The following is a 72,089-nucleotide window of genomic DNA, read 5'->3' as shown; positions in this document are numbered from 1 at the left end:
GAGTCTGCCTTCTCCCCAGACTGACAGCCTTCCTATTAAAGCAACTTTGTGTGTGTGTGTGTGTGGTACGCGGGCCTCTCACTGTTGTGGCCCCTCCCACCGCAGAGCACAGGCTCCGGATGCGCAGGCCCAGCGGCCATGGCTCACGGGCCCAGCCGCTCCGCAGCATGTGGGACCCTCCCGGACCGGGGCACGAACCCGTGTCCCCTGCATCGTCAGGCGGACCCCCAACCACTGCGCCACCAGGGAAGCCCTAAAGCAACTTTTCTTTCTACCAGCACTTGCCTCTCAAATATTGGCTTTCTAGTGGTGAGCTGCCAAACCTGAGTCTGGTAACAACCTCATTTACTGCTAGGGAACCACTTTATTGAAAACTGGCAAAGTGTGTGTGGGGGTGGGAGGGGTTGTGAAATCAAGCATTTATTCTGTACATACATGAGTATAACCAAATAGTTGATGACAAATCTCCTTTATAAAAGCTTTCCTGATAATCAGTGGGTAACCATGGGGTTAGGATGTCATTGCCACTCCCAATGGAAGAATGGATGTAAGCAAAACAAAAAATAAACAAACAAAAAACCCAAATAATCCAACAAAAAACAACTTACCAACCAACCAAACAAACAAACAAAATAAAGAACCCTGAATCTGATCAATTCTCTGGATCCAGTTACCAATTTACAGGAAATATAGGAACAGAGAAGCATGTTAAAAGAGAGTCAGCCAGCAACATACAAACTGTGGGAAACTACTAGAAAAATGACTCAGTCTCTTCAACAAAAATTTGCAAGGAAAAATAAGAGAGAGAACTGTCATATTAAAAGATACTTAAGAGATGTATCAACTAATGATGATATTTCTAATTTATTTGGATATTGATAAAACACAGAAAGTAAATATATCTATATGTTGTGTGAAACAATTGGGAAAATGAGAACAATGACTGGATACTTGATGATATGAAATGTTATTAATTTTTTTAAAACACGATAACAGTATTGCGGTATTATTTACACTGAAGTCTTTATGGATGAAATAATAAAATGTCTGAGATTTGTTTCAAAATTATGTGGAGGATTGAGGGGAAGTAGGTGGGAATTTAGATGGCAGAAGATGACCAGGAGCTGGTAACTTTTGAAGCTAGTGATGGGTTTATTATATTTTACATATAATAAAATATTATATGTAATATATTTTATTATATGTTATTTTTTAAAATCGCATAAATAAAAAATATTTTAAAATAAAAGATATTTTAAAGTATTATATTTTACATCAGGGTTTATTATATTTTACTTCCTATGTGTTTGAACATTTCCAAATTGAAAGTTTGAAAAAGGGAAGGCAGAGAGAAGGCAGAGTTTGAAGAGGCGCATACACTTGCACTTTGTCACAGCAATTGCAGCTCAGTCAGCTAATGGAGGGTGCAGAGTCCAGGTCACTCTCAATCAGATAACGATAAAGGTCAGAGGGTAGGTACAGAACTTTCTTAAGTTTAGGCGCCTCAGAGAGTGTGTTAAGTGAGAAAGGCTTTGATCATGTTTTGGAGAGAGGAAGAAGGTAAGGGCGTTTAGTGGGTGCATAGACAGGCTCCATAGCTTTACTCTCCAGGGTGGGCCTCTGTGCCTCTGCTTTCACAGCCCCTGCAAATCCAAACCACAGGGGTGCTCTCTGGGCTCCAGCTGGGCGAGGGCACCACATCTAGGCAAGAAGGAAAACACCACAAGATGATAAATGGCTTGAGGGGCCACAGGGGTTCCCAGAGCAGAGCCCCATGCTCCTGGTGCAGGGACCTTGGTGTATCAACAGTATTCTTCTTCAATCTGCACCAGCATTCCTTGGAACCCTGTTCCCAGAGGGCACGCATGATCACAGGAGTATAGCCTTTATGTGCTACATTCTGCCCTCCCCCTGCCCTCCTTTGGATTCACGATGTCATTAGGCTATCGATGTTTCTGAGGAATTCTGCAGTAATTTCAATTTGTTTTAACCTACTGTTTTGCAAAATGTTTTTTTCCCATGGAACCCCCTTTTACATGGAACACCTATTAATATTTCTTTGCCCCAATGGGCGTCCTATCTAAAATTGCCCCTGCCCACCTCCCCAGCCCAGCTCTACCGTGATCCAGACTCTGACCCTACTCTAGTTCCTCCTTAGCATGTATCATTATCTAGCATTACATTAGCTTTCCCCCAGTCTTCAGTAAACAGAGCTACGGTTGAACCAGTTGCTCGGGGCCCAAACCTGGACTCCCTTTCTCTCATACCCAAAGTCCAATCCACAGAAACAAGGTATCAGCTCTACCTGCAAAACCATTCTGGCCCAATCACTTCTCACCTTTGCACTGTTATTACACTATTCAGAGCCGTCTTCATAGCTCACTTGGACAACGGTGACAGCCTTCATAGTGGTCTCCCTGTTTCCCCTCTTTTTTTTTTATAGTTAATAATACTGTATATACTTGAAATTTGTTGAGTAGATCTTTATTATTTCATTCTTTTTATTCCTCTGTTCATGGACATCTAGGTTGCTTCCACGTCTTCGCTATTGTAAATAATGTTTCAATGAACATTGGGATGCATGTATCTTTTCGAATTATGGTTTTCTTCAGATATATGCCCAGGAGTGGGATTGCTGGATCCATGTGGTAGTTCTACTTTCAGTTTTTTAAGGATCCCTGCTTCCCTTCTAGAGCCCCAAAACACTCATCCTCCACACAAAGGCCAGAGGGATACTTTAAAAATATAAATTAGATTATGCGGGCTTCCCTGGTGGTGCAGTGGTTGAGAGTCCACCTGCCGATGCAGGGGACACGGGTTCGTGCCCCGGTCCAGGAAGATCCCACATGCCGCGCAGCGGCTGGGCCCGTGAGCCATGGCCACTGAGCCTGCGCGTCCAGAGCCTGTGCTCCACAACGGGAGAGGCCGCAACAGTGAGAGGCCCGCGTACCGCAAAAAAAAAAAAAAAAAAAAAATTATGATTCTGTCCTGCTCTCCACCCTTCACTGGCTTCCTGTGACACTTGAAATGAAACAAAAGATTCTTATCATTTTCTCCAAGGCCCTGTATGATGTGACCTTGCCCACCTCTCAGTCTCACTTCCCACCCCTACTGTTCCCCCGACAGCCTCCTGCCCTGTTTACTGAGCTCAAGTCACATTGCCCCTCCCCTCACATTCCCCCAGAAGTGCTAGGCATGCTTGGCGGGGCAGGGAGTGTTTTTACTCATTGTTCCCTCTCCCTGGAAGCTATCTTTCCAAAATTTTTGCAAGCCAGTTTATTCTCTCACTTTTTGGAGATCTTTGCTCAAAAATCTCTAGAACTACCCTACTTAATAGAGCCCCCGTCCCTTCAGCCTCCCTTATTTTTCCTTTATAGCATGTATTTGTCTCTGATATTCTGTCTTTGTTCATGTGCTTATTTTCTGTCTCTCACTAGAATGTCAACCTGCCTGTGTTGTTCACCACTGTTTCTCCAGTGTCCATACAGAAAACAGGCACACAGTAGGTGTTCTCTGCATCCTGGGAGCAAATGTTCTGAAGGTAATATTTGTATATGCACACAGAGCCCAGCCCCACACTCATGGACAAAGGTCACTGCAAAGTTAGAGTAGGAAGCCTGATCCTTCACTCCAGCCTGATCCTTGGAAAACCTTGAAGACAAAGAACAAACTGCTAAGCTGAGGCGCTGCAACCACCATCCCAGGGGCCCCTGATTCAACTTTGGAAACATAGAGAGACTATGTTCTATAATTCTTCAGGCTCATGTATACCTAGAGACTCCTCTGAGCCAAGGTCAAGGTTCCCCTTCCATTTCTGTGAAGTGCGAAGCTGCATCATAAAATGATACCAGTTCCCGAAACAGCACATTCCTGGTATTCTCAGGCATCCTTGAGGCTTCAAGACAATGGTCTAGCGAAAAGATGGGGACATTTGTGTCTATATGTGTGCATGTTTAAAATGTTTATTAAATAATCTTTTATTTTGAGATAATTGTAGATTCACATGTAGTTCTAAAAATATAATACAGCGGTAGCTCATGTACACTTTACCCAGTTAACCCAGTGGTAACATCTTGCAAAACTATGGTAATATCACAACCTATATGTATCTGCTATAAATAGCACACTTTAGTAACATTCATACAGGCAAGGCACAGGACAGTTTTATCATCACAAGGATTCCTCCTGTGCCCTTTCATAGCTACATTCACCTCCCTCCCTTCCCCTATCCCATCCCCGACAACTGGAAACCACTAGTCTATTCTCCATCTCCATAATTTTAATATTTCAAGAATGCTACATAGATGCCAAAATAATTCAATGAGAAAAGAGGAGTCTTTTCAACAGATGGTTCTGGAACAACTGGATATCCACAAGCAAAAGAATGACTCTGGATCCTTACCTCCAACCATATAAAAAAATGAACTCAAAATGGATCAAATACCTAAATGTAAGAATTAAAACTATAGAACTTTTAGAGAAAAAAGTGGGTGAATTTCATAATCTTGGATGTGGCAGTGGTTTCTCATCCATGACACCAGAAGCGCAAACAATTAAAGAAAACAACAGATAGATGTGATGTCACTAAAATTGAAAAATTCTGTTTCTTAAAGGATACTATCAAGAAAGTGAAAAGACAACCCACTGAATGAGAAAAAAAAATGGCAAATAATAACTGATAAGAGATTTGTATTTAGAATATATATAGGACTCTAACAAATCACTCTTACAAATAACCCAAATAAGAAATGGGCAGAACATCCAAATAGACATTTCCCCAAATAAGATATACACATGTTCAATAAGCCCATGAAAAACTCCTCCACAGCATTAGCCATCAGACAAATGCAAATCAAAACCACAATGAAATATCACTTCACACACACTAGGAGGCTATAAAAAAAAAGACAGATAATAATACGTCTTAGTGAGGATATGTAGAAATTGGAGCGCTTTTAGGTCGCTGGTGGGAAAGTAAAATCATGTAGCCACTTTGGAAAACAGGCTGGAAGTTCCTGAAAAGGTTAAATATAGGATTGCTATATGACCCAGGAATTCTACTCCTAGGTATATATCCAAGAGAAATAAATACATATGTCCACATGAAAAATTGTACATGAATGTTCATAGTAGCACTATTCATAATAGTCAAAAGTTAGAAACAACCCAGATGTTCATCACTTGATAATTGGACACAGGAAATGTGGTATATCCACACAATGGAATATTATTCAGCTATAAAGAAGGAATGGTACATGCTACAACATGGATGAAACTTGAAAAATTGTGCTAAGTGATAGAACTCGGTCACAAAGACCACATGTCCAGAACAGGCAAATTTATAGAGACAGAAAGTAGATTGTGTTTGCCTATGGCAGGAGCAGATGAAGAGATCGAGAGGTGGCAACTAAAGAGTATGAGGTTTCTTTTGGGAGTGATGAAAATGTTCTAAAATTGACTGCAGTTATGGTTGTGCATATCAGTAACTTTGGTAAAAAACATTGAATTTTATACTTTAAATGAGTGAATTGTATGTGAATTATACCTCAATAAAGCTGTTACAAAAAAAGAAAGAAATAGCTAAGCATGGGAATTATTTTTACAAAAAGGCTGCTATATAAGAGGAATATACAATATGCGACCTTTTGGGATTGGCTTTTTATCTTACTCAGCATAATTCCCTTTAGATCCATCCAAGTTGTTGCATTTATTAGCAGTTCATTCCTTTTTATTGCTGAGTAGTTTTCCATGGTAGTGATGTATCAAAATTCATTTAAATATCATATCAAGGTTGTTTCCAGTTTTTTTAAATTAATTAATTAATTTTTATTTGTTTATTTTTGGCTGCATTGGTTCTTTGCTGCTGCGCGTGGGTTTTCTCTAGTTGTGGCGTGCGGGCTTCTCACTGCGGTGGCTTCTCTTCTTGTGGAGAGCACGGGTTCTAGGTACGCGGGCTTCAGTAGTCGTGGCTCTCGGGCTCTAGAGCACAGGCTCAGCAGCTGTGGCACACGGGCCCAGCTGCTCCGTGGCATGTGGGGTCCTCCCGGACCAGGGATCGAACCCATGTCCCCTGCATTGGCAGGCGGACTCTCAACCACTGCACCACCAAGGAAGCCCTGTTTCCAGTTTTTGATATTACAAAGAAAAAAGCTGCTATGAACATTCATGTACAAGTTTTTGTGTGAATATGTTTCATTTCCCTGGAATGAGTGCCCAGGAGTGCAATTGCTGGGTTGTATGGTAATTGCATGTTTAGTTTTTAAGATACTGCCAAACCATTTTCCAGAGTAGCATTTTATATTCCCACCAGCAGTGTGTGAGTGAACTAGTTTCTCTGCATCCTTACCAGCATTTAGTGTTGTCACTATTAAAAAAATTTTTTTAACTTTTTATTTTATATTGGAGTATATTAGATTAACAATGCTGTGGTAGTTTCAGGTGTACAACAAAGTGATTCAGTTATACATGTATCTATTCTTTTTCAAATTCTTTTCCCAATTAGGTTGTTACAGAGTATTGAGCAGAGTTCCCTGTGTGTCACTATTTTTTATTTTAGCTATTCTGATAGGTGTGTAGTGATATAAGGTGATAGTGGTTTTGATTTGCATTTCTCTGATGACTACTATGTTGAACATCTTTTCATGTGCTTACTTGTTATGTATATGTCTTCTTTCCGAAATGTCTCTTCATGTCTTTTGCCCATTTTCTACTTGGATTGTTTGGTTTTTTTACTGTTGAATCTTGAGAGTTCTTTACAGACTGTAAATAATAGTCCTTTTTGGATATGTGGTTTACAGAATTTTTCCCCTAGTCTGTAGCCTGTATTTTCATCCTCTTAAGAGGGCCTTTCACAAAGAAAATGTTGTTCAATTTTGATGAAGTCCAGTTTATTGATTTTTCCTTTTATGGGTTATGATTTTGGTATCCAGTATAAGAACTCTGCCTAGTCCGAGGTTCTGAAGATTTTCTTCTTTTTTTTTCTAAAATTTTATAGTTTCATATTTTGTCCTTAAGTCTGTGATCCATTTTGAGGTCATTTTTATATAAGATGTGAGGTTTAAATTGTGGTTCTTGTTTTGACTATTCAATTATTCTAGCACAGTTTGTGAAAAGGCTATCCTTCCTCCATGGAACTGCTTTTGCACATTAGTCAAAAATCAGTTGGGAATATTTGTATGCATCTGTTTCTGGGATCCTTATTGTGTTCCATTGTCCTATGTGTTTATGCTTCAGCCAATACCCCACAGTCTTGATTACTGTTGCTACGCACGAAGTGTTGAAATTGGGTAGACTGATTCCTTGTACTTCATTCTTCTTTTCTGAAATGATTTTAGCTATTCTTTGATTTTCCATATAAATTTTAGAATAATCTTGTCTATGTATACAAGATATTTGGGGGGATTTTGATACAAATGCACAGGTTTACTCATATATTACATTGGAGAGAATTGGTATCTTCACTATGTTGATGCTTTCAATCCATGAAAGCAGTATGTCTTTCCATTTATTTGAATCTTCATTGATTTCTTTTATCAGTATTTTGTATTTTTCAGCATGCAAGTCCTGTACATGTTTCAAGAGATTTAAGTCAAAGTGTTTCTCCTTTTTTGAGCAATTATAAGTGGTATGGTATTTTAAATTTCAGTGCTCCCATGTTCATTGCACAATTAATTTTTGTATGTTTATCTTGTACCCAATGATCTAGATTAACTCACTTATTATTTCTAAGAGTTTTTTTTTTTTTTTTTTTTTGCGGTACACGGGCCTCTCACTGTTGTGCCCTCTCCTGTCGCGGAGCACAGGCTCCAGACATGCAGGCTCAGTGGCCATGGCTCATGGGCCTAGCCACTCCGTGGCATGTGGGATCTTCCCGGACCGGGGCACGAAACCATGTCCCCTGCATCGGCAGGCGGACTCTCAACCACTGCGCCACCAGGGAAGCCCTCTAGGAGATTTTTTTTAGTGGATTTCTTGGGATTTTCTACATAGACAATCATGTCATCTGCAAATAGGGACAGTTTTAGTTTTTCTTTACCAATCTCTAGGTCTTTTATTTCCTTTTCTTGCCTTATTACACTGGTTAGAACTTTCCTTATTACGTTTTTTTAAAATTATTTATTTATTTTTGGTCGCATTGGGTCTTCATTGCTGTGCGAAGACTTTCTCTAGTTGCATTGAGTGGGGACTACTCTTCGTTGTGGTGCATGGTCTTCTCATTGTGGTGGCTTCTTTTGTTGCAGAGCACAGGCTCTAGATGCGCAGGCTTCAGTAGTTGTGGCATGTGGGCTCAGTAGTTGTGGCGCATGGGTTTAGTTGCTCTGCGGCATGTGGGATCTTCCCAGACCAGGAAATCGAACCTATGTCCCCTGCATTGGCAGGCGGATTCTTAACCACTGTGCCACCACGGAAGTCCCTCATTAGCATGTTGAATGAGAGGGGTGAGAGTGAAGATGCTTGCCTTGTTCCCAGTCTTGGGGGAAAGAAATCAGCCTTCCATCATTAAGAACCCTATTAGCTATAGATTTTTTTTGTTTTGCTAGATACTCTTCATCAAGTTGAGAAAGTTTCCTGTTTCTACTTTTTCTGAGAGTTAAAAAAATTATGAGTGGGTGTTTAATTTTGTCAAATACTTTTTCTTCAGTAATTGGTATGATCATGTGAATTTTCTTCATTAGCATGTTGACTTGGTAGATTACACTGATTGATTTTCAGATATTGAACTAGCCTTTTATCCCTGGATCAAATCCCCTTTGATCATGGTGTATAATTCTTTTTATATATTGCTTATATTTTTAAATGTTTTGTTAAGATCCCACCTGTCAGGTGAAAGACTTGAAAGGTGGGGCACCTTTTAAGGTCTGTGGTGTCCAAACCCTTTGCTCCTCAGGGAGAATCTGTGAGTTGTGAGTTCCCTCCTGGTTGCATGTCACCATGCCTGGGGTGGGTTTTATGGTGATACTGTGTTTTGGTCTCTCCTACACATTTTGATCTGGTTATTTTCTTGTGTGCCTGAACGTGTAGGATTTGCTCATTTAGTTTCTAGATGTCTTTCAGGGAATTGTTCCTTATGGAGTTGTAGAGCCAGTGTGTCCATAGGAGGAGGTGAGTTCAGGAGCCTCCTATGTCACCATCTTGAACCAGAACTCTTCTTTTTTTTTTTTTTTTTGTGGTACGCGGGCCTCTCACTGTTGTGGCCTCTCCTGTTGCGGATCACAGGCTCCGGATACGCAGGCTCAGCGGCCATGGCTCATGAGCCGAGCCGCTCCGCGGCATGTGGGATCTTCCCAGACCGGGGCACGAACCTGTGTCCCCTGCATTGGCAGGCGGAATCTCAACCACTGTGCCACCAGGGAAGCCCAGAACTCTTCTTATTTAATGTTGGCTTTTATTGCTAAGATTTTTCCTTTTGGTCCTACTTTTGCTGTGTCTTATAAGTTTTGCTGTGTTATGAGTTCATCTTCATTTGTCTTGAGATATTTTCTAACTTCCCTCTGATTTTTTCTTTGACCCAGTTGTTGTTCAAGAGTGTGTCATTTAATTTCCACAAGAATTTTTTCATTTCCCTTTTGTTATTGATTTCTAGCTTCATTCCATTGTATTTGGAAGATACTTGGAATGACTTCAATATTCTTAAATTTGTTAAGACTTGTTTGTGGCCTCACATATGATCTATCATGGAGAATGTTCTGCGTGCCTTTGAGAAGAATTTGGATTCTGTCCCTTTGGGCTAGAATGTTCTGTATATCTGTGAGGTCTATTTTGTCTACAATGTTAAAGTTGGCTGTTTCCTTATTGATCTTCTGTCTGGATGATCTATCCATTATTGAAAGTGGGGTATTGAATCTTCTACTCTTAACTGTATTTCTGTCTATTTCTCCCTTCACACCTGTCAATATTTGCTTTACATATAGATGCTTTCTTCTTGGGTGTACATGTATTTATAATTGTTATATCTCTCTGTTGAATTGACCTTATTATCACTATGTGATGACCTTATTTGTTTCTTGTGACAGTTTTTGACTAAAAGCCTTTTTTTTTTCTGATATGAGTATAGCCACCCTGCTTTCTTTTGGTTACCATTTGCATGGAATATGTTTTTCCATCCCTTCACTTTCAGCCTGTTGTGTTCTTAAATCTAAGGCAAGTCTCTTGAAGAAAGGATTTAGTTAGATCTTGGTTTTTTTCTCACTTAACTACTGTCTTTTGTTTACTGAGTTTAATTCATTTACATTTAAAGTAATTATTGATATGTAAGGAGTTACTATTGCCATTTTTTTTAATTAAAAAAAATTTTTTTACTATTGCCATTTTATTTGTTTTCTGATTTTTAGTTCTTTTGTTCCTATCTTACTTTCTTGCTTTTTGTAGTTTGATGATTTTTTGTAGTGATGTGCCTTATTCTTTTCTCTTTGATTATTACTTTGAGGTTACCATGAGGCTTTCAAAGAACTTCTTAATGTTATAACCGTCTATTTTAGGCTGATAACAGCTTAAGTTCAATCACATATGAAAACTCTACATTTTTACTCCTCTTTCTCCTACACTCTGTTACTGCTGTTAGAATTTACTTCTTTTTATATTGTGTATCCATTAACATTTTTTGTGGTTATAGTTATTCTTAATACTTTTTTTTAAAATTTTTATACTAGGGTTAAAAGTAGTTTACATGCCACGATTACAGTGTTATAATATTCTGTGTTTGTCTATATATTTACCTTTTCCAGGAAAATTTGTACTCTCATATAATTTCATGTTGCTGTTTAGTGTATATTCATTTCAACTTGAAGAATTCTCTTTAGCACTTCTAGTGGTGACAAACTCCCTAAGTTATTGTTTATCTATAAAAGTCTGTATCTCCTTTATTTTTGAAGGACAGTTTTCCGGGTGTAGTATTCATGATTGGCAGTTTTCTCCTTTCATTAGTTTGAATATATCATTTCACTCTCCCTAGTCTGCAAGGTTTCTCCTGAGAAATCCACTGATAGTCTCATGGGGGTTCCCTTGCATATGGTGAATCACTTTCTCTTGTTGCTTTCAAAATCTCTCTTTGTCTTTGAGCTTTGACAACTTAATTATAATGTCTCTCAGTGTAGATTTCTGTATTAACCTATGTGGGGATTTTTGGACTTCATGAATTTGGATGTCCATTTCCATTCCCAAATTTGGGTAGTTTTCAGCCATTGTTTTTAAAAATAGGCTTTCTGCCCCCTTTCACTCTCTTCTTCTGGGATTCCAATAAGGCATATATTATTTCATTTAATTGTGTCCCATAAGTCTCAGATTTTCTTCATGATTTTTTATTCTTTTTTCTTTTTGCTCCTCTGTCTGGATAACTTTAAATGACTTTACTTAGAGGACATTAATTTTTTCTTCTGTTTGATCAAGTGTGTTGTTGAAGCTCTCTACTGAATTTTTCAGTTCAGTAATTGTATTCTTCTGCCATAGAATTTCTGTGCTTTTTTAATAGCATCTATTTCTTTGTAATAACTTCTCATTTTGTTCATGTATGGCTTTCCTGATTTCATTTAGTTGTCTACCTGTGTTCTCTTGTTGTGCACTGAGCTACTTTAAAATAATTACTCTGAATTCTTTGTCAGGTAGTTTGTAGGTTTCCATTTTATTACTTTTTGCTACTGAAGCTTTATTAGTTTCCTTTGTAATGTTATGTTTGCCTGATTCTTCATGATCTGTGTATCCTTGCATTGGTGTCTGTCATTTGAGGAAGTAATCACCCCTTTCAGTCTTTCCAGGCTGGTTCAGCTGAGAAAGACCTTCACCAGTCAGCCTCACCTGGGACTCTAGGTGGGCCAGCTGGTAGCATCCTTAGGTAATTGGGGCCTAATGGTGGGGTCTGTGGGGTCCATGGTCAAGTGGGGCCCATTACTGGTGCTCTATGGTTGGGAAGGACCAGCCATAGGTTCTTCAGTTGGGCAGGGCTGCTGGCATGTCTTTCTAGTCAGACAGGGCTGCTGACAGAGTCAGTGGGATTGGCTCCATGGTTGGGTAAGGCTAACTGGAAGGACTCTGTGGTTAGGCAGGGGCCACATTTCGGCATGGCCACTCACAGAAGACATGAAACTATCACCAAGATGTGAGTGAGCAGACCACTAACTACCTAGTTCATTTGTTTGTTTGTTTCTAGATGTTCCCAGGTAGTCTAGCCATGGCAATTCCCCTAGTGTTCTGTATTTTGATTACTGTTGCTTTGTAGTGTATTTTGAAATCAGGAAGTCTGATGTCTCCAGCTTTGTTCTTGTTCAAGATTGTTTTGGCTATTCAGGGTCTTTTGTGGTTTTATATGAATTTTAGGATTGTTTATTGTATTTCTGTGAAAAATACCATTAAAATTTTTATAGGGGTTGCATTGAACCTGTAGATCACTTCAGTAGTATGGGCATTTTAACAATATTAATTCTTCCACTCCAAGAACACAGGATATCTTTCCATTTGCTTGTGTCTTCTTCAGTTTCTTTCATCAATATCATATGGTTTTCACATCTTTCACGTCCTTGCTTAAATTTATAAAAATATTTTAATTTTTTGATGCTATTTTAAATGCAATTGTTTTCTTAATTTCTTTTGTAGATAGTTTATTAGTGTATAGAAATGTAAGTTACTTTTGTATATTGATTTTCTATCTTGCAACTTTACTAAATTTGCTTATTAATCTTAACAGGGTTTTTTTTGGTGGAGTCTTTAAGATTTTCTGTATATAAGATCATGTTATCTGCAAACAGAGACAATTGAAGACTGGCTTTCTGCAGGGGAAGACCTTCACCAGTCACCTCTGCTATGGAGTCTGGGGCTTCTCAAATCTTTTCTGGTGATTTCTCCTCTGGGCTTGTGTGTGTATTTCCCCAGCTAGGAAGGTTTCTCTGTTTGTTTTTTCGGGAGCTTATAATCTCTTGCTCCCTCTGGTGTCTGTCTGCAGCACTTCAGAATTTATGACACTGCTGCCAAACGCCCCGTTCTTTGTTCTCAGCAGCCCCCGGGCATCCAGACTCTGCTGGTTCCCTTTGGTTCTCTCCACAGTCAGGAGAGACAGAAGCCAGTCCCTCAGTCTATCCCGCAAAGAACCAGAATATTGGACACGCGTTTCCCTCTTCCCCTCCCTCCCAAAGGAGAAATCACAGTTTGGGTGCTTTCTTCCATTTGAACTGTGCTTTGCTGGCAGGGGGATGGGGGGTAGTAGCTAAAATGCAACCGTTTGTCTTCTCCAGTTCAAAACAGCTGTGCTCAGTTTCGCACTCACCTGTGGTACTGCAACTTCCTAGCTGGTTTCTGGAGTTCCTATAAATGTACTGCGGTCCAAGTATTGTTGTTAAATTAGTGTCTCTTTGAAGGAATGAGAAGTGGAACTTCCTGTTCCACCATATTTTTTTACTATACTACGCTGACTTCATTTTTATTTTTTTAAAAAAATATTTATTTATTTGGCTGCATTGAGTCTTAGCTACGGCTGTGGGATCTTCACTGCTGTGTGTGAGATTTTCATTTCATCATGCTGCATCTTTCAGTTGTGGCATGCGGGATCTACTTCCCTGACCAGTGATCGAACCTGGGCCCCCTGCATTGGGAGCACAGAGTCTTAACCACCGGGCCACCAGAGAAGTCCCATGCCTTCACTTTTAAAGTTTAACTGCTGACAGCTTCCAGTCTATACTACCACCACCCCTTTTCCTTTTACCTCACATCTAGGCAAGCTGAGAACAGAGCCTGAACACTCCCTCTTTTGGCATCAGAGAGAAGTTCAAACCATGGAAACGCTGCCTCATGCGTGAAGGAATTTTCACCCCATCCGCTTCCCCTAACTGCAGTGAAAGCCAAGTCAGTTTCCTTTCTTTGCTTTCTTTTGCCATTTTTCACACCTGCTTAGGAGTCTGCCTTGCTTTTCCCAGAAAGCCTCATTATGTGACTAACAAACTTCCTCATATCTTTTTGATGCATGTATGACATCATCAGTCTCAACAACTGAACCAAATTTTGAGAGGCAGGAGGAGGATCCATTCTCCCTCTGAAGGGCGACCACTGCCGTATATCTTTTTCTATCCTTTCCACTCACTCTACCAATGACGTTGTATTTGATATGAGTTTCCTATAGACAGCACATAACTGGGTTGTGGTTTTTTTTAATCTATTCTGCCTATTTATTTATTTAGCCGTGCCATGCAGCTTGTGGGATCTATGTTCCCCGACCAGGGATTGAACCCCAGCTCTCAGCAGTGAAAGCACGGAGTCCTAACCACTGGAATTCCCAGTGCCAATGGAATAATCAGGGAATTCCCACGGCCAATTTCTTCATTAGCATATTTATAGCATTTAAATTTAAGGTAGTTATTGGTATTTAGAGCTTAACTCTGGCATTTTATTATTTGTTTTATATTTGTTTCCTGTTATCCTTCCTCTGTTTCTCTTTTCTTGACTTCCTAGGGATTACTAGAACATTTTTAGAATTCCATCTAGATTTATTTCCACTATTTTTGAGTACATCACTTTGTATAGTCGTCTTAGCATTTCATCTGGGTATTAGATATAAATATATGTACCACAACCTACTAGTACTGACATTTTATTACTTTGAGTAAAATGTGGAATACTTACTTCCATTTAGTTCTCTTTACCTTCTCCACATCTGAAGTAAAATTTCCTTAAGTATTTCTTCTACCTATATTGAGCATCAAATGAGATAGAATTATAACTTCTGTTTAAATCATGAAAGATAATTTCAAAAACTCATGAGAAGGGCAATCTATTGTCTTTACTTGTGATCAATCTATTTTTTTCCTTCATTCTTGATGTTGTAAGATTCCTTTTATCATTTTCTTCCTGTTTTAACAATTTTCTTTAGCCATTCTTTAAGACTAAGTCAACTAGCAACATATTCTTAGTTTTTTTTCATCTGAGAATGTCTTCATTTCCTTCTCATTTCAAACATCTGATTCAATCTGGTGTTGGCATCAGTCAACTGCCTATTCTTAAATTGAAAGTTGGATATTTTTAATATTACATTAGTAAATCCCAGATCCTAGTCAAGGATGCTTCTGTTTTATCAGGCAGTCACACTGTTTGGGTTTAGCACTCAGGTCCTCATCCACTTTTTACAGTAGCGGTTTCAAGAACTATTTAATTTTCAGAGACTTCACTGTGCTGTTTTGGTCTGCTTGGTTTACTTGGTGATGTTGGAGATTCTTACTGATCCCTTCTAGTGCTTCCTGTGCAAATAGAGATGCTTCCCTAAGTCAGACTTCCTGGTATCTCTAGGTGATGGAGGGGAGTCCCTGGCCCATAGAGAAAAAGAATGATTCCCCTGGCCTCTTGTCAGTGGAGGTTCCTGCTCAATCCTTTGGCTAGTACCACTTTGCCCACCTGATGTTGTCAGTGATGTGGGTGTGGAGTGAGCCACATTCCTTTGCTGCGTAAGGGGTTGAATCATAAGATGCTTGGCTGCTATGTTGTTCCTCCAGACCTATGCCCCTAGTCAGTACATCTTCTTTCAAGTTTTCAGTGTTTCCTTATGGTTGCCTCATGCTATTTCCAGGGTTTGTAATTTTATTTAGATGGATGCTCAAGGGGAGATAAGTCTATGCTACCCTATCCAGACCCCTTTCTCTGGTGCTTACACCATCATTTCTTTTTTCATCTATTCAACCAACAAACATCATATATTAGGGTCTGTGCACTGATAAAAACCCCAGGGAATGTCAGAAAACAGCACATGGAGGCTAATTTCTGTCTGGTGAGGAGAGATGAGCAAAAACAAATGATCAAATAGAGGTCACCTGTGTAGAGAGTGCTCACCTTAGTGTCCCAAGTCATAAGAGTGGAGGTCAGACTAAATTCTACTCAGGATTCCAGTTATTTCTGTTGAATCAACTTCCCTACTATCTATCCCCTTATTGTAGCCTTCTTCTTTTCTAGTTCTCTTCTTCTACTTGTATGACTTTAGTGCTGCCTAGTTTGCCATTCTACACCTGGGAGATTCCAATCATCCTTTTTCTATGCTGCTGCCTTGGAGTCTGTCTAAGATGCAGGTCTGGTTGTAACCTCCTCCTGCCAAAAGTCAGTAAACAACTCTACAGAGCTACAATTCCTTCAGTGGCTATGGGGAAACTGTCTACACCTTTATTTCAGTATATTCACTGTCTCCGCAATGGGAGAGGCCACAACAGTGAGGCCCGCATACCGCAAAAAAAAAAAAAAAAAAAAAAAAAAATCCCAGTGTTAGAGTGAAGTAAGTCAGAGAGAAAAACAAATACCATATGCTAACACATATATATGGAATCTAAGGAAAAAAACAAAAAAGGTCATGAAGAACCTATGGGTAAGATGGGAATAAAGACACAGACCTACTAGAGCATGGACTTGAGGGTATGGGGAGGGGAAGGGTAAGCTGTGACAAAGTGAGAGTGTGGCATGGACATATATACACTACCAAATGTAAAATAGATAGCTAGTAGGAAGCAGCCGCATAGCACAGGGAGATCAGCTAGGTGGTTTGTGACCACCTAGAGGGGTGGGATAGGGAGGGTGGGAGGGAGGGAGTTGCAAGAGGGAAGAGATATGGAAACATATGTATATGTATAACTGATTCACTTTGTTATAAAGCAGAAACTAACACACTATTGTAAAGCAATTATACTCCAATAAAGATGTTAAAGAAAAAAAGAATAAATGGAGTCTACACAGACATAGAGAACAGACGTGTGGTTGACAAGAGGGAGGGGTGGAGGGGAGGGATGGATTGCGAGTTTGGGACTAGCAGATGCAAACTATTATATATAGAATGGATAAACAACAACGTCCTATTGTATATTCAACATCCTGTAATAAACGATAATGGAAAAGGAAAAAAAAATCCCAGTGTTGCAATTATAAGAGAAAAACATAAAATATATGAACTATTCACTGAAGACAAAAAGTGGTAAAAGATATGCCAGACAAATATTAACCAAAGGAGAACCATAATGTTAGTGTCAAATAATAAAATAAAAAGAGGTTTTAAGAAAAAAGCACTATTAGAGATAATTATTCCATCAATATAAAAAGTTAATTCACTAGGAAAATATTTAAAATTTTAATGTATATGTACCTTATATCTTTAATATTCACAAAGCAAATATTGATACATATACAAGGAAAAATTGACATACTGTGCATTTCGAACCTGACTAAATAAGTAGACAAAATTAATGAGAATATAATATTTGAACTACAAATTAATAAGTTTGATCAAGTAGACATTCTTAGAATACTGATTCCTCAGAAAACATTATTTTGGAGCACACATGGACCATTCACAAACTTTCACCATGTACAAGCACATAAAATGGTTTTCAGAAAATCTCAAATAATTGGTGTCATTCAGGCAATGTTCTCTAATCTAAATACAATATAATTAAGTTAAATAACAATAATAAAAGTAGTGTAAAATTCTTATATATTTGAAAATTTTTAAACACACTTCTAAAATAACTGAGGACTCAAAGGAAAAATTATAATAGTACTTATAAGATTTTTAGAACTGAATGATATTGAAATCACAATATATCATAATGTATGAAATGGAGCTAATTTGGTTTGAGTCAAAGTTATATCCTTAAATATTATTATTAGAAATGAAAAAGTTGAACATTTATCTGTTTGTCATTTATATTTAAATCATAATATACTGGAAGAGAATAGAAGGATAAAAATTATAAAGAGAAGGATTTGTAGAAATAAAAAGACATATAGTTCAGATTAATAAAGCTAAAGTTAGATGATTCAAAGTACTATTAAAATAGATAAGCATCTGGCAACATCAATCAAGAATAAAAGAGAGGGCTTCCCTGATGGCGCAGTGGTTGAGAGTCCGCCTGCCGATGCAGGGGACACGGGTTCGAGCCCCGGTCCGGTGAGATCCCACATGCCGCGGAGCGGCTAGGCCCATAAGCCATGGCCGCTGAGCCTGCGCGTCCGGAGCCTGTGCTCCGCAACGGGAGAGGCCACAACAGTGAGAGGCCCGCGTACCGCAAAAAAAAAAAAAACAGACAAGGGCAGTTTGGAAAAGGAAAAGTATTGATCAACATTATTCAGAAACAAAAATATAAAAGTAATACAGAAATTTTGCAAACTCAAACCAAAGGGTACAAAAACCATAATGCATGATGACCAAATTGAGCTTCTACTGGAATGAAAGATTAGGTCAATGTTGGAATACGTGTTAATGTAATTATTATCTTAATGAATTAAAGGAGTAAAACTATAATTTTTTAACAGATGTGAAAAACAAATAAATTTCAACATCCATTGATGATTTAAAATTTTAGTGAATCCAAAATAGAAGAAAATTGTTTATGAATCTAGAATTAAAAGAGAACCTCCTTAATCTGTTGAAAAAAAAAAAACTTAGCAAACATCATGCAAATTGTATATCATCACAGCAAACACCACACATAATCAGGAACATAATAAAGATGATTGCATTAAATATAGCTCTCCAAAACTATACTGGAGTACTAGTCATTTCAATACGGGATAAAATGGGAAAAAGTTATAACTTTAGAAAGGAATAAATAGAATGGCCGCTACACAGAAAATCTAGAAGAATCTACGGATGAATTCATCATATTCATGTGACTTAAGATTAATAACCCAAATAAACTGCACTTCTATACAACAGCAAAGAAACAGCAAAGATAGAAAAACAAACATGCCATGTACAATATCAAAAGTGTGTAAATTAGGAATAAGTCCAATAAAATATTTGCAAACTTATTAAAGAACATTATGAAACTTTATTAAAAGACACTAAAGAAAACTGAAATAAGAGGAGAGACATAAAATCTTTCAGATAAAATATGTGTAATTTAAAGATATCATTTCTCCTAGAATTAATCTATACGTTCAAAACAATTTCTTTGAAAATCTCAGTGGAGTTTTCTTAGAACTTTGTAAGTGAATTTTTATGTGGTAGAGCAAATAGCCAGGAATTGACAAGACACAGCAGAATAAGAACAAGACTGGGAATCTTAGTCTCATATATATCAAGACATATCCCAGAACTGTGATGATTAAGGCAGCCAACATTTTGGGCGCAGAGATAGCCAAGTGGACCGATAGTAAAGAACAGAGAGCCAGGAAACAAATCCAAGGTTAAACAGAAACTTGATGTAGACAGAGTTGACATTGTGTGTTAAAACACAGTCCATTCACGAAGGATGTTGGCACAGTTGTTATCCATTTAGAAGAAACTGAACTTGATCCTGTACCTCATTTTACATAAAAAGATAAAATACACGTAGATCAAGATTTATACAGATCTACATGCTCACCAGCATCTGATGTCAATATTCCCGGATTCAGCTGTTCTAATAGCCCAATGAGTGAAACCACAGGCACCAAAAGTGTACAGTGCCACAGGTGGTCTTTAAAGATGGTGACATTGGAGGCTTCTAAACTCTCTGTTGCCAAATCTCGGCTCCCTGTGCACCGATGCTGAATAAAAATACGGAGACAGAGATTTGGAAGATAAGAAATAGAGAGGTTTTTAATTTTCTTTGCCAGGCAAAAGGAAGACACAGCAGGCTAGCACCTCAAGAACTGTGTCTCCCTGTCCTGGGGAATTACAGGGGGTCTTATGGGTGGAACTCTCTGTCCAGGGTAAGTGATAAGGATCAAAGTGGTGAAGGTCTTGCATTCTCCTTCTTCTTCTTGCAGTATTTTAAAACAGTCACGTTGTAACAAGGAAGAGCTAAATCGGACTCCATCGTCGATCTGTTTCTTTGACTTTAACCTTTGCTTTTCCTTGCTTTTGTTATTTTAATCATACATAATGGCCTGCCTCAGGGAACCCTGCCCCTCTGCCTGAATGTTAAACTGAAGTGCCTCTGTTCAGCTCGCAGTGAGATAATATGACCCCGCCCACCACTAGACGGCCGCAAGAAAGAAGAAATTAACACATCCCCTCCCCGAGAGGGGCCATGCCAGGGGATATTTGCAAAACTCCTGGCCTTTTTACTTTACTTCATCTCCTTCCCCCTCTCTGTGCTATAAAAGAAACTGGCATCCAAGCCCTGAAAAGATGGTTTTTCAGACATTAGTCTGCCATCTTCTCGGTCTGCCGGCTTTTCGCGTGGCGAGCAGAGCGAGCTTGGACTCGGTAACAACTGCTGGCATCAGGCAGCCTGGTAACTGGTTCCGTCATCTCTGCATTATGGGCCTTAGACCCTTTTCTGAAATGTAAACAGCTACAAGGGATGATTTGCTACAAAAGAATGCAGCGAGAGTAAATGCCAGGTGGATTGTACAATTCATATGGAGTCAGTAATTAGCTTTGTTTAGCTTTGTGAAGGACAAGTCTAGCTACAAGTGTTTGTTGGTAGTAACAGCTAAAGAATAACCAAGATTGCTTAACTGTTTCAGGTCTGTTTATGTTGTTTCCCCAGCCTACTCATTGTTTGCTTATTTTCCTTGTTTGTCAGAAAAGTCTCATTTCTATATTTGCTACAACGTCCCAAGCTCCCATGGACACACAAAAGAGGTAGTTAGACATGAAGCGATCCCCTCTGAAAGAAATCCAGAAACTGGCTGAGTGACTCCTACACATTGGGCTAATGAGCAAATACCCACATCAAAACAGGTAGGAAAGGCTGGGACACACTCTTGCCAAAAACCCCACCCCTGGTACAGTGCCAAAACGTCAGATCCCCACCCCCAATTCCCAGTTTCTGTCTGAAGAGTGAAGGGTTTGGAATACACAACTAGCACCTCAACTTTTAAGGCTCCCATCAGAGGGATCGGCCTCCAAAACACCTAGCTCTGCAAGTCATGGGGTTTGTGCACCTGAGACCCACAAACTACTATAGCAAACAAAGAAGCAGTTATTAATGGGAGCGAACACTTAACTGCAGCTATCATCCCAGTGCTCAGAGCTGAGGGAGCAGGAAAAAAGTGCCCATCTTCCAGTCTTTTCCTGCATGGAGTCTATCTGCACACTTTAAAAGCTGCTACCTGAGCATCAGGCTTCTAATTTAGCACACATCTCAAGGCTGATGCAATCCTCCTCAGAGACCAGGAAAGCCTGCAGGCACTCCCCATCACCCTCTCCCTCCTGCCCAAGTAGCTATTGTCCGACTGAAAGGAGTTTGTACATATGTCTCTGCCTCAGTTTTTGTGGCTGCTGCCCAAGGGGACATCTCCCTTGGTCACATGGCTCTGATAGCCAACAGGGCTTCCATTCAGGAGCCCCACAGACTATAACAAACAAAGAAGCAGTTCTTAACTGGCTTATTGTAGAGGGAGCAGAAATTCCCATCTCCCCGGTTTTTCCCTTGAAGGGGTCTATTTGTATACTTCAAAAGTTGCTACCTGAGGGTCAGGCTTCTATTCAAGCTTGCATCTATGGGCTGACTGCAATCCTCCAGGGAGACAAGGGAAGTGTGGGAACATCCCCCTCGCCCTCTTTCTCTAGCTCACTCCAAGTCACCAGTATCTCCATGGAAGAATCTTATACACATGTCTGCTACCTGATCTTTTGCAGCTGCTGCCTGAGGGAAGTGCCCCTGGATCACTGGCTCTGATAGACAACAGGGCATACATTCAGGAGTCCCACAGGACTGTGGTCAAAAAGCAGTTCTTAATGGGCTTAGGAGCAACCATCCCATGGTTTTACACCCCAGCTCAACACAGAGGGAGCAGGTAAAAAAATCCTACCTCTTGGGCTTCCCTGGTGGCGCAGTTGTTGAGAGTCCGCCTGCCGATGCAGGGGACACGGGTTCGTGCCCCAGTCCGGGAAGATCCCACATGCCGCGGAGTGGCTAGGCCCGTGAGCCATGGCCACGGGGCCTGTGCTGCGCAACGGGAGAGGCAACAGCAGTGAGAGGCCCGCGTACCACAAAAAAAAAAAAAACCTTAATTTTATCAAAGTAATGCAGGCTCATGTTTAAAGAGTAAAATTGGACAAAAAACATAACCAAAAAACCATAGTCCTTTAACCTCCCTCCCTGCTTCATCTCTTCCCTAATCATCCTAGTTGTGTTGCCAGAGGGAGAACTTTGTGGCTTTGGGGTTTGGTTTTTCTGTAATTACTTCCTGACGTCTAAATTATGTGTTAATACCACCAGTCCCTGTCTATTGACTCTGCTGGAAGAGATCAGGATTAAGTCCTTTACACTACCTTCTACCTCCTCACCCCTCTTCCCACGGGACTATTACAGTTTCATTTCCTCCCATACACACATTCACGTTTTTGAACAATAATCTTTCAACTAAGAAAGTAAAAGAAGATCTTCAGAAATGAAGGAAATCAGAGAAATTACACTATCGAAGGACATTTATGGAAATAAAATACTGGAGGATATTTCAAGCAAGATGAAGCCAAGGAAAGATAAAGTAGATGAGACATGTAACACAAGAAACAGTGATGTGCAATAAAATTGCCAAAAGTTGTGGTTGTTACTGTAATTGCTGCTAATGCACTCATGATTTTTTAATGTAATTTTTAGAAAATAGTTCCTAAGATAGAAGAAGGAAAAACTGTATTTGAAAGCATCTGAAACAAAACTTCCAGATTATTTCAATCAAACCTGGGAGTTTGGAGGGGGATGAGTAGAAAGGAAGAGAAGAGAGGTAAAGCATGCCCAATATTTTGTCTCATTCAGAAGTAACCAGCACTTCTAGACACTGAGGGAAAAAATACAGGCTTATACATTTTTAAGAGTAGTTACAAATAGAAATAGGTTCTAGAACCTTGAAACCACTAGAGGGGGCACAAAGAAAGAAAACTGTATGATCCAACCAGTCAGGAAAGAAAATACACAAGAAGAAAGCATGTCTCATAGGAACATAAGGTAAGGGGACGACAATAAGTCAAAGAAAATCAGTAGCCACAATAAATGTGACAAATTAAGTTCTCTTATTAAAATACAGAGACTTCATCTTGTGGCATATACATTATCCATTGTTTGTGTTCTAACTTTGTTTATGGTATCTTTCATCTTAGAGTGATATAAAATTTTAATGTAGATAAATATGCTAATAATTTATTTTATAGTTTCTGGGGTCTGTTTCATGTTTTGAATATAAATATGATTTTAAAGGCATAAATATTTAAATAGAAAGAAAAATTTATTTCTTGCAAATGATAAAGTTGTCTACCTAGAAGACCCAAGAGAATCCACTGAAAAATTATTTGAACTGATGAGAGAGCTTTAAAGGGTGGTCAGGTGCAAGATATAAACAAGAAGACAATGATTTTTTCCCCATACTCTAATAATAAGGAATAAAAACACTTTTTAAAATCCCTTTCATGATAGCCACACAATCTATGAAATAAAATCTAGGAGAAAAAATTTTAACAATGTGCCTGAAGAAGCAAACAAAAAGACTATACTAAAGGACAAAAAGTGGACAATATTCTTGGATGGAAAATTAACATATAATAAAGATGTCAGTCATTCTAACCCAAATCCCAGGATGTTTATTTTGAAAAATAGAGAAGACGATTCTGAAGTCCATATGGAGAAGCAAATATATAAATATACTTCAGACACTTTGAAAAAGGAAGCAAAGGGCTCCCCTGGTGGCGCAGTGGTTGAGAGTCCGCCTGCCGATGCAGGGGACGCGGGTTCGTGCCCCGGTCTGGGAAGATCCCACATGCCGCGGAGGGGCTGGGCCCGTGAGCCATGGCCACTGAGCCTGCACGTCCGGAGCCTGTGCTCCGCAACGGGAGAGGCCACAGCAGTGAGAGGCCCGCGTACCGCAAAAAAAAAAAATTATATTGATATTCAAAACATGAAACAGACCCCAGGAGCTATAAAATACTGGCATATTTATCTACATTAGAACTTTACATCTCTCTAAGATGAAAGATGCCATAAGTAAAGTTAAAACAGAAACAATGGGTAAAATTATTCTAATCAGTATACAAAATATCTAAACACCTACAAATTGATGAGAAAAGGTAAGCAATCCAATATAAACGAAACAGAACAGACAACTCACAGCCCTGAAATACAAGTAGACCATAAACATGAACGAGAGATAGGAAAAGACACACTAAAATAAATTTAGCAAAATGCAAGAGATGTATGGCTTCAGCATTTATTAAAAGTGTGCACAGGGATGGGCACCATTACACCCTGCTGCTGAAAGTGGCAATAGGTGTAACATTTTTGGAGGGTAGTCATCAGAACCTTAAAGGCATGTTCTCTGTTATCCAGAAATCCCCTTCCGTTCTAAGGAAATCATTACACAAATGCACAGAACACAGTCAGTGCAGCTTTCTCTGTGTGTAATAATGAATTTCTGCCCTTCAGAAGCCAAGACAGACAAGACAGAAAAGGTGCACAGAGCAACAGGAGTGGGATGATGGGAAGCATCGCCCTTGCGGGCTTGAAAGCCAAGTCTGAACAGAGATAACTGGGTCCATGACCAGCTCTCGGCCTCACCTGGGGCAGATTCTCAGAACTGCACCCAGGCCATAGGGTGTGCACCTCCCAAGGGATGTGGTGTCATGGAAACTCTGCCTTCCTGTTACGCTGGTGGAGTCACTCACACACTTTGCAGCTTGGTTCTGGATTGTGCAATGAGGGGCTCGGGAGAGGTGATCTCTAAGGTATTCTGTCTCCTACACGCTGTGGAGGAACTGACCTCTAATTTTAGTCTCTTTGTTCCCTCCTCCATTTTCCTTCCTGGGGTCTGCTCAGGAGTTGGTGTGTTGTCCCAGCTGTGGGACAAACATTTTAGTAGTCACCGGAAGAGGTCAACTCTGAACAATATCCCCCTTTTTCCTCCCCCTCAGGCAGTTCTCAACAGGATCCGCATTCAGCTGGTGGCTTCTTTACAACCGATTTTCATTCTATATGGTTTTGCACGTTGTAAGAGGATGCTGGCTAATTCTTTATCGGAAAGGAATTCCTCTGAGGCTGGAGTGCCCAATGGGCACTGATGCCTTTGGGCAATACCCCTTCAAGTCACCCCAGAAATGCCTGCTGACCTTGGAGACTGGTGACTGGGCAGTGGAAGGGTGTGTGCAGCCCTTGCAGCCCTTTACACCTCCCAGGACCCAGCTAAAGATGAGCGCCTGCAGTTCAGAGAACAGGTAGTGTGCTTCTCCCTCTCTCTCAATGCATGTGTGCACTTCACCGTCTGTGTGACAGAAGCACAATGGTGGGTGCCCTGCCAGCTGACGGGCACAGGACTTTCAGTCTGAGTTTCTTGGAAAACAACAAAAGAAGGTATGTACTGAGGAAAGCTCAGGAGGCCACGCTTTGGGCTGGGGGAAGGTTGGTAAGAAATTAGCAAATCTGGGCTTCCCTGGTGGCGCAGTGGTTGAGAGTCCGCCTGCTGATGCAGGGGACACGGGTTCGTGCCTCGGTCCGGGAAGATCCCACATGCCGCAGAGCGGCTGGGCCCATGAGCCATGGCCGCTGAGCCTGCACATCCGAAGCCTGTGCTCCGCAACGGGAGAGGCCACAACAGTGAGAGGCCCGCGTACCACAAAAGAAAAAAAAAAAAAAAAAAGAAATTAGCAAATCTTTCTGCCCCTGAGCAGTGCAGAGCAAAAACCATCTGCCTTAATGACCGTCTCCTCTTTTGTGTATCAACTTATGCGATTAGCTAGTATCCTTCATGAGGAGGAATCTCTGCTGGTACCCAAGAATATGGCAGAGGTCAAGGAGACTTGGCACTGAACACCGGGAGCCAGAATTGTAGATGAAAAGAAAATATAGACACATAAAGACATTTGTAAATGTGGCCCCATTAGACATTTATACAAGTTCAAACTGTATGGGGCAACTTGAAGAGTGAGAAGGAGGAAGTGTGTGCACAGAGAGAGGTGGAGGAATTCATCCATGAAGATATTGGAAGAAGTTTTTAGCAGGAACTTGGGGAAAGAGATTGGCAAAGAGAAGAGGTGGGTAGGACGCCGGGTGTAAATGCATGGGGTGAAAGTGACCACCGTGCGTGCTTGACTCGTAAAGATTAGGGGCCAAGAATAAAAAGAAAGAAGGTTGGAAAAGCTAGAATGAGTATTGAGAGGTAGAGAGAGGGGTGATACAAATTTCTGCATGGACTCTGAAGATGAAGGAAAACATGTTATGTATTCTCAAACTCAGGAGAGAAGATGACTCTCCCCCAAACCTGCATCTGTGCTCACAAGCTTATCTTAAGCTGCTCTTACCGCCATTTCTTTTGCTATTTTTCCTTAGCAGAAGAGAATGATTAATTCATATACTTGAGAGTTTGGCATTACTTTTTTTTTTTTTTTCCGGTACGCGGGCCTCTCACTGTTGTGGCCTCTCCCACTGCGGAGCACAGGCTCCGGACACGCAGGTTCAGCGGCCATGGCTCACGGACCCAGCCGCTCTGCGGCATGTGGGATCTTCCCGGACCGGGGCACGAACCCGTGTCCCCTGCATCGGCAGGCGGACTCTCAACCACTGCACCACCAGGGAAGCCCTATTGTGTCAATTTTATGTTTAATCTGTCCCTGAGCACCCCTCTGTCTCCCCAGTCCCAGGGACCTGAGCTCACCATCTGAGCTCACCACTTAGCCCCCTTTGCTGTCCTGGGATGTGTCTGTGCATGCATAAGCCTGGGATGCATGCACCAGCCTGCCAGAATATGAAGCATGACCTTCAAATTGGTGCCCCAAAGCTCACTGTTTTCACCTCCATCCACTAACCCAGAACCCTAGCACTTGCACAGACCCCTCCCCAAACAGGCATTTCTGGGAGTCTTCCATGTGCTTGAGTTACCCCGTATCACAGATCTGACTTGTCCCCTAGGAAGGATGTCAGTGTCGGGGTACAGCCAGGTGGCTGGCACCTTGGTCCACTGTGCTTCTCTCCCACTAATACCAAAGTTGCACAGTGGCATATGGCAAAATGAGGTGAGGTGAGGTAGTCATTGCTTCTTATTTTTTGATTTCCACTCCATTAGAGAAATCCCAGTACAGCACCCCACTGTATTTCCAAGCTGTATGTGAACAGCTCTTGCAGGTTTTACTTATGGCAAAGTTACCGGGTTATTTTTCTTACTGTCCTTACCCTGCAGAGGAGGGTATAGCTGGGTAAGAGTTGAGCACCAGACCTTTCCTAACCCTTAGTTAGTGGATATTCCTGTCCTGTCTCTGTATCTTTTGCTATGATGGTGAAGAGAGAGGGGCTAGCCAGGCATGGCCATCCTGCCTCCCTGGAGCCCCAGATATCCCGGGCAGCCAGCTGGAGCAATCTTTCCCTGCTCTGAGCCTCTGTAGTTTGCAGTCTCTACAAATCTCCCAGATAGATACCTTTCCCCTCCTTCTAAGACCTTGGAGGGACACTTTCCATGGAAATTCAATTCATGGTTTTCCTCACACAGGCAGGATGTGACAGAGACTTCCTCGTTTTGTTCTATCTATCTTGGTTTTTATAGCAAAGGGCAGAGCAAGCAGCGTTGTGTCTTAAGGTGGAAGGTGGGTGGGTAATTTTGTCAAAGATGAGCTGGTTCCCCTCAGCTGAACTGCCAGCCCATGTCTAGGAGACCTTAGCATCTGGAATCTGAATACTTCACAACTGTCTGCCTTGCAGGGAAATTGAGATCACCCGATTCATCTGCCATTTTGGACCCTTCGCTGCTACTTGCCAGGTATGTGCCTCATTCTCAATGCCTGTCGAACCCTCCACCTTTCAGAAATGGGAGGCAGAAATGAGGGCTTAGGAGAGAGCGCAAGGTGGGTTGGCACCATCTTATCAGCTGAACCTGGCTGCAGGATAGGGATGTCAGTGTGACCAAGGGGAGATGCCCATTTAGGCAGCCCCACTTGAAGAGGAAGGATTCTGACACATCCCATTTCCCCCTCAAGCCATGCGAAGCCTCAAAGAGGGTCCCTCCTTGGGACAGTTCATCTCCTGTAGAGACAAGGGGTGGAAACCCTCTTGTGGACCTATTGAAATAAAAACCAAAGCAAGCCAGTGAGCATTAATTGACAGCTTGTGAAAGGCAGAGCATTGCAGCAGGTGCTAGAAGGGGAGCGGGGTGCAAGAGTGCAAAAACCCTATGCCTGGGGGCTCGTAGCTTAGGATACAGAGAACGGGAGAAGGGCAAAGCACACGCAGCCCAAGCTTACAAATTAGCAAAAGCAGAATATAATCATCTTTAAACGGGCTTCCCTGGTGGCGCAGTGGTTGAGAGTCCGCCTGCCGATGCAGGGGACACAGGTTCGTGCCCCGGTCTGGGAAGATCCCACATGCCGCGGAGCGCGTCAGGAGCCTGTGCTTCGCAACGGGAGAGGCCACAACAGTGAGAGGCCCGCGTACAGCAAAAAAAAAAAAAAAAAAAAAAATCTTTAAAGAGAAATTCAAGAGCTGAAGGACTGGAAATCAGGGGAACATAAATGTTGTTTAGGAATTGGGGATGCAGGAGGAGATGCAACTGGAATGGGGTTGGAGTGAGGCTAGGCAAAAAATGAGAAGGAAAGAAGAAGGAAGAGGAAAGATAGGCTTGGGTGGAAGGTAGCCGCGTTTCAGCAGCATTTCTTTGGCGTAGGTGTGCACAACCTTTATTCCTCCTTGCGTCTTCAGAGGCTCCCTGGAGAGCAGGGAGCATGTACCCCACCAGCAAAGCTTAGCTCCAGCCTGAGACCCCCTTTCTGGCTGTGCTTCCCCTCACTGGGTCCTCTCTCTTCCCCAAATATGCAACATGGCCAGTCTCAACTTTCCCCAGCAAAACCTCCCCATTCTTTTTCTTTTCAGAAAAAGAATCTGAAATCTATTTACACTGTGATGCGAATAGCTGAAATCAGAAAGTGTTTCCCTTCAGAGGGGTAAGGATCAGAGACTTTCAACTGCAAAGGGAGGTTGGAAAAGGCAAACTTCAGGTAGCAACTGGAGAGTAGGGTGCTCTTTAGATCAGGAAGGGGCATTCAGCCCTTCTGAAGTCCCTTCCAGAATTTGCCAGACTGTCTCCCTCCTATTAAAGTCTTTAAAGTCAGGTCCTTGAGCGTTGGAAGGAAAGGTGCCACAAGGCATTACCTCCTGCTAGAGAAGATGCTGTTGATAAGGTCTAAGGGAAACTCCAGTTTTAAGTTGTTTTATCAGAAGTGGATTTTTAAATTTTTGTGCATTTGTTGGTTGGTTAGTCTTGTGGCTGACATATGGGGACTCAAGCCACTTCTTCAGTGCATGTGAGATGCTGTCAGGGTGAGCACTGCAGTCTGTGACCAGGCGATTCCTAACGGGGGTCACAGTTTGGGGGACAGGAAAACTGAGGGTGCACCCAACTTTGACACACGACAGCTGGTGAGGAACCTGTATCAAGAGAAGGGCAGAGCTTGGGAGGAACTCCCACTCCACCACCTTCTAGCCGTGTGTGCAGGGCAAGTCACTTGGCCTCCCTGCACCTCAGTTTCCTTGCCTGTAATTTGGTCCTATAATAATGGTGATAATACGTGTGATATAGGTAAGTACTTGGTAGATAGTGAGCGCTCGATTTATATTAGTTTTTATTACTGTGGGCACATGCATGTGTATATGTGTGTTTATGACCTCTTCCCCCTGCAACCTCAGTGACTGAAATCCCATGAATGTATCACAGCAGAGAACTGCCGTCCTGATAGTAATTCCAGTGTCTGGAACATACTGACTGACAGGTGGCAGCCTCCCCCTACCTAGGAATATTGGAGCACGTGCTCCTGCTGTGGGGTGCCCCTGCCCCCTACTGTGGGCCTGCCTAATGCCCCATTGCTGCCTTGGGAAGGACTCAGGTTAGCACCTAGCACAAGTATTGGCCAATTCCTCAGAGTCTGGCCGATCCAGATGGATCCAGAAACACTCTCTGAGCCCCTCTTGTTTGGGAAGGCATTAGCTGGTGCTGATATACCCTCGTGGCTTCACCCCATGGGGCTTTATGTCCTTTGCTGCCAGTTCTAGGCCTGTCACAGACATATTCCTGCCATCAGCCAAAAGGGCCAGAGGCTGGACTGTCTAGCCTGAGCCTGGACCCTGGCCCAAGGTCTCTGTTCTGCTGGTTATTGTGTGAATAATGATTCCAGTAGCTGCTGGCTCTCAGCCAGGCACACTTCAGAGGGGACTCCTATCTCCTCCCTGAGGGGTCCCTTCTGAAACATGAATGGAGCCCCCCCAGCTTGCCCCTCTGTCTTCCCACCTGCGTGTGGAAGGGCAGGGCCCGCAGACCCTGGCCCACTCGACTCATAGGCCATTGCCCCTCCCTCCTGCTGTAGTCATGTCAGCCAGTGTCCTTCCAGCACAGAGGTCAGTCAAGGAGCCTCCCTTCCATTAACTAACCTGCACACCTCCTTAGACTAGTCTTCTGCTGCACGACCAGCAGCTTTTTAAGTCCTTTATCTACTGTAAGCTTTCTTTTTTTATTGTTAACAATTTTAGTTTAAGAATTTTGTCAATTTAGGTAAATAAATCAATTGAAAAACAGATTAAAGGAAATAAAGAAGAAAAAAATATACGACCACCTGAATAGTTGCAGAAAAATAATTTACTAAAAGCTAATACTTTTTTCTCTCAGCTTTATGAAGTATGATTGACAAATAAAAATTGTATATATTTAAAGTATACAATGTGATATTTTGATATGTGCATTCATTGTCAAGCTAATTAACATATCCATCGTCTCACATAGCTACCTTTTTTTGTGTGTGGTGAGAACACTAAAAATTTATTCTTAGAAAAATTTAAGTATACCATACAGTATTATTAATTATGATCACCATGCTGTACATTAGCTCTTTAGAACTTATTCATCTTATAACTGAAAGTTTGTACCATTTGACCAATATTTACTCCATTTCCCCCTCCCCTTCCCAGCCCCTGGTAACCAACATTCTACTCTTTTTGAGTTCAACTTTTTTTTTTTTTTTTTACTGTAAGCTTTTATATATAGAATGGATAAACAAGGTCCTACTGTAGAGCACAGAGACCTATATTCAATATCCTATGATAAACCATAATGGAAACAAATATTAAAAAAATATATATGTGTATAACTGAATCACTTTGCTGTCCAGAAGTAATTAACACAACATTGTAACTCAACTACACTTCAATAAAAAAATAAAGCCCTTCATCTACATCCCGCTAGTGAGAGTGTGGCTGGGACTCTGCAGCCACAGGACCCCAGGAACACGTGCCACCTCGCAGGTCTGTGGGAAAAGGAAAACCAAACAGTGGAGTGGGGTGGCAGACAGAGGGAGGAGGGAGACTGGAGGAGCTGGAGAGTAGAAACTGCATAGGGCTTTCTGCTCTGGGGGTGCTATGATGGCATGAAAGGAGAGGGAGGCAGCCTCTGGAAGAAGATGGAGGCAGAGAGAGGAGCTGACTTTTTTTTTTTTAATATTTATTTATTTGTTTGGCTGTGTCGGATCTTAGTTGCTGCACGCGGGATCTTTGTTGCCGCATGCGAGATCTTCGTTAGGGGCATGCGGAATCTTTTTAGTTGTGGCATGTGGGATCTTCTAGTTGTGGCATGAGAGAGTTTAGTGTGGCATGCAGGCGGGATATAGTTGCCTGACCAGGGATCGAACCGGGGGCCCCCTGCATTGGAAGCGTGGAGTCTTAACCACTGGACCACCAGGGAAGTCCCTGAATTTTCTTTAGAGAGCACCCATGCCACCTATAGGAGGCTTAAGCTTAACAACCCTCTGAGTTGGACTGGTTTCTTCCATTGTTTAAGCAAAGAAATTAAGGTTCAGCAAGGTCCATAATCTGTCTAAAGTCTCACAACTAAATAGAGGAGAAATGTGGAGAGGCTTATATATCTCCCAAGATGTACAGCTGCCCAGGCTCACTGGTTGTCAAGCTGTGAGGCATTACTTCAGGTCCCAAAGGGGCATCAGGAGTGAAGAGGGAACAGCCCTTGCCTGAGGCTGGGTCTCCAGTGCCACAGATGAGGCACGGGGAGGGCTAGATGGGACGGTACCATCACTATGGTCTCAAAGATGCTACTGACTCAGTGACAGTCACCAGCTGACCTCCTGGGAGCTCCACCTGAAGCCTCAGGGATGGAAGAAGGTGTCCTAGATGTGGTTGGAGTTAAAAGGCAGCCAGGCATGCATCCTACTTTGGAAAGATTAGAACTCTGTGTTTGTTCCTCTGTTTTGTGGACCTGATGTTCCAGGTCAAAGGGAACTGGGAGCAAAGCTGGGCAGAGAGAAGGAAAATGCATCTGGGAATCCTCATAGGTTTCCCTTTGTTTGGGCAAAGTCACTAGATCCTAGCTCAGCCCCAACACAATGCATGGCTCTGTTCCTGGCTCTAAACAATGCGAAGCTCAGAAGCTGCTTCCTCTGGGACCCTTTGGCCTTGTCCTCTCTCAGCTCTGTGAGTCCAAGCAAGGCCAACAATGCCATAAGCAGTGCCGTCCGTTAAAATTAGAAGCAGCTCTCACATCTGGCTATGATTGAAAAGAAGCCAGGCGCTGGAGCCTGCAAGAACCAGACAAAAAATAATTGAGGCAGTGACAGACGTCAGGCCTGATGCACGGAGTTCCAGCTCTCCTGCGTCACTCCAGTACCTCTTTGCCCTTTCCAGGTGGCCCCCACTGCTGAGGAAAAGTGATGGATTTCCCAGTCTCCCTGGACTCCTGCCAGCGAGTACGTCTTCCCAGCAGTCTCTCCTTCCTCACTCACCTCCTCCTCCTGCTTCAGCCCGGGGAGATGCACTCAGGTAACCTGTCTAATCTGCAGCCCAGACAGCCAGGACGTGAGCACCTCAGCTTCTGCCCACCCCTCCTGCAGGTGATTCCAGGGCTGAGATCTTGTAGCCTGGTACCAGGCTGTGCCAGGGGCTAAAATATAAGATTTCCATCCCAGTTGTTAAACAGCCACGCCCCCAAACACCATCCAGCCCCACAGTGCTCCCCCACCATCCCTGCAGCCACCCACAACTCCACAGCTCACAAGCATGGCAGAAGGCATAGCAGCAGGGTGCCAGGAGATTCTTATTGGTCTGTGCTTAGGCTGAACCCGTTGGAAAATATGTTTAACTCCTCTCCTGCATATAAACCATAGCTTTTGAATGGCAGGGAGGATCCTAATCTTACCATCTCTCATGAAAGAAGCAACTAATAGAGAGTGTAAACTAGTTATGCAAATACAATTCCCTAATTCCCTGAGCTGGAAACCAGGGATACCAAGGTGACTAGGCACAGCCCAGATCCTCAGTCATTCAAGGGAGGGGGACAGACGTGACATACACAGCTGTCCAGCTATGTGACCAGAGCTGCAAGAGAAATGTACCCAAGGATTTGGGAGCATAACTAAGAGACCAGTTTGTTTTTTCCAGAAAGCCATGAAGGGCCATGGAAAAGAGGTATTATTTGAGTAGAGCCTTGCAGAATGCACATTCTCCGGGAAGATGACAGATGGAGAGTAAACTGAGGCAGGCTGTGCCCAGGAAGAGGGCCAGGCGTCAGGCACGGGGGCAGGGACAGCTGGAGAGAAACTGGAGAGGGAAGCTGGTAGGGATGGTATCAGGGCTACACCCAGTGGGCAACAGGGGTTCTCAAATGGAGTGAAGCAAGGTGCCCCCATGCTATATGGGCAAAGTGAAGGATGGGAGAGATTCATAAAGGAAGAATTTAGGGTGGGATTAAGCTGAGCTTTGAAAGAAGGAAAGGAGGTGTACAGAAGCCAGAAAAATGAATGAAGTCATGCTGGGTAGAGAGGCACTGCAGCAGGAATAGCAACTCTCATGGAAATTGCAGAAAACAGGGAGTAGAGGAGCCATACAGAGACATCACTGCAGAGAACAATCAAATGAAAGATCCAGATAAATTAAAATCTTGAAAGCAGGGTTTGGCCTTAGATAGGAAAACCCATGAAACAAGGAGCCCCCCCCCAGATTACTTTAATACCCTTTGTTATTACAGAAGCTGTCCATGTGCATTATACAATGTTAGAAAATCAGACAAAGCAAAAATAAGAAAACATCTATTCCCACCAGGCAGAAATTATCACTACCAATAATTTGGTCTATTTCCCTTCAGGTCTTTTATTCTGCACATTCATGCAAATATGTCAAATTTTTAATCAAATAAGAGGATAGTGTACATTTGGTTTTGAAACTTGCTTTTTTTTTTTTTTGCCAAAGATTCCATTTAATTTAATGCCCTGGCCATATTTACATAACTGTCCCCAAAATAATATTTGCAGTTGGTAGGTTCAAACCAGCTACCAGTCCAGCACCACACATTTGTATCTGGTTGTGATGTTCCTTGTGTATTTTTTAATGTGGCACACTCAACTTTTTCATGACAATTACTTGCTCAAGCAACCGGACCGGTCATCCTGTAGAGCGTCTCACCTTTGTCATTTGAATGGTTTACTGCAAAAAATCGTATTTGAGGAGTGCTGATTTGGGCCATTGTCTGGGTTCTCGTCCTAGAGGAATTCAGGGTGGTAGGCCATGGGGAACCCATTCTGGCACACGTCGGGGATGAGGTGGAATTCTCGTGCCACCTGTCGCCGTACCGGGACGCCGAGCACATGGAGATCCGCTGGTTCCGGAGCCGGACCTCTGACGTGGTGCACCTGTACCGGGAACAGCAGGAGTTCTATGGCCAGCAGATGGCGCAGTTCCAGAACAGGACCAAACTCGTCACGGACGAGATCGCTGATGGCAGCGTGACCCTGAGGCTCCACCCCGTGGTTCCCGCCGACGAGGGTCCATACGGGTGCCGCTTCCTCTCCAGCGACTTCACTGGGGAAGCGGTCTGGGAGCTGGAGGTGGCAGGTGCGTGACCTGGTCAAGCCCCAACAGAGAGGAGAAAATGGTCCATTTGGAAACAGGTCAAGAGTAGATAGAAAAGAACAGAGAAAGGGAAAATATCTCTAATTTAAAAAAGAAAAGTATTAAAAAGAAAGATTCATTAGAAAATGAACAAAAAAATGCACACAAAAAAGATACACAAATGGCCCTGAAACATAAGAAAAGATGATTACCTTTACTCATTGTGAGAAAAAGGCAAATTAAAGCTACGGAGATACAATTTTTTTACGCATCAGATTGGCAAACATTCAATATTTGGATCACACACTCTTGGTGGAGGTGTAGGGAAGCAGGCCCCCTCCTACCTTTATTTATTTATTTATTTATTTATTTATTTATTTATTTATTTATGGCTGCATTGGATCTTCCTTGCTGCGCGTCGGCTTTCTCTAGCTGCGGGGAGCGGGGGCTACTCTTCATTGCGGTGCGCGGGCTTCTCATTGCGGTGGCTTCTTGTTGCGGAGCGCGGGCTCTAGGCGCGCAGGCTTCAGTAGTTGTAGCACATGGGCTTCAGTAGTTGTGGCACGTAAGCTCTAGAGCACAGACTCAGTAGTTGTGGCGCATGGGCTTAGTTGCTCCGCAGCATGTGGGATCTTCCTGGAGCAGGGTTCGAACCTATGTCCCCTGAACTGGCAGGCGGATTCTTAACCACTGTGCCACCAGGGAAGTCCCCACTTTTTTTTTTTTTTTTGCGTTACGTGGGCCTCTCACCGTTGTGGCCTCTCCCGTTGCGAACCACAGGCTCCGGATGCACAGGCCTAGCCGCTTCACGGCATGTGGGATCTTCCCGGACCGGGGCACGAACCCGTGTCCCCTGCATCGGCAGGCGGACTCCCAAACACTGCGCCACCAGGGAAGCCCCTGGGGCTTTTTTGATCTACTGTTTTTTACAGTATTGATGTTTAAACCATCTTAATGTTTTGCATATTCAAAATATAAAGCTAGCTTACTTGGATAGAGAGATAAAGAAGTATATATAACAAAGCCACTTGAGTGCCAGTGGGATTCAAGAGAGAGAAAAGACAATCTATTGAAATCTGGGGTGGGATTACTCTTCATTCTAGGGGGACTGTCCCTTGCATTGTATGACTAAATATTAGTAGCCCTTCCCTATTTTAAAACGCCCTTCAGAGGTAGTGCTGTCCCCACACGCCACCGGTGATTTAGCCTGTCACTTATAGTCCACTGGTGGAGGGCTGCCAGCCCGCAAGTGTGTTAAGAGCAGTCACAGTCACGATGCCTTATGGTGACTGCAGATGGTGAATGGTGGCATGAACTTCGCATACAACTTCTGGGAAGGAGCCTCATCATTCTCACTCTTCCTGCCTCTCTCAGGGCTGGGCTCGGACCCTCACATCTCCCTTGAGGGCTTCAAGCAGGGAGGCATTCAGCTAAGGTGCACCTCCAGTGGCTGGTACCCCAAGCCACAGTCTCAGTGGACAGACCATCAGGGACGATGCCTGCCTCCAGAGACTGAAGTCATCGTCAAGGATGCCCAAGGCCTGTTCAGTCTGGAAACCTCTGTGGTCGTCCAAGGGGGGGCCCACAGCAATGTGTCCTGCTCCATCCAGAATCCCCTCCTGGGCCAGAAGAAAGAGTTCGTGGTCCAGATAGCAGGTCAGTGGGCGCCAGTGCACCGTCATCTTCCTAGTCTTCAAGTTCTCCATGTCCTTTATCCCAGAGACCATCTATTGGGACACAGTGGCACTGGAGCCTGGCTGTGTATGGGGGGGGGGGCTAAACCTGACACCTTGAAAGTCAGCCGTAATATCAGGAACCTACTGAGTGTACAACTGACAACCCAAACAGTAATTGGGGGAGGTCCCAGAAAGCCAACATTATGAACCAAAGACCAGGCCCTAAAATCCAGAAACTCTAGTTATTAAAGGGCATCATGAGAGCCCATGTGTTCCTAATTTTATCCCTCAAACAATATTTATCGATCACCCACAATGTTCCCCAAACCCTTGGCCTCAGGTCCACATTCCAGCAGGGGAAACAGATACACAAAAGAATAAATTACAGCACATGTTAGAAGATGTTATCTGAGACAGAGAAACATGAAGCAGGGAAGCAGGCTAAGGCGGGGTGGAGTGTATATATGGATTTAAAAGTGGTGGATCAGGGACGAAGACCGTTAGGCACTGAGTTCAAAGGAAGACCATTATATAGGATCAAAGTTTTATCGTGAGGCACCCATTTGAAGGATTTAACGTTCATGGCTCTAATTGTTTTAAGTCTTGAGGATAAACCCAACCTATGGGCCATGTTTCACATTGGTCCAAATCAATAGTGATATTAGCATAACAGAAAGAAATCTCACCCTTATAAGCGATAACTTGTCCTCGGGTAAGAGGACCTGATAAGCACCGTGTGTCACACATAGTTCACCCGAAATTTACCTGGTCATTGGGTAAGGAGTAACATCTGTGTTAGCTAATTGTCTTTATCCAAAGGAGAAATAAGATATCTCTTATCTCTATGACAAGCACATAATTACAACTTGGAGCCAGGTGCCTAAGTGAAACTCCCAGCAGACCTGGAGATAGGGGTACTTTCTCCTTGATGTTTCCATTTCAAAGAGATGGCTCTAGCTCCTTAAGAAAAACATTCCTGGGTTTTAAAATTGGCAAGGGGCTTATTTAACTTTCAAAAAGATTTGTATACATCTTGAGGGGATAGAGAAAGAATTTACACATTTTCTAAAGGAAATACTCTAAGAGAAGGGAAAGGGGAATCTCCCTCCGTTTTTGCACCAGGGGAAATCCAGTTTTTAAATTTGTGTTTACCCTTGACAAAGAGTGTGGGTCACGTGGATATCTGCAAGGAGGCCATTCAGGTAGAGGCCATTCAAGTGCAAAGGTCCTGACACGGAAATGTGTGTAGCTATCTGAGGAGCTGGAAAGATGCAGGAGAGACTGGAGATTGGAGGTCAGGGGGGCATAGGACCCTGAGCCCTTTAACCCCTAAGTCAGTGCTTCAAAAACACCTGTGGTGAAGGACCAATCCTTTGTAGCTCAATACTTTTAACCAAGACAATAAAAATGCACTGCTAGAAAAATAAAATTAAAAACTGAAAGAACACATTACTAAATGAAATAAGCCAGACACAAAAGGACAAATATTGTATGATTCTCTTTATATGAGGTACACAGAAGAGTCCATTGATAGAGAGGGAAAGTAGAATAGATGTTACCAGGGGCTGGGGGGTGTGGGGGGAATGGGGAGTCAGTGTTTAATGGGTAAAGAGTCTCCGTTTGGGAAGATGAAAAAAGTTCTGGTGGTGATGGTTGCACAACAATGTTAATATACTTGAGGCTGCTGACCTATAAGCTTAAAACGGTTAAGATAGTCAATTTTATGTTATGTATATTTTACTATGATAAAAGCACCAATTTCTTATTATCTTCAACAGACACAAAATTATTCTATTAAATTGCCGCAAGAGTTACTAAAGGGTTGCTCTCTATTTTGCATTCATTTCTTTACTGTCCAGCCACTGTCCTTGCGAACCCTGAGCCACATTCTGCCGCTGGGCAGATCCTCCCTAGGAAGCCTGGAGAGGGAAGAGAAGAACTGTCAGTCAGCTGTCAAAGCTTTGCTAACAGTTCTTCCAAAGGTGTGATGAGAAGTAGAAGCCAGGTGTTTGCAAGAAGCGGGAGATGACGTGTGGATTCGTCAGAGTGGTAGAGAGCAGTTAGCCACTGGGTTTCAGGTATCAACACCTTGGATTGTCATGCCCTTGGATGTAAAGCAAGAGTAGGAAGAAGTAGAGGAAGGTCAGGGCTGTGGTCACAGAAGTTCTAAGCTGGAGGAGTGGGCAGCGCCCATCAGCGCCTTCCTTTCGCATCCTTCAGTTTGCAGTGTTTTCCTCTGCGCTGCGCAAGTTCAAGTTCGCCGCTGGTCCTCTGACGCTACCTCTCTCTAGAGCACTGCAGATTGGTTCTCAGGCCCGTTTTACAGAGGGCTATGCTGGGGCCCAGGAAGCGTCAACCAGGCACTGGGAAGGTTTTCCGGCACGCAGTGTCTAGACTAGTCTTCTCATGTTTAGCGAAGACCAAATCGAGACAACTCCATGTGGGGTGTTTTCCAGACGTATTTTTACCCGGAACCTCTCCCTGGAAGAGAGCTTTCCTCGGGACTCTGGTGGGACCGCTGCTCGTCTTGGCTCTCCTCTCGACGCTGGCGCTGTACTTCTTTCGGAGGCAACGGAGGTCCCAAGGTACCAGGCAGGCTGGGGGCTGCCCTCCTGGAGTTGGCTTTGCCCAAGAGCAAAGTGGTGGAGGCGGCCACAGCGGGGCACTGCTGAGGGGCCATCCTGCGGAGGCACGGCTGGCATGGGTCGTGGAAACAGGCAGGGGAGCGCGCACACTCACGTCTGCTCCCCTTTTTTCTTCCTTGCAGAAAAGCTGAAGAAGCAGGCGGAGAAGGACAAAGGTAAGCAGAGGGAAAGACGCGCTTTTCGCGCGCATCCCTGACTCGCAGAAGTGGGGACGCTGGGTGAAGAAGACGCGTAGGTCACAGCAGGGGGGGGGGTTTGGGAGAGGGCAGAGACGGGGGTGGGCGGGGGGGGGCGGGGGGCGGCAGAGGATTTCTTCCACTTCTCCTGCCTCGGAGCCTGCTCCTCCCTCGAGTCCAGCTCAAACTGGTTCTCCAGAGCACATGGGGTCCCAAGTCTGTGCACTTTGGAGATGCAAGGCCTCAGTGATCCACGTAGATTTTCCTCTTTTCTTCGTTTCTTTCTCCAGGGAAACTCACAGAAGAGCTGGGTAAGTTCTGGGTGCCATGCCCACGGTGCTGGCTGTGGGCTAGGGGGTTAACCCCGGCACACGGTGGAAGCAGGGGTTCAGTGATTTTAGGCCCCCTTTGGAGAGCAATGGATGGTAGCGCTCTAATTCGAAATCCATCCCTCTGCGCCTCCCGCCTTTCCCCTCCGAAACCGATTTGTGTGCACCTGTCAAGGAAGCCTGACCTAAGACCCTCTGGAAAGACTCTGCCAGGCCCTCTCCTGCCAACTGTACAATTCACTTACAATTCCACTGTAAAAGGTCTACTCCTTCTGGTTCATCTTCCTAGGATAACCTCTTTTTAATGCAAATGTCACTGGGAAGGAAGCCAGCTTTAATTTGCACCAAAGTGAAAGCAATTTATCAAATCCACTTTTCTTCCCAGGGGGACTCAGCACCTTGAAACCGTGTGGAGGGAGGAGGGAAGAGTGAATCCAAAGGAAGAGGGGATAGAGGAGAGGAGAAGGCCACCATGGGTGGGGGAAGACCTTGAGAACCACCTTGTCTGCCCCAGTAAAACACCAGACAAAGCAGTAAAGTTGAAGCTTGTCTTGTAGTCTACCTAGTCATGGAGGGGAAAACAAAAACAAAAAAGGCAATCAACCAAACAACAAAAAGAGCCACAATAATTCATTAACATCACAGGCCGAATTCGTGTATATTGTTGCCTTTCCCAGTCTTACTTTTAAAAGACAAAGATTAGAGAAATCAGAGGAATGCGTTTCTAGTGGCAAAATATTAGAGTTTTGGTATCTGGCCTGGGGAAATAATTGAGTGTGATGTCCTCCTAGTTCTTTAAATAATGTACCCAGTAAGTGACCCTGAGGCTCCTGCAGGGTGTGCTCAGTGCCTGGACTTACACAGGACTTCCTCCCCAGGAAAAGCTTGTATTACAGGGCAAGTGAGCAGTAGCCTCTCCAAACCAGACCAGAACCCTTGAAAGAGGTTCCTCAGTAGCAAGACCAGTTTTCCCTTCCCAGCGCTGTGTGGATTTCTGCCTTAGGGCAAAGAATAGGATGAGGTGTAAGAATCCTGCAGATGGGCTTCCCTGGTGGCACAGTGGTTGAGAGTCCGCCTGCCGATGCAGGGGACACGGGTTCATGCCCCGGTCCGGGAGGATCCCACATGCTGCGGGGCGGCCGGGCCCGTGAGCCATGGCCGCTGAGCCTGCGCGTCCGGAGCCTGTGCTCCGCAGTGGGAGAGGCCACAACAGTGAGAGGCCCGCGTACCGCAAAAAAAAAAAAAAAAGAAAAGAATCCTGCAGATGGGTGATGCAGCATCTAGGATGGGGTCGGGGTGAGCAGTGGTTTAAGACTAAGAAACCTCTTCCCAGTGGCCTAACTGCCTTGGGAAGGTGGTTCCACTCATCCAAAGGCTGATGTTTTCTCTGTGTGTTCTGCTTACAGGGAAACTTCAAGTGGAGCTGGGTAAGTGACTCCCCCTTAGAACTATTTCTTGTCCACCTTGTAGCATGTGGTTATCCGTGTATGTTCGTCTTATCTCCCAGCCAGGTATGATGGCCAGGCTGGAACTCCGCTGGCTGTGTGGGTGGCAGGAGAAAGGGGAGAGGCGCAGGGGTGGGTGCAAAATTTGACGTGTGAACAAGGAAGCTGCAGGGACCTGCTGTTCTAATTCTGTTTTTCCTTGGCTACTTCAGACTGGAGAAGGGCTGAAGGCCAGGCTGGTGAGTGAAGCCCGTTTTCCTCCCACTGTCCACGTCACATCTCAGCATCCCAGTCACCTGCTCTGACTAACCAACTATGCTTCATTCTGGTTTATTCCATAGCTACACACATGTACTAATCTATGTTGCTTGGTATAGGTTATATTTGAGTTTTACTTTTATAGTTATTTTTATATTGTTCTGAAGTGTAAGCATACGGTAAATCATTGGTGCCAATCCTGGTTGCACATCAGAATCACCTAGCTTCCTGGTGTCCCCCCTCAAAGACCCTCACTCCTGGTGAGAGTTACCTTATATGTAAATATAAGGTATCTTACCTTATATGTAATTATTTCTCCCTGTACCTTCCTCCATTCCCCCCATAAAACAAACAGTCTAATGTGTATCTTTATTTTGTATGTATTCTTGCAAGAGGTGAATTTCTGTTTTGTGCGGTGCACTTCAGTTTCTGTAAAGACATTTACAGTCTCGTGCTGTTCCCTGCTTATCTCACTCATTGCTGTGTTTTACTATCCACCCCTGCTGCCACATGTAAATCTAGTCTGTATCTCCTTGCTGCAGAGCACTCCCTTTGAGCTGGCCACCCTCCTGGAGTAGACATCCAGCCTGCTTCTAACTCTATACCACCACAAACAAGGCTGAATAAATATCTGAACACGTGTTGCCTTCTGGCTCTGTGTGGAGATTTCTCTGGGATGTGTACCCCCGCGGGGAACTGCTGGCCCGTGGGGGATGTGTCACTAAGTGGGATGGAAGGATGTCCTGCAGCAGCACCATCATCCTTCACGCAGTGCGTGGAGGCTCCTTGTGCCCACATCCCGTGTGAGCCGGCTTTCTAAGTTTACCAGTCAACGGGGACAAGTAATTGTTCTTTCGGTTTGCACTCCTCTGCACACTAAGAAGCTTGAGCATCTCTTTATATGCCAGCTGGCTTTTTGTGCTTCCTCTTCTGAAAATTAGCAGTTCCTGTCCTTTGCCTGTTTTCCATATGGCATTGCTATCTTTTTCTTGTTGATTTCACAAGACAGGGCTGGTGTCAGTGCTGGGGAATGGAGCCTTTTGGTTTGCAGGCATCCTTCATGCAATATTATTATTATTGTAGAATATGATATATACACATAGGATAGTAATCCCTCATTGTTATTATACATTGTGAATTCCTTCTTCTCTTCCGTCACCTGCTATTAGCTTTGTCCAATGGTGCCCCTTATTGAAAAGAAATAACCAGTTGTTTTTTTTTTTTTTTTTGCGGTACGCGGGCCTCTCACTTCTGTGGCCCCTCCCGTTGCGGAGCACAGGCTCCGGACGCGCAGGCTCAGCGGCTATGGCTCACGGGCCCAGCCGCTCCGCGGCATGCGGGATCCTCCCGGACCGGGGCACGAACCCGCGTCCCCTGCATCGGCAGGCGGACTCTCAACCACTGCGCCACCAGAGAAGCCCCGAAATAACCAATTTTGATAAAAGCGAATGCATCACATTTTTACCTTAATGGCTTGTGTTTCTGAAGTTTTGTTGAAGATCTTCTTTACATTTAGGTCACAAAGACAGTCTCTTAACATTTTCTTCTACTCACTGTATATGTGTTATGTGCAGGTTTTTAATCCATCTGAAATTCACCATTTTATGTGGTGTTAGACAAGAACCCAGCAATTTTTCTCCGAATAAGGTGTCAGTTTTCCCAATCCCACCTACGACACCATCCACGATTTCCCCGTTGATTTGGGTATCACCTTTAGTGCATATTCAGTTCCCAGGTCTTCATGGGTCTGTCTTTTGGTCACATATTACTTTGGCCTTTAAAGTACCTGAAAGCGCAAGTCCTCCTCCATTTCCCCTTCCTTTTTAAAGTTAATGGACCTTTTTAAAATATAAATTTTAGGATGAATTTATGAAGTTTCTAAAAAAATCCAAAAGTAGTTTTATATGGGATTGCTTTGAATTTATAGATAAATTTAGGGAGAATTGACACCTTTGTCGAATTAAGTTATTCTATGCAAAAGCTCTATATTTTTAAAGATCTACTGGTTATTCTGATGCAAAATCAGGGTTGCAGGGCCTTGCTGTAAATTTATGGAGCTCTGAAAATGTCTTCTATTGCTTTTGCATTTTGTGACTTTGGTGCTCTCTTTGTTGTAAAATAGAACAAGATAAAACAAAACAGAAATCCACACAGAATGGCTCACGTTAAGAAAGAGGGCAAGACAGGGTGTCCAGAGGATGTCTTAGGACAGGAGCCAAGCTCAGCTGGGCCTCCTGGAGACTAAGCCAGTCAGAGATTGAGGCTTCATTTCCATCCTTTAAGGTATCCCAGTTGCTTGTATTGGTTCCCTTTGCCCACATACTCTGTCATCCCACTGTTCCCAGCACAACTTCAGCCTGTGTACAGCTTTGGTACAAGCCAGCACTGACACCAGCCCCCTACCCAATCCCAAATTCCCGGGAAGATGCCATGGTGGACCCAGGCCAGTCTGGATCCAAGCCAGCTATCATGGTGGGAACGAGGTTACTTAGTTTGTAGGCGTCCCTTTTGCATTTTGAGCCGCCCTCAAGGTTCTAGGGTTACTGACCCAGATCTCTGAGCTTCTTTTTCCTCTCTGTTTGGTTTCAGAGTGGAGAGCAGCCCAACAACATGCAGGTAACTGAAGCCAAGGAACTGTGCCTTGTGAATTAGGTTGGCTGGATCTTAAGTAGAAGGGAGGTATCCAGAACTGAGATTAGAGGAAGGGTCTGTCCAGGAGCCAAGTATGGGCCCCACATACAGACACAAAAGCTCACTTATAAAACACATAATATGACACATATGCCTGCACACATACATGCTCACATGCATTAATGTGATTGCACTCACACGTGCACACGTTTGTGTGCACACACATGCTCCCACACGCACCTAGCTTTCCGGGTTTTACTAGATTTGTTTCCAACTGGCAGAAAGGTTGCTACTAGGGCCTCTTTGCAGGAGAGAATACAGAGTTTGTAAGGAACCTCCCACATCATCCGACAGAGGGTTCCTATCCATCAAATGGGTGTGGTTTTTTTTGGGGGGATGGGGTGTTGGAGTGCAGGGTACTGGACTAGATGATCTCAGAGGTCCCCTACAGTTTTAAGATCCTAAAATTGCTGTAAAAGAGTCCCAGAGCTCACTAGTGATTTCATGGTTACACAGGGTGGTGAGAGCAGCCGGGACAGAATCAGCTCTAAGCTCCTTCCGGTTGATCAGGTCTTGGGGAAAGTGAGCCCACCTCTATCCCCACAAACCTACCTCATTTGCTCTCTCTGCTCTGCATGGCACCATGGAATTCAAGAACCTTCCGGTTCAGGAAAGAAATGGGATTCCTCTAATCACTTTCAAAAATTAGGAAGCGACTTTCATGCCCCTTCAGTACCAGGGTGGTGGGAAGGGGGTTGCAGGAGAGGGAGTGACTATTCCACTGATTGGTCCATCAGGAGAGCCAGAGGGTTTGCCTGTCGGGGGAGGGGACAGGCGTGGGAGTAGGGGCAGAACCGTCCTTCACCTGCACTAAACATATGCCTCTGCGCAGTGGATGTGACCCTGGATCCTGGCTCCGCCCACCCCAGCCTGGAGGTCTCCGAGGATGGCAAGAGCGTGTCCTCCCGCAGGATGGCGCCAGGCTCAGCGGCCGGTGACCCCCAGCGGTTCTCCGAGCAGATGTGCGTTCTAAGCCGGGAGCGCTTCTCCACGGGCCGCCACTACTGGGAGGTGCACGTGGGCCGCCGCAGCCGCTGGTTCCTAGGTGCGTGCCTGGCAGAGGTGCCGCGCGCAGGGCAGGCGCGCCTGAGCCCGGCGGGTGGCTACTGGGTGATGGGGCTGTGGAACGGCTGCGAGTACTTCGTGCTGGACCCGCACCGCATCGCGCTCACCATGCGCGTGCCACCCCGGTGCGTGGGCATCTTTCTGGACTGCGAGGCGGGAAAGCTGTCCTTCTTCAATGTATCCAATGGCTCCCACATCTTCACCTTCACGGACACCTTCTCTGGGGCACTCTGCGCGTATTTCAGGCCTAGAGCCCATGACGGCAACGAACACCCAGATCCACTTACCATCCGCCCATTGCCAGTTAGAGAGAAACGCGTCCCCGAAGAGGAGGACAGTGACACCTGGTTACAACCCTATGAGCCCTCGGACCCCGCCCTGGCCATGTGGTGAGGCGCCCTCGTGGCCACAGGACTGGGTCCTGGGCGGCTTCCTGGATACCCAGTCAGTGCTTTGCTCTCCCGCTTCCTCTAGACGGAACAAACACAGCGACCCCAGTGTATGAACCAAAACGCCAGCAAAGGCTTAAAAGGCTCAGTATAGCCGAAATAGGAAAAAGCGAGACCTTTGCCCATGTATCAATAGATGTGTATGTGTACATGTAAGAATATGATTTTCTTTGAAAAAAAAAAAAGGCAATTCCAAAGCTTATTTGTGCGTGTTGTAGGTTTGAGCTGATGAGTAGAAATATATTCATGTTGCTGCTAGTCAGGGTGTTCACTGTGGAAGACATGAAAGAAACTGGAATGGGGGAAAAAGAGGAGAAACTTCACTGGATAAAATTAGAGGTATCAGTTAACTTGTGTATTTTAATAGTTTTGTATATATTTTCTAGCTCTAGAATGATCTAGAAACAAGGACACTTCATAAACAATGAGTTCACTTAGGGCTCAGATCCTAGTTTTCACTGTCAATTCCCACTAAAATGAACTTGGAGAAATGGTGGGTTCCAGGGCTGGAGCAGAGAAAGTACAGGTGAATCTGGAACAACTTTTGCTGTAATGTACAAATATGCTCAAAAACTGACGGGGGGCTTCCCTGGTGGCGCAGTGGTTAAGAATCCACCTGCCAATGCAGGGGACACGGTTTCAAGCCCTGGTCCGGGAAGATCCCACATGTTGCGGAGCAACTAAGCTCGTGTGCCACAACTACTGAGCCTGTGCTCTAGAGCCTGCGAGCCACAACTACTTAGCCTGCATGCCTAGAGCCCGTGCTCCGCAACAAGAGAAGCCACCGCAACGAGAAGCCCGCGCACTGCAACAAAGAGTAGACCCCACTCACCGCAACTAGAGAAAGCCCACGCACAGCACCGAAGACCCATTGCAGCCAAAAATAAATAATTTTTTTAAAAATGTCAAAAAACTGATGGGAACATAACAAAAAGACATAGGAGCTAGGTCGAAGGGGCTCCACTGACCAATCATGGGACAATTTGAACATTAAAATGAATAATGACAAGAATCGCTCAACAAGGGGTTGATCAAAGAAAAAAATTCACTAAGTGTGCTGTCTCTTCAGCCAGAGAAAAGAAATACAAAAACAACAACAGACGAAAAACAGAAGCGAAAGGAGAGAATGAAAGAATAATTGTGAACTCATGGCTTTTACGATGTAATAGATGAAACACACATATGATACATAGATGGATAGATAGATTAGATAGATAGATGATAGATAGGTAGTGTGTGCACATACATATAGTTCCTAGCTCTGTCTGCTTTGAGGGCTTAGAAACAATAACACCCCTGTACCATTGAGCACACCTTGCACCCAGAACTTAGTTTTTAGTACTATTTACCACTGAAAGGAACTAAGGCTCCTTGGAGAAATGGTGGACTCCAGGGCTGGGGCAGGGAAAATGTAAGAAGGGTGTGATGTTCTGATTTATACTAGGAAATATTTATTTGGTCGTCAACCTAGATTTTATTTTTTTTAATTTTTTTTGCGTTACGCAGGCCTCTCACTGTTGTGGCCTCTCCCGTTGTGGAGCACAGGCTCCAGACGCGCAGGCCCAGCGGCCATGGCTCACGGGCCCAGCCGCTACACGGCACGTGGGATCTTCCCGGACCGGGGCACGAACCCGCGTCCCCTGCATCGGCAGGCGGACTCCCAACCACTAAGCCAGCAGGGAAGCCCTGTAGCATTTTTTGACTCGCACTGTGGCTGATTTCAAGCCGCTGATGTGACTTTTTTGGTGAAGTTGAGAAGAGATGCCCTCGATCAGCTCTCATGAGACACCAGCTCCAGCCCATCACTGAGTTTATACAATTTCACGTAAGGCATTTGGTCACCTCCTGTGGTTTCTCTAACAAATCAAACATTTTTGAGCTTATGAAAATATGCTCGGCCACCTGTTATAATACAATTATAGCCTTATTTACATACCATGAATGATATTCAGAGAAAGCAAGTTTTTTAAAAAAACTTATTTATTTTTATATTTATTTTTGGCTGCGTTGGGTCTTCGTTTCTGTGCGAGGGCTTTCTCTAGTTGCGGCAAGCGGGGGCCACTCTTCATCGCGGTGCGCGGGCCTCTTCACTATCACGGCCTCTCTTGTTGCGGAGCACAGGTTCCAGACGCGCAGGCTCAGCAGTTGTGGCTCAGGAGCCCAGTTGCTCCGCGGCATGTGGGATCTTCCCAGACCAGGGCTTGAACCCATGTCCCCTGCATTAGCAGGCAGATTCTCAACCACCGTGCCACCAGGGAAGCCCGGAGGTTTTATTTTCTATAATCATTTACATTAGTGTGCATATAGTTTGAAGTCCTCACAGGTGTTTTGTGATAACATTAAAAATATGTTCCTTGACCATATGCAATCATTATCTATTGCTTTAAGAGTTTTGCGTATGAAAACATTTGCGTATATAGCTGGTACAAAAGGCAACATTAAAGATCTTAGACATTCAGCTACATGTTCTGTGACCCATAAAGGCCATGCTGGAGGCCACCTAGGAGGCTGGAACATTCAGAATCCACACCCATCTCTTTCCAGCCCACACCCAGTGACCCTCTGGCAAGTTTCTAAAACTAGGACATGGTATATTCAGTTCTGCCCACTGTTCCCATTTTCCATGCAGCTATCCCGCAAACCTGGGAAAGGGTGAACACAGCATCTATGTATGGACCCCAATCCAGTGTACAAAACACACTTATGATATGAGGCTTTCCCTGCTTGAGGCAGCCTTTGTGATGGTTAACTCACCAAAACTGGCAGAGCTGAGAGGGCAGCTAGACTGTGACAACAGCATGCAAGTCAAGTTATCATTGGCTCCATAGAAATCTTACACGAAAAGACAAAGATTCCCATGGATTGGGCGCATTTTTGGTGGGCTTATAAATTGGTAGAGCCATTTCAAGGTCAATTTCGGTAACGTGTACTGATTTCTAAACATGAACGTCCTCTGACCAAGAATTCCACATCCAGAAATCTGTTCTACAGAAATATTCACACCAATACGTAAAGATACAAGAGGATGCTCACAGAAGCAGTGTGAAAGCAGGTGTCTGGAACTACCTACTTGCTACTAGGAGAACAGATATATATGGTTTATTCATACTAGGGGGTACTACGGCACTATAAATTTTTACGGTGCACGTACATTTTTACAGGGAGCATATATTGCTTCTGTTTAAAATTTAAAAAGTAAGCTGATGATTCTTTTCCTTCTGCCTCATCTCAATGGGAAAAAAATCACAAGAAAATCTTTTTTAAATGTATAATCGAATTGATCTGATTGAACACTCTTAACAGCACAGGGTAGTAACATGACATGTTGTCATGTCTGTTATAGTTTTCAAATCACTGCCTTTGATTTCCTCTGTGGAATCCTTCCTTATTGTCCCTCAATAGCATCTTGAACAAAGCATATCGTGTTCATACAACTTTGATTATACTGTTCAGTTTGCAAACTCTGACCTTGTATCCAATTCTTTTTTTGTGTGTGTGGTACGCGGGCCTCTCACTGTTGTGGCCTCTCCCGTTACGGAGCACAGGCTCCGGATGCGCAGGCTCAGCGGCCATGGCTCACGGGCCCAGCCGCTCTGCGGCATGTGGGATCTTCCCGGACCGAGGCACGAACCCGTGTCCCCTGCATCGGCAGGCGGACTCTCAACCACTACGCCACCAGGGAAGCCCCCTTGTATCCAATTCTGATCCCAGCAGGTCGGGGGCCTGCTGTGGGGAGGGGGCCATTCTGCCTCCGGAAACTTCCTCTTGATCCCTCTCACAGGCTCTTGCTGTTCCTTCAGCGATGAGGCAATAACGGGAGATGAGAGAATTGGTGCAGCCACAGCCTCCCCAGATCCTCCCTATTCCTCAGTTCCCTCAGCTTTGGCCGAACCCCTAATCTCTGCTCCATCCTGCTCCTGCCAGGACAGCCCAATGCTCCTCTGATCCTGGATTCCCTCACCTGCAGACAGCATGCTTGAGAAGGATGCAGCAAAGTGGTTCAATTTGGCTAGCTTCCCAGATGTTCTTTTGACCCATGGGAAACTCACATGTGTGTGCATACTGAGTGCAGGCTGGCCATGCTCTCTTCAAGGACCACATCCCCCAGTTTCCTCTTCCTCTGGGTAGATCAACAATCCTATCAAACAAGATGACAAGCTCTTCCTGCAGGCATCATCGAAAATTACATGATTCTTTGAGAGTTGGCTTAGGGGAGTCGCAAGTGACTCCACCCCCAGGGAGAGTAATTACCTCTCAACATATGCATTCAAACTCCCAAGACCTCAGTGAACCCCCTTTCCAGTTTCCTTCCCATCCTCTGTCCCCCAAAGGAAATGATCTCTTTTAACCACTTATTTATTTCACACATTTATTTCTTTTATTTAGTTTATTGTCAACACACATCAGTTCTATAAAATGAAAAATTATGAATAATCAAAGCATAATCATGAAAATTCAAAGTAGCTATTCAACACAAAAAATACAACCACAAAAGCAGGTTCACTCACGCACACACAGCAGCAGGAGATGCAGCAGATATTTCAAAGGACAGCAAGTGCTTGCTTTTTCATTTGAAGACCGTGACCATATCAGATACTAGAATGCATCAGTGAATCAGCGTGTGTTCACCACAGGAGTCAAAATTCATTTGTAAAAATGTCTTTCACACTGAAATTGTTGTAAAAGACACACTTTGCAGAATTAAGCCTCCTCTCAGGCTTCTTGCCAGTTTCTAACACCTAAAAACTAACTGATACAGAAAATGTTTCAGATGTTAACTATTCTGATTCTTAAAGGTTAAGAAAGGATGTTCAAAAATAATTTAAAAGAATCATTGCAAACAATCATACTGGTACTCTCCCAGCCTTACTCCAGCATGGGCGTCTCTGGTTCTGTATCTGCAGCCCCGGGCAGGGCCTTCAGCGCACTCCCACCACTTTGCTTGCTTCCTTCCCTGGTTCTTCTACTGGTAGCTCCACTCTGGCTCCAGGCAGCTTTGTGTCCAGTGACTATGCCTGCTCCCAGAGTCTTGGTCTGAAACTCAGTTCCACAGGGGCCAAGGCTCAGGACATCCCCAACACTGGTGAGACTTGGGGGGTTCCTCCTCCAGCCAGCAGACCCCTGTATACTGGTTGCCACAGTCCACATCAGGCCGAGGAACTCTCACTGTCGTCTTCTTTCCCAGCAGCAATTTGGAGAAGATTTTGTAGACAAAGGTCCACATCACTGCTGGCACTCTGATTATGTCACGGCTGCTGCCTCCCTGGATGTTCTCTAGACTTTCCCTGGAGGTAGCCCTTGGAGAAGAGCTGGTCAGTGAGAGACCTGGGAGAACCTTAGGACTGGGAAACAGAGAAGTAGCAGGTTAGCTGGGCCGCACGGGGGTGCGGGCCAGAGTCTTTGTTGGGACTGAAGCTGGCTTTAGCATGGTAAACCCCACACAAGCTGCGGGCCACCTGTCATCTGCCTTCTACGAATCTGGAAGTTCACAACCTCATTGTAGGGCCAGGTGCTGACCACAATTTTAACTGTCATCTTCTTTGCTGCTCTCAGTAGTTCAAAGAAGCAAGAGAAACACCAGTAGCATGAAAAAAACCAAAGTCAGTGAAAGGAAATGGGTCATTCAAGTGGAATTAGGTCCCTCTGTTGTCAGCTAAGGAACCTCAGGCACAGTAACCTAGATTTCGGATTTCTTCTCTGCACTATTAAAAGCTTAGAAGCATCACTCCCATTCTTACAATAAGAAAATAACTGAATAAATTGAAAAACAATATCTCTTCTTAGATCCATCAGAGAACTGAAGTCACAAGGCAAACTGTAACTAGAGAGAGAGGCAGATACAGAGAATCACAGCTTATGGGTGAAACCACACAACTCAGATGGGATTCAAACCCAGCCAAAACTCAGGTTGGGAACTGAACCCACGAACTAGGACTTTTACTCAGCCAAAACTCAGATCGGCACTTGAACCCACTGTCTTTTAGTTAAAATCACTCACCTGGTGTCAGGACTTACTGCAGCTCAGGTTCTTTATGTCTCAATGCAGAAGGAATTCGGTGAGAGACAAAATGATAGGTAAGAAGTGGATTTATTTAGTAAGCTACACATTCTATAGATAGAATGCAGTCCATCTCAAAAGGCGAGAGTGGCCCTAAAATGTGGGGTGGTTAGTTTTTATGGGCTGCGTAATTCCGTAGGCTAATAAAATGGGAGGATTATTCCATCTTGGAGAAGGGGCGGAGATTTCCAGAAATTGAGCCACCACCCACCTTTTGGCCTTTTATGGTCGGCCTCAGAACAGTCATGGCACCTGTGGGTGCATCTTCTAGATGCTAATGCATTACAGTATGCATAAAATGAGGCCCAATGTCTAAGGGAAGTCAAATCTTCCACCATATTGGGCATAGTTGGTTCTAATGAGTTTATGTCATATCCTCAACGGCTATGTCATTCTTTAAGGGTTGTGCTCTGCCCCCTTCCCTCCTGTTTCACAGGGAGCCCCAGAAGAGAAGCCTGCTGGTGGAGACAGTACCAGTAGGAACACAAACTGCAATTAACCAACTGCTGGGGGCAGAGTGTGGACAAGCTTGAGAGTTCAAAATGCTAGGCGGGGACCAGTTTAGTCCCCTCTCCCACTTTTCTGAGTTTCACCTCCAGGAGCCCCACCAAGTTCTCACTGTGAAGATTGGAGGAAAATCCCCTCATGCTTCCAGCAGGAACAAAAGCAACCATGTTGAAATCTGCCAGAGCATCCTGTTCTTCCTCCAATTCTCTGTGACAAAGGCCAGCACTCAAGGGAAACTACTTTATCTGACCTGGGGAAGGGCAATTAGCCAGCCCCTCTAGACTTCCTGTCAGTAGAAGAGGGGAGGGGGAGGCTGAGAAGCACTTGTGAAGATCATACCCCAGGGGCCCAGACCCACAAAAAGACTGAGACATAATTATAGGACTATAGAATGTTCCCTCTCCCCAGTGCCGCCTTCCAACTCAGCAACAGAACCCCTGCACGATGACAGCGGATTATAGTTAAAAAAAACTGAAAGGCTCAGACTCTATTTAACGAGGACTTGATAGGACAAAGAAAAACAAGGACACTAGAGGAAACTGACATTTCAGACAACTACAGCTACAGCAAACAGCAAACACAATATAACTCCCAGCCAGATCAACATATACTGTCACACTAAAGCCAATTTATCTGGTTTCTATTACCTAATGTATCAAGTTCAGCTTTCAACAAAAATACAAAGCATGCTAAAAGGCAAGACAAAAAAAAGTCTGAAGATAAAAAGAAAGCAACAGAACTGAATTCAGATATGGCAATGATTTTGGAATGACTGGACTGGGAATTTAAAATAACTATGATTGATATGCTAAGAATTCTAAAGGAAAAGGTGAACAACATTGCAAGAATGATGGATAACATAAGCAGGAAGACTGAAACCCTAAGAAGGAATTAAAAAAAATTGCTAGCAATCTAAAACACTGTAACAGAAATGCAGAATACCTTTGCTGGGCTCACCAATAGATAGGGCTGAGGAAAGAATCTCTGAGCTTGAGAATATCTCAATAGAAACTTCTCAAACTGAAATAAAAAGAGAAAAACATAGAAAAAATGAACAGAATATTCAAGAACTGTAGGACAATTACAAAAGGTGTAACACATGCATAATAAGAATACCAAAAGGAAAAGAAAGAGAGAAGGGAACAGAAGAAGTATTAGAAGTAATAATGGCTAAAAATTTCCTCAAATTAATAACAGGCAGCAAACTACAAATCCAAGAAGCTCAGAGAACACCACGCAGGATAAAACACTAGAAGTCTACACCTATGCATATCATATGCAAATTGCAGAAAACAAAGACAAAAAGGAAAATCTTGAAAAAAGTCAGAGGGAAAAAAACACCTTATCTATAGATGAACCTTACCTATAGAGGTTAGGAATTACATTGAATTCTTGTCACAAACCATGTAAGCAAGAATTGAGTGAAGTATTGAAAGTATTGAAAGAAAAAACCACCAACCTAGAAATCCGTAGTCAGTGAAATTATCTAATGCAATAAGACAAGAAAAAGAAATAAAAGGCATAGAGATTGTGAAGGAAAAAATAAAAATGTCTTTGTTCAAGGATGACATAATTATCTTTGTAGAAAATCCCAAAGAATTGACAAAAAACTCCTGGAACTAAGAAGTGATTATAGCAAGGTTATAGGACACAAAGTTAATATACAAAAGTCAATTGCCTTCCTATATACCAGCAATGAACAAGTTGGATTTGAAACTAAAATCACAATACAATTTACTTTAGCATGCCCCCCCCACACATACACACACACGAAGTATTATACGTAGGAATAAACTTAACAAAATAGATACAAGATCTATATGAAGAAATCTAAGAAGTGTGATAAAAGAAATCAAATAAATTCTAAATAAATGTAGAGATATGCCATGTACATGGAAAGGAATATTCAATATTGCTAAACTGTTAATTCTTCCTATTGATTTATAGATTCAATGCAATCCCAATCAAAATCCCAGCAAGTTATTTTGTGAATATCAACAAACTTATTCTGAAGCTAATATGGATCTGCAAAAGACCCAGAGTAACCAACACAATCATAATGAAGAACAAAGTCAGAAGACTGACACAATTCAATTTCAAGATTTACTGTAAAGCTACAGTAATTATGACAGTGTGACACTGCAAAAGAATAAATGGATCAATGGAAAGAAATAGAGAACCCAGAGATAAACCCAGGCAAATACAGCCAACTAATCTTTGTTAAGCAATGGTACTGGAACAACTGGACATCCAATGCAGAAGAAGAAGAAGGAGAAGAATTTAGACACTGACCTTGCACCTTTCACAAATATTCAAAATGAATCATAGGCCTAAATGTAAAATACGAAATTACAAAACTTCTAGAAGATAACATAGGAGAAAATCTAAAAGACCTTGGTTCGGTAATAAGATTTTAGATAAACACCAAAAGCATGATCTATGAAAGAAAAAAAATTATACACTGGATTTCATTTAAAACTTCTGCTCTGTGAAAGCGTTAAAAATAAAAATACAAGTTACAGACTGATAGGAAATATTTGCAGAATACATATCTGATAAAGGACTTGTATCCAAAATATACCAAGAATGCTTAAAACTCAACAACAAATCCAGTTTTTAAATGGGCAAAAGATCCAAACAGACACCTCAGAGAAGATGTACCAATGACAAATAAGCATATGAAAGCATGTTCAACATCATATGCCATTAGAGAATTGCAAATAAAAACATCAGGTTATCACTACACACCTGTTAGAATGGCTAAAATCCAAAACACTGACAAATACCAAACACTGACAAGGATGTGGAGCAACAAGAACACTCATTCACTGCTGGTTGAGAATGCAAAAATGATGCAGTCATTTTGAAAGACAGTTTAGTTTCTTACACAACTAAACATAGTCTTTTGACCATAATTCAGCCTTGCCATATGATCCAGCAATCACACCCCTCAGTATTTGCCTAAATGAATTGAAAATTTATGTCCACATTAAAAAAAAAAACAAATCTGAATGTGAATGCTTATAGAAGCTTTATTCATAATTGCTGAAAACTGGAAGCAACTAAGATGTTCTTTAAAAGGTGAATGGATAAACAAACTGTAGTACATCCATACAATGTAATATTATTCAGCAATAAAAGAAATGATCTATCAAGCCACAAAAAGACACATAAAAACCTTAGATGCATATTACTTAGTGAAAGAAGCCAATCTAAAAGGCTATATACCGTAAGATTCCAACTATATGACATTCTGGAAAAGGCAAATATATAGAATCAATGAAAAGATAAAATTGTTATCAGGGGTTTGGGGGGAGAAAGGGAGGGATAAATAGGTGGAATGCAGGGGATTTTTATGGCAGCAAAACTATTCTGTATGATACTGTAATGAGGATATATGACTATGCACTTGGCAAAACCCATATAATATACAACACCAAGAGTGAACCCCAATGTAAACTATGGATTTTAGTTAATAATAAAGTATCAATATTGGTTCATGAGTTGTAACAAATATATACCACCAGTGCAAGATGTTAATAATAGGGGAAACCTTGAGTAGGGGAGGCAAGGGGTGGGCAGGAATCATCTATACTTTCTGCTCGATTTTTTGTAAACCTAGAACTGCTCTAAAAGATAAACAAAATTGACAAACCTTTAGCTAGACTAAGAAAAAGAGAGGAAGACTCAAATAAATAAAATTAGAAATGAAAGAGGAGGCATTACAACTGATACCACAGAAATACATAGAACCGTAAGCGACTGCTATGAACGATTATATTCCAACAAATTGCATAACCTAGAAGAAATGGATACATTTCTATCAAGGCTGAATCAGGAAGAAATAGAAAATCTGCACAGACCAATAATAAGTACAAAGGGATTGAATCAGTAATCAAAAAACTCCCAACACAGAAAACTCTAGGACCACACAACTTCACTGGTGAATTCTACTACACATTTAAAGAAGAATTAACAGCAATATTCCTTAAACTCTTCCAAAATATTGTGAAGGAGAGAACACTTCCAAACTCATTTTACAAAGACAGCATTACCTTCATGCCAAAACCAGATAAGGATACCACAAGAAAAGAAAACTATAGGCCAATATCCCTGATTAATATAGGTGCAAAAATTCTCAACATTAGCAAACTGAATTCAAGAATACATAAAAAGGATTATATACCATGACCAAGTGGGATTTATCCCTGGGATGCAAGGATGGTTCAACATACACAAATCAATAACTGTAATACATCACATCAATAAAATGAAAGATAAAATCAGGATTATATCAAGAGACACAGGAAAAAAAATTGACAAAATACAACATCCTTTCATGAATAAAACCCTTAATGGATTGGGTATAGAAGGAACATACCTCAATACAATAAAGGCTATATATATGTCAAACCTATAGCTCACATTATACTCAATGGAGGAAAATTGAAAGCTCTTCCTCTCAGATCAGGAACAAGACAAGGATGTCCACTCTCACCACTCCCATTTAGTACTAGAAGTCCTAGCTAGAGCAATTAGGCAAGACAAAGAAATAAAAGGCATCCAAATTGGAAACAAGAAAAACTGTTGTTATTTGCCAATGATATGGTCTCACATATTAAAAAACCCAAAGTCAATCAAAAAACTAATTGCCCTAACTAGGACTTCTAGTACTATATTGAATAGGAGTTGCAAGAGTGGTCTACTCAGCCATAAAAATGAATGAATTTTTGTCATCTGCAACATGGAGGGACCTGGAGGGTATGACGCTTAGTGAAGTAAACCAGACAGAGAAAGACAAATACTGTATGTTTTCACTTGTATGTGGAATCTAAAAAATGAAGCTAATGAATGAATATAATAAAACAGAAACAGACTCACAGATATAGAGAACAAACTAGTGGTCACCAGTGGGGGAAAGAAGGGAGAAGGGGCAAGATAGATGTATGCGATTAGGAGGTACAAATTACCATGTATAAAATACATAGGCTACAAGGATATATTGTACAGCACAAGGAACATAGCTAGTATTTTATAGTAACTTTAAATAGAGTATAATCTATAAAAATATTGAATCACTATGTTATACACCTGAAACTAATATTGTAAATCACTATACTTCAATAAAAAATAAAAATGAAGGAAAAAAAATTTTTAAAAAAGGAGAGAAAACTATTGGAACTAATCAATAGTTTCAGTAAAGTTGTAGGATACAATATCAATATTCAGAAATCAGTTGCATTCCTTTACACTAACGATGAAGCATCTGAAAAAGAAATAAAGAGAACTATCTCGGGGCTTCCCTGGTGGTGCAGTGGTTAAGAACCCGCCTGCCAATGCAGGGGATGAGGGTTCGAGCTCTGGTCCAGGAAGATCCCACATGCCGCGGAACAACTAAGCCCGTGCACCACAACTACTGAGTCTGTGCTCTAGAGCCTGTGAGCCACAACTACTGAGGCCGTGTGCCACAACTATTGAAACCCACGTCCCTAGAGCCTGTGCTCTGCAACAAGAGAAGCCACCGCAATGAGAAGCCCGTGCACTGCAACGAAGAGTAGCCCCCGCTCACTGCAACTAGAGAAGGCCTGCGCACAGCAATAAAGACCCAATGCAACCAAAAATAAATAATTAAAAAAAAGAAAACTATCTCATTCACAATAGCATCAAAAACAATAAAGTACTTAAAAATAAATTTAACCAAGGAAGTGAATGATCTGTACAATGAAAAGTAAAGATTTTGCTGAAAGAAATCAAACAAATGGAAAGACTTTTCATGTTCATGTATTGGAAGAATTAATATTGTTAAAATCGCTATACTACCCAAAGCCACCTACAGATTCAGCACAATCCTGATCAAAATAGCAAAGGCATTCTTCACAGAAGTGGAAGAAATAATCCTAAGATTTATGTGAAACTACAAAAGACCCTGAATAGCCAAAGCAATCCTGAGAAAAGAAAACAAAGCCAGAGGTATCATGCTTCTTGATTTCACACTATATGACAAAGCCATAGTAATAAAAACGGCATGGTACTAGTATAAAAATAGACACATAGACCAATGGAACATTATAGAGAGCTTGGAATTAAACCCCCGCATACATGGTTAACTAATATTCGACAAGGGAGCCAAGAACACCCAATGGGGAAAGAAGAGTCTCTTCAACAAATCATGCTGGGTGAACTAAAGAAACACATGCAGAAAAAGAAATCTGGACCGCTATCTCACATCACTCACAAAAATTAACTCAAACTGGATCAAAGACTTAAACATAAAACCTGATACCACAAAACTCCTAGGGGAAAAAAAAGTGTAAGGAAGAAGCTCCTCAGTATTGGTCCTGGAAATGATTTTTTGTATATGACACCAAAAACACAAACACCAAAAGCAAAAATTAATCAATAGAACTATATCAAACTCAAAAGCTTCTGCTCAGCCAAAGAAACAATTAACAAAATGAAAAGACAACCTATAGAATGGGAGAAAAATTTTGCAAATCATATATTGGATAAGGGGATAATATCCAAAATATATAAAGAATTCATACAACTTAGCAACAACAATAAAAATCCAATTTTAAAATGCACAGAAAAACTAAATGGGCATTTTTCCAAAGAGGACATCAAAATGGCCAACAGGCACATGTAAAGATGCTCAACATCACTAATAATCAAGGAAATGGAAATCAAAACCACAAGAAGATATTACCTCCCACCTATCAGAATGGGTATCATCAAGAAGACAAGAGAAAACAAGTGCTGGTGAGGATGTGGTAAAAAGGAAATCCTGCTGTTGGTGGAAATGTAAATTCATCCAACAACTATGGAAAACCATATGGAGGTTCCTCAAAAAATTAAAAATAGATCTATCATATGTCCCAGCAATTCCACTTCTGGGTATGTATCCAAAGAAAATAAAAACATTATTTTGTAGAGCTATATGCACTCCCACATTTATCTCAGCATTATTACCATAGCCAAGATATGGAAACAGACTAAATGCCCATCAACAGATGAATGGATAAAGAAGATGTGGTATATATTCACATGGATCATTCAACCATGAAAAGGAAGATATCCTGCCATTTGAAACAACAAAAATGGACCTTGAGCACATTATGCTAAGTGAGATAAATCAGACAGAGAAAGACAAGTACTATATGACATAGCTTATATTTGGAATCTAAAAAAGTCTGACAGGTAAAAAACAGAGTAAAATGGTGGTTACCAGGGCATGGGGGTTAGGGGGATAAGACTGATGTTGTTTAAGGATACAAACTTGCAGCAAGTAGTAAATAAGCATTTGAAATTTAATGCACACTATAATGAATATAGACAATAATATTATACTATAATTATGTAATATGTTAAATATCACTACAATGGCAAGCACATTACAATGTATAAATGTATCAAAGTAACATGTTGCATACCTTAAATTTACATAATGTTATATGTCAAAGTTATTCAATTAAAAAATATATTGGGCTTCCCTGGTGGTGCAGTGGTTGAGAGTCCGCCTGCCAATGCAGGGGACACGGGTTCATGCCCCGGTCTGGGAAGATCCCACATGCCGCGGAGCAGCTAGGCCCGTGAGCTATGGCCACTGAGCCTGTGCATCCGGAGCCTGTGCTCCACAACGGGAGAGGCCACAACAGTGAGAGGCCCGCGTACCGCAAAAAAAAAAAAAAAAAAAAAAAAAAAAAAAAAAAATACACATACAAAATAAAAAATAAAACTGCTCTGGAATATAAAGTAATAAGAAAAAAGGTAGTGCAAAACAAGCCATCAACAAAATGAAAAGGTAACCTACTAAATGGGAGAAAATATTTGCAAATCATGTCTGATAAAGGGTTTTAATCTAAAAATTATAAAAACTCATACAACTCAATTGAAAAAAAATAAACTATCCAATTTAAAAATGGGCAGAGAATCTGAATAGACATTTTTCCAAAGAAGACATACAGATAGCCAACAGATATATGAAAAGATGCTCCACATCACTAATCATCAAAGAAATGCAAATCAAAACCACAATGAGATATCACCTCACACCTGTCAGAATGGCTGTTATCAAAAAGATAAAAGATAATAAGTGTTGGCAAGGATGTGAAGAAAAGGGAACACTTGTGCACTGTTGGTGGGAATGTAAACTGGTGCAACCACGATGGAGAACAGTATGGAGGATCCTCAAAAGATTAAAAACAGAACCACCATATGATCCAGCAATTCTACTTCTGGGGTATTTATCCAAAGAAAATGAAAACACTTAACTTAAAAAGATATCTTCACTCCCCTGTTCATTGCAGCATTATTTACAATAGCCAAGATGTGGAAACAACCTAAGTGTGCATCAATGAATGAATGAAGAAAATGTGGTATATAAATAAATATACACACAGTGGAATATTATTGAGCCATAAAAATTAAGGAACTCCTGCCATTTGTGACAATATGGATGGATCTTGAGTGCATTATGTATGTTAGGTGAAATGAGTCAGAAAGATAAATACTGTACCATCTCACTTATATGTGGAATCTATTAAAAAAAAAAAAAAAGGAAAAAGGTAGCCTAGATTTGGGGAATGTCGGTTTCCAAAATCTCAGAGAAAGGAGGGCTAGGACCTGTGTCCCCACATTCATGAAGTTAGTAGCTCCAGAACCATGTGGTGAGGGAGCCACAGCGGAATTCCTAGAGAAATAGGGCAGTCATCTTAATTGAAAAGAAAAGGAATGAGGAACAGTAGAGACCCATGTGGCAGCACAAGGACCTCTGCAAAATCAGGCAGGATAAATAGACGTGGAGAGCCACTGGCCCTGCACAAGACCTCAGAGACAGGCCCAGTTGCACTAAGACTCAGGCCACTGTGGTCTTACTTTCAGAGAACGGGAAGCTTCGCCTGCAGCAGGTGCTTGGCAAATCATCTACTGGTAGATTTGACTAATGTGCTCAAAGCTCAGAGGGTGTCAGGCCCTATGCTGGGGGGCTGAGGATCCAGTGTGGGTCTTATGGCCTAGCGGGAAGTGAAGGCATAGACCACTTACATGTGGCAGGAGCATGAGAGCTAGGAACTGGGAAACTCAGGAGCCACGTGGGTGCATGATGGGATCCCTACCTGAGCAGGGGATGGAAGATCTCTGAAAGGAAGAGAGGCCTGAACGATGTCTCATCATGGCCCAGGAGAAAGGGCTGGGGAGAAGGAAAGGTGCAGTCCATGCCACAGAACCAAGGGAGCCCCCAAGAACTTGATAATTACAGCAGGGCTGGGGTAAATGAGCGACTGGAGGAGGTTTGGGGGCAGGACAGAGAGAGGCCTTGGGGACACAAGAAGAGAGCTAGGTGTTCCCCACATATGGTCTGCCATAGGAGACCATGGCAGATTGGTCACACCCACAATTAAAATCAGATTTTTCACTTTTAAGTATTCTTTCAGGGTACAGAAGTTAGAAAATAAAAAGTGAGAGTAGGTCACAGGCATAAAAAACAAACTTATGGTTACCAAAGGGGAAAGGGGGGAGGGATAAATTAGGAGTTTGGGATTAACATATACACACGACTATATATAAAATAGATAATCAACAAGGACCTACTGTATAGCACAGGGAACTATACTCAATATTTTGTAATAAACTAGAAGGGAAAAGAATCTGAAAAATATAGGTATATATGTAAAACTGAATCACTGTGCTGTATACATGAAACTAAAACAACATTTATATACTTATTTAATTTTATTTTTAATTTTTTAAATTTTCTTATTTTTTTAACATCTTTATTGGAGTATAACTGTTTTACAATGTTGTGTTAGTTTCTGCTGTGTAACAAAGTGAATCAGCTATACGTATACATATATCTCCATATCCCCTCCCTCTTGCGTCTCCCTCCCACCCTCCCTATTCCACCCCTCTAGGTGGTCACAGAGCACCGAATGATGTCCCTGTGTTATGCAGCTGCTTCCCACTAGCTATCTATTTTACATCTGGTAGTGTATATATGTCCACGCCACTCTCTCACTTCATCCCAGCTTACCCTTCCCCCTCCCCGTGTCCTCAAGTCCATTCTCTACATCTGCATGTTTATTCCTGTCCTGCCCCTAGGTTCTTCAGAACCTTTTTTTTTTTTTAAGATTCCATATATATGTGTTAGCATGTGGTATTTGTTTTTCTCTTTCTGACTTACTTCACTCTGTATGACGTCTCTAGGTCCATCCACCTCACTACAAATAACTCAGTTTTGTTTCTTTTTATGGTTGAGTAATATTCCATTGTATATATGTGCCACATCTTCTTTATCCATTCAGTTGTCGATGGACACTTAGGTTGCTTCCATGTCCTGGCTATTGTAAATAGAGGTGCAATGAACATTGTGGTACATGACTCTTTTTGAATCATGGTTTTCTCAGGGTATACGCCGAGTAGTGGGATTTCTGGGTTGTATGGTAGTTCTAGTTTTAGTGTTTTAAGGAACCTCCATACTGTTCTCCATAGTGGCTGTATCAATTTACATTCCCACCAACAGTGCAAGAGGGTTCCCTTTTCTCCACACCCTCTCCAGCATTTATTGTTTGTAGATTTTTTGATGATGGTCATTCTGACTGGTGTGATACCTCATTGTAGTTTTGATTTGCATTTTTCTGAAGATTAGTGATGTTGAGCATCCTTTCATGTGTTTGTTGGCAATCTGTATATCTTCTTTGGAGAAATGTCTATTTAGGTCTTCTGCCAATTTTTGCATTTGGGTTGTTTGTTTTTTTTATATTGATCTGCATGAGCTCCTTGTATATTTTGGAGATTAATCCTTTGTCAGTTGCTTCCTTTGCAAAGATCTTCTCCCATTCTGAGGGCTGTCTTTTCATCTTGTTTATGGTTTCCTTTGCTGTGCAAAAGCTTTGAAGTTTCATTAGGTCCCATTTGTTTATTTTTTTAAATTTCCATTACTCTAGGAGGTGGGTCAAAATGGAGCTTGCTGTGATATATGTGATAGAGTGTTCTGCTATGTTTTCCTCTAAGAGTTTGATAGTGTCTGGCCTTACATTTAGGTCTTCAATCCATTTTGAGTTTATTTTTATGTATGGTCTTAGGGAGTGTTCTAATTTCATTCTTTTACATGTAGCTGTCCAGTTTTCCCAGCACCACTTATTGAAGAGGCTGTCTTTCCTCCATTGTATATTCTTGCCTCCTTTGTCCAAGATAAGGTGACCATACATGCATGGGTTTATCTCTAGGCTTTCTATCCTGTTCCATTGATCTATATTTCTGTTTTTGTGGCAGTACCATACTCTCTTGATTACTGTAGCTTTGTAATATAGTCTGAAGTCAGGGAGCCTGATTCCTCCAGCTCCGTTTTTCTTTCTCAAGATTTCTTTGGCTCTTTGGGGTCTTTTGTGTTTCTGTACCAACTGTGAAATTTTTTGTTTTAGTTCTGTGAAAAATGCCATTGGTAATTTGATAGGGATTGCACTGAATCTGTAGATTGCTTTGGGTAGTGTAGTCATTTTCACAATATTGATTCTTCCAATCCAAGAACATCGTATATCTCCCCATCTGTTTGTATCATGTTTTTTTTTTAACATCTTTATTGGAGTATAATTGCTTTACAATGGTGTGTTAGTTTCTGCTTTATAACAAAGTGAATCAGCTATACATATACATATACATATATCCCCATATCTCCTCCTTCTTGCGTCTCCCTCCCACCCTCCCTATCCCACCCCTCTAGGTGGTCACAAAGCACTGAGCTGATCTCCCTGTGCTATGTGGCTGCTTCCCACTAGCTATCTATTTTACATTTGGTAGTGTATATATGTCCATGCTACTCTCTCACTTCGTCCCAGCTTCCCCTTCCCCTCCCCATGTCCTCAAGTCCATTCTCTATGTCTGTCTTTATTCCTGTCCTGCCCCTCGGTTCTTCAGAACCCCCCCTTTTTTTTTAGATTCCATATACATGTGTTAGCATACAGTATTTGTTTTTCTCTTTCTGACTTACTTCACTCTGCATGACAGTCTCTAGGTCCATCGACCTTGCTACAAATAACTCAATCTCATTTCTTTTATGACAAAGTAATATTCCATTGTACATATGTGACACATCTTCTTTATCCATTCATCTGTCAATGGACACTTATGTTGTTTCCATGTCCTGGCTGTTGTAAATAGTGCTGCAATGAACATTGTAACAGAACATTTAAAATCAACTATACATAAATAAAAATTTTTTTTAAAAGTGAGGGTAGGGAGACAGGTCAGGAGATCATTTCTCAGGTGTAGGCAAAAGGGAATGGTGGCGTGGATGGGTGGTGAGAGTAACCAGGACGCCTAAGAGGCCCAGCAAACATAACCTGAAGACAAGGGAGCCTCTGACATCCTACCCTCTCCCCAACCAGCTTGCTCCTCGCCCTTGCAGGAAATGCTAACTCACTTCATTTTTCCTGTTGCTCAAGTCCTTGGTGCCATCTTTAACTCCTCTTTGTCCCATTTCAGCCTAGTCTGTCTGCAGATTCTATCAGTTTTACCTCCCCAATAAACCCAGAATTGCACCACTTCTTATCACCTGGTCTGAGACACCATCATGGGCAACTGGATTGTGGCAGTAGCTCGCCCTAGTCTCCTAGCCTGCCTTAGGGCTTGTCCATTTGGACAAGCTAACCCTCAGGATGCTGAAATACAGTGCTGAGCCCACTGCCTGCCCCTTCCCTGCAGACTCTAGATTAAAGTAGGATCACCATCACTTCCTTCCGAAACCATTCAGAATGTGCTGTAGCCAACGCAGCCAGATTGACATTGGGAAGGTTGTGTTTTGTTTGGGGAACAGTGAAGCAAGTCACCTAGCTCAAGTAGAGCTTGTATATTAAAGCTTGCCCTGGCCACTGTTTTGCCACCTTCCCACAACCCTGGAGATGTTCAGGTGATTTCTGGACCAGAGACCCTCGGACTGAAACCTATCACATCCTATCTCCAACTTGAACCGTTTTCACAAGGAATTCTATTTCTGCTCTTGAGAGGGGCCCTGCCCTGTCCCAGTGATGGTCACTCACGTTTTACTTGCAGACGCAGCAGCTCCTCCAGACTGTGGAAGCGGACGGGGCTGCTGGAAATTCCACTCCAGAGGGACCCCAAACCACTGTGCGCATCAACCAGTTAAAAATCCAGCGGCTTGTGCTTCTCCTGCAGCCCTCTCTCCCTACCTCCTCTACTAGCCTCCACGAGAGACTTTATCAGGCATTTGCTGTTGGTGTGGGAGGAAAGAGGAGCATGGATCAGAGCTCGCTAAGGGCCAGGCACTGCAGACCAAAGATGAATGCTGTTCTCAGGGAGGCCAAGTTGCAAAGTGACAGCTGGAAACAATCACAAATCAGCAGGCAAGGCCCCAAGACAGGCGAAGGCAGGGTGGACAGAGCTTCAGAAGCCCCCACAGGGGCTTCCCTGGTGGCGCAGTGGTTGAAAGTCCGCCTGCCGATGCAGGGGACACGGGTTCATGCCCCGGTCCGGGAAGATCCCACATGCCGCGGAGCGGCTGGGCCCGTGAGCCATGGCCACTGAGCCTGCGCGTCCGGAGCCTGTGCTCCGCAACGGGAGAGGCCACAACAGTGAGAGGCCCGCATACCGCAAAAAAATAAAAAAAAAAGAAAAAAAAAAGAAGCAGCCCCCACAGCAGGAAGTGCTGGAGCTGGTCTTTACCCTTTAGGATGCTTCAGAATTGCCCAGGGCCTTGTCACAAATGCAGATTCATGAGCTCCACCCCAAAACATTCTGATTCAGGAAGTCGGGAGAGAAGCCCTAGGACCCACAGGTTTAACAGGGTCTGGGTGATTCTGACTCAGGTGGATCTATTTTAGGAGCCTGGAGAATCAGACTGCTGTGGGGAGGGGAGCAATGGGCTGATGGTCTTCACCGCTGCCAGAGAAGGTTTGGAGTCCAGTATATTTCCTAGCAGTTCTAGTGGGGCTGGTTATGGGGTGTGCAAGGAATATAGATGGGGAAGGACAAGTGAGGCTAAAAGAGCAGCTGTGCTCAACAGAGGTCCCAAGATGGGTGTGAAAGGAGAACACTGTCCCAAAGGTTCTCTAGGAGTGCAGGTCCTGTGTACCTTCCAGAGGAGATTCAGTGAGTCACACCTGATCTCCCAGTCACTTCTCTAGAACAGATTAATTCTTCCTTCGTGCCCCTCCTTCTTGGGACCTAACAGTCCATTGCGCAGATTTCATCAGCTCTCCATTTGCACCAGCTTCCCAACTGCAGCACAAACACGAGGCTCGCTGACTTCCAAATTCGGTCCTGCCTCACCCTTAGAACCACCAGCTGCCACTTTCTGAGCTACAAGAAGGCCTCACACAGGGGAGGGCCCTTGGGGATTTTAATTTTTTTAACCTGCATAGAGAGTTTCAGAACAAGGAATAGAAAAATCTCAGAGGCACCCCCAAGGCCAGGTGAGGTCAAAACTTGCTGGATGTGGGACTTCCCTGGTGGTTAAGACCCTACGCTTCCATTTCAGGGGGCACAGGTTCAACACCTGGTCGGGGAACTAAGATCCTGCATGCCCCACTGTGCAGTCAAAAAATAAAAAATAAAATAAAACAACAACAAAATCTTGCTGGATGTCAAACTCCAAGGATGGCACCTAACCCCTCACCTCTACTGCACCACTGATGATCTTTTTTCTCCAGGAAACAGTTGGGAAGGATGCCCACTTCTCCTGCCAGTCAGCAGGGGGAACATGGCTCTGCAGCGGAAGGTAAGATAAAGGTGGAGGAAACTGAGGTCACTGACAGTGCGGACTGGCAATGCAGGATGAAAGGTGCCAGTTACATGGAAGGCAGGAGAGGGCAGAACACAGGGCCTCAGGGAAGAGGGTGGGATGGCGGCCACTGAGTGCAGGGCTGGAGGAGATGGGAGGGGCTGGAGGCAAAGGACAAGAAGCTATTCAGGTGGGCAGAGAGAGGTCAGAGGACGGAAGAACTTAAGCTTTGTACTTCCTCAGCATTTACTAGAAGTAAGGGGCGGTGAATGGGGCTCTTCCTTTGGGACTTAGTACTTTTCCTTTCTCCAGGCACCCCACACCCCAAGGCAGCAGAAAGCTGTTGAGAGGCAACTGAGTCAGCATGGCCATGGGAGGGACTCAGCTTCCAAGGGAGAGTGAGAGGTGCTTATTGAGTAGGAGGCACTGAGGCAGGCTTTGCAGGGGGGTTGAACCAAGCATGAAGAGAGAGAGAAGCACCCCCAAAGCAGTGCTTCTCCAAATGCGGGTGGCTCACCTGCACCACCATCTCCCAGCAGCTTTGTGGAAAAATGACTTCCTGATCCCACACCTGATGTACTACATCAGACCCTCTGAAGGTAGACCCCGCCGCCCCAAATCTGCTCTATCAACAAGCAACCTGGGTGGCTTTTAAGCAGTCAACTTGAAAAGACCCACTGATCAAGGCCCAGAGAGTCTGTCTGGGCCTTTCTCCAGTTTCTTAACAGTGTGCTGGGGAGAGAGGGCTACACTGTACTCTGCTGCTTTCCCAGCTGGATTAGCAGTTCATTTCAATTTGCTCTTCCTGCCCCGGGGATTTGAGGAGGATGGAGAAGAGGTCATCGCAAGCAATGGTTCCAAGCTTTAGCTGCCTATCGGAATCACGTGAATATATTTTATTTATTTATTTTGTATTTAATTGTAGTTGATTTACAATATTGTTTAGTTTCAGGTGTGCAGCTTCAGATTCTTTCCCATTATAGGTTATTACAAGATATTGAATATAATTCCGTGTGCTATGCAGTAAACCCTTGTGGCTCATCTATTTTATATATAACAGTGTGTATCTATTAATCCCATACTCCTAATTCACCTCTCCACCTCCCCTTTCCCCTTTGGTAACTATGAGTTTGTTTTCTATGTCTGTGAGTCTGCTTCTGTTCTGTAAATAAGGTGATCTGTATATATTTTTTAAGATTCCACATATAAGTCATGTGATATATATTTGTCTTTGTCTGACTCACTTCATTTAGTATGATAATCTCTAGGTCCACCCATGTTGCTGCAAATGGCAATATTTCATTCCTTTTTATGGCTGAGTAATATTCCATTACATATATGTGTATATATATATATATATATGTATATGTATACACACACACACCCCCCACATCTTTTTTTTGAGGAATTTTTGAAATTTTAATTTTTTTATAATTATGTAAAATATTTACATGGGTTCAGAGTCAAGGCTACAGAACAAGGTATATTCAAAGAAATTTAGCTTCTATCTGTGTCTTCTCCATCCTATTCCCACCGCCCTCCATGGTCAAGTTTTTTTAAAAATTATGGCTAATACTGTCTATACCACATCTTCTTTATCCATCACATGAATATCTTTTAAAAGTACCTTTGGCCCTTCCCCAGACCAGTTAAATCAAAAGCTCTCAGTTGGGAGCAAGATAAAAGAATGTAAGGCTTGTGGGTGACTGTAATGGGCAGCCTAGGAAGAATACCATTGCACCAAAGGAGGGGTCTTAAACCCTTTTTGTACCATGGACACCTTCTCAGAATGTTTGAGGTACATTCAAAATACACAGTATTACAAAGGAAAGTTATTGTATTAACCCTTGGTTATCCAAAACTAAAACAAATTTTATTTAGGTGGGCCATTTTTCTATGTCAAAATGGTCTAACAACCACTAGGAACTCCACATGGTTCGACCAAATAGTAACATATACTTATTATACAGTAAATAACAAGATAGAGCAGTAGGACTAACAAATGATGTAATTGCAAAGAAGTGATCAACATAAACAATATTTCAAGGTATCTGCAACAACTGCGATATAATCTGTAAATGGCTGTGATGTTTGTTGGTGAGACACACACTACCGTGATTTGTTGCTTCCATTCATAATTTTCAGAGAACAGCGACATCTGCTGGGAACTTGTTATGAACACAAACCCCAGATGGGCTGTATCTCTGGGGTCCATCAAGACCCCAGCCAGCTCCATTCCCGTTCCATCTCCAGGTAGCATTAGTTTTTCAATCAGAAATAATCTGATAAGTAGAAAGGTATCTCAAATTAAAAAATAATCAATAAACATACTAGTTTTGCATCTTTATTGGCTATTTCTATTTCTTCCATGAATTGCTAATCAGGGGTTTTGTCCATGTTTCTGTCAAAGTGTATGTCTCTATTTAGTGGCTCTCTTTATATATTGGGGACGTTAATCAATCTCTCTTTTCGTGAAATTTAACAAAATTTACCAATTTGACACTTATCTGTTTGCTTTATACATGGGTGTCTTGATAAACAGATATTATATTCAAGGATCAATCTGTGAAATTTCCTTCTTATATTTAGAAAGATCTTCCCCTGTCACCTGAAGGTTAACATATACCTCGGTTTGCCTGCTTACTTTTAATTCCTTGTTCTTTAGTTTGGAATATAATTAAAGAGGTCTGTTTATTTTCTAAATAGTAAACAAATTATTTTAACATTAATTATGGTGAGAAATGCCAGGAAAGATAAAAGCAGCCCCAAACAACCGATAAACATAGACGCAAAAATCCTCAACGAAATACTAGCAAACGAATCCAACGATACAATAAAAGGATCATATACAACAATCAAGTGGGATTTAGCCCACAGATGCAGGGATTTTTCAATATCTTCAAATCAATTGCTGTGATATGCCACATCAACAAATTGAAGAATAAAAACCATATGATCATCTCAATAGATGCAGAAAAAGCTTTTGACAAAATTCACCACCCATTTATGATAAAAGCTCTCCAGAAAGTGGGCATAGAGGGGACCTACCTCAACATAATAAAGGCCATATATGACAAACCTACAGCTAACATCATACTCAACAGTGAAAAGCTGAAAGCATTTCTTCTAAGATCAGGAACAAGACAAGGATGTCCACTCTCACCACTTTTTGTGTGTGTGTGGGTTCCCTTTTATCCACACCCTCTCCAGCATTTATTGTTTGTGTATTTTTTGATGATAGCCATTTTGACTGGAATGAGGTGATATCTCACTATAGTTTTGATTTGCATTTCTCTAATAATTAGTGATGTTCAACATCTTTTCATGTGCCTCTTGGCCTCTTTAGAGAAATGTCTATTTAGTTCTTCTGGCCATTTTTTGATAGGGTTGTTTGTTTTGATGATATTAAGCCACATGAGCTGTTTGTAAATTTTGGAAAGGTACTTTTATTCAACATAGTTTTGGAAGTCCTAGCCATGGCAATCAGAGAAGAAAGAAAAAAAAGGAATACATATTGGAAAAGAAGAAGTAAAACTGTCACTGCTAGCAGATGACACGATACTATACACAGAAAATCCTAAAGACGCAACCAGAAAACTAGAGCTCATCAATGAATTTGGTAAACTTGCAGTATACAAAATTAACACACAGAAATCCTTGCATTCCTATACACTAACAATGAAAGATCAGAAAGAGAAATTAAGGAAACAATCCCATTCACCATTGCAACAAAATGTAAAATACCTAGGAATAAACCTACCTAAGGAGGTAAAAGACCTGTACTCAGAAAAGTATAAGACACTGATGAAAGAAATCAAAGATGACACAAACAGATGGAGAGATATACCATGTTCTTGGAATGGAAGTATCAATATTTTGAAAATGACTACACTACCCAAAGCAATCTACAGATTCAATGCAATCACAATCAAATTACCAATGGCATTTTTCACAGAACTAGAACAATAAATTTTAAAATTTGTAGGGAGACACAAAAGACCCTGAATAGCCAAAGCAATCTTGAGAAAAAAAAAAAAAGTGGAGCTGGAGGAGTCAGACTCCCTGACTTCAGACTACACAACAAAGCTACAGTAATCAAGACAATATGGTACTGGCACAAAAACATAAATATAAATCAATGGTACAGGATAGAAAGCCCAGAGATAAACCCATGCACCTATGGTCAACTAATCTATGACAAAGGAGACAAGGATATACAATGGAGAAAAGACAATCTCTTCAATAAGCGGTGCTGGGAAAACTGGACAGCTACATGTAAAAAATGAAATTAGAACACTCCCTAACATCATACACAAAAATAAACTCAAAATGGATTAAAGACCTAAATGGAAGACTGGACACTATAAAACTCTTAGAGGAAAACATAGGAGGAACACTCTGACATAAATCACCGCAAGATCTTTTTTTGCCCCACCTCCTAGAGTAATGGCAATAAAAACAAAAATAAACAAACAGGACCTAATGAAAATTAAAAGCTTTTGCACAGCAAAGGAAACCATAAACAAGACAAAAAGACAACCCTCAGAATGGGAGAAAATATTTGTGAATGAATCAATGGACAAAGGATTAATCTCCAAAATATAGAAACAGCACATGCAGCTCAATATCAAAAAAACAAACAACCCAATCAAAAAATGGGTGGAAGACCTAAATAGACATTTCTCCAAAGAAAACATACAGATGGCTAAGAGGCACATGGAAGTGATGCTCAACGTTGCTAACTATTAGAGAAATGCAAATCAAAACTACAATGAGATATCACCTCACACCAGTTAGAATGGGCATCATTAGAAAAATCTACAAACAGTAAATGCTGGAGAGGGTGAGGAGAAAAGGGAACCCTCTTGCACTGTTGGCTGGAATGTAAATTGATACAGCCACTATGGAGAACAGTATGGAAGTTCCATAAAAAACTAAAAATAGAATTACCATATGACCCAGCAATCCCACTACTGGGCTTATACCCAGAGAAAACCATAATTCAAAAAGACACATGCACCCCAATGTTCATTGTAGCACTATTTACAACAGCTAGGTCATGGAATCAACATAAATGTCCATCAACAGATGAATGGATAAAGAAGATGTGGTACATACATACAATGGAATATTACTCAGCCATAAAAAGGAACGAAATTGGGTCATTTGTAGAGATGTGGATGGACCTAGAGACTGTCATACAGAGTGAAGTAAGTCAGAAAGAGAAAAACAAATATCATATGTTAACGCATGTATGTGGAATCTACCAAAAATTGTACAGATGAACCGGTTTGCAGGGTAGAAATAGACACAGAGATGTAGAGAAAAAAATGTA

The 72,089-nt window shown here is 42.5% G+C and overlaps 1 protein-coding gene across 2 annotated transcripts; it reads left to right on the top strand.

The window, feature by feature from the left end:
• The first annotated feature begins 27,438 nt into the window (after window positions 1-27,438).
• Window positions 27,439-46,030, top strand: BTNL9 (butyrophilin like 9). 2 transcript variants are annotated; one of them, XM_082651527.1, is made up of 11 exons: window positions 27,439-27,612; window positions 32,526-32,660; window positions 34,380-34,727; window positions 36,099-36,380; window positions 38,857-38,985; window positions 39,168-39,200; window positions 39,512-39,532; window positions 40,957-40,977; window positions 41,208-41,234; window positions 43,843-43,869; window positions 44,777-46,030. In XM_082651527.1, exons 2-11 carry the CDS (start codon window positions 32,552-32,554, stop codon window positions 45,400-45,402), a joined length of 1,623 nt encoding a protein of 540 aa, XP_082507653.1. In that variant the 5' UTR covers window positions 27,439-27,612; window positions 32,526-32,551; the 3' UTR covers window positions 45,403-46,030. The 2 variants fall into 2 exon arrangements, with proteins under 2 accessions (XP_082507653.1, XP_082507654.1); XM_082651528.1 differs by lacking the exon at window positions 39,512-39,532.
• The last annotated feature ends 26,059 nt before the right edge of the window (window positions 46,031-72,089 follow it).

Source organism: Grampus griseus (genome assembly GCF_964374135.1).
Source record: "Grampus griseus genome assembly, chromosome: 3".
Taxonomy (NCBI): Eukaryota; Metazoa; Chordata; class Mammalia; order Artiodactyla; family Delphinidae; genus Grampus; species Grampus griseus.
Note: the sequence above shows the minus strand (reverse complement) of the source record. Positions and strands in the feature narration are given on the sequence as shown.

Bases quoted from the DNA above. Each gene is read 5' to 3' on its own strand.
- BTNL9 (XM_082651527.1), top strand. From the start codon at position 32,552: ATGGATTTCCCAGTCTCCCTGGACTCCTGCCAGCGAGTACGTCTTCCC. The intron at 38,986-39,167 runs GTACCAGGCAGG...TCTTCCTTGCAG, and splicing joins GAGGCAACGGAGGTCCCAAG to AAAAGCTGAAGAAGCAGGCG. The intron at 40,978-41,207 runs GTAAGTGACTCC...TGGCTACTTCAG, and splicing joins GAAACTTCAAGTGGAGCTGG to ACTGGAGAAGGGCTGAAGGC.